Source organism: Mustela nigripes, chromosome 2, assembly GCF_022355385.1.
Source record: "Mustela nigripes isolate SB6536 chromosome 2, MUSNIG.SB6536, whole genome shotgun sequence".
Lineage (NCBI taxonomy): Eukaryota > Metazoa > Chordata > Mammalia > Carnivora > Mustelidae > Mustela > Mustela nigripes.
The window spans coordinates 215,277,582-215,331,736 of NC_081558.1; the positions used below are offsets into that span (position 1 = coordinate 215,277,582).

The 54,155-nt window shown below is 50.7% G+C and overlaps 1 protein-coding gene across 1 annotated transcript; it reads left to right on the forward strand.

Annotated features, from left to right (window-relative positions):
• Positions 1-14,033: 14,033 nt before the first annotated feature.
• On the forward strand, positions 14,034-50,580 carry FAM3B (FAM3 metabolism regulating signaling molecule B). The gene is made up of 8 exons (XM_059392378.1): positions 14,034-14,283; positions 14,761-14,904; positions 30,124-30,247; positions 41,208-41,266; positions 42,182-42,232; positions 43,200-43,287; positions 44,305-44,437; positions 50,456-50,580. Exons 1-8 carry the CDS (start codon positions 14,049-14,051, stop codon positions 50,543-50,545), a joined length of 924 nt encoding a protein of 307 aa, XP_059248361.1. The 5' UTR covers positions 14,034-14,048; the 3' UTR covers positions 50,546-50,580.
• The last annotated feature ends 3,575 nt before the right edge of the window (positions 50,581-54,155 follow it).

Genomic DNA, 54,155 nt, shown 5'->3' on the forward strand with positions numbered 1-54,155 from the left:
ACTCCACTCCAAAACTGCTAGAACTTATACAGGAATTCAGTAAAGTGTCAGGATATAAAATCAATGCACAGAAATCAGTTGCATTTCTCTACACCAACAGCAAGACAGAAGAAAGAGATATTAAGGAGTCAATCCCATTTACAATTGCATCCAAAACCATAAGATACCTAGGAATAAACCTAACCAAAGAGGCACAGAATCTATACTCAGAAAACTATAAAGTACTCATGAAAGAAATTGAGGAAGACACAAAGAAATGGAAAAATGTTCCATGCTCCTGGATTGGAAGAATAAATATTGTGAAAATGTCTATGCTACCTAAAGCAATCTACACATTTAATGCAATTCCTATCAAAGTACCATCCATCTTTTTCAAAGAAATGGAACAAATAATTCTAAAATTTATATGGAACCAGAAAAGACCTCGAATAGCCAAAGGGATATTGAAAAAGAAAGCCAACGTTGGTGGCATCACAATTCCGGACTTCAAGCTCTATTACAAAGCTGTCATCATCAAGACAGCATGGTACTGGCACAAAAACAGACACATAGATCAATGGAACAGAATAGAGAGCCCAGAAATAGACCCTCAAATCTATGGTCAACTAATCTTCGACAAAGCAGGAAAGAATGTCCAATGGAAAAAAGACAGCCTTTTCAATAAATGGTGCTGGGAAAATTGGACAGCCACATGCAGAAAAATGAAATTGGACCATTTCCTTACACCACACACAAAAATAGACTCAAAATGGATGAAGGACCTCAATGTACGAAAGGAATCCATCAAAATCCTTGAGGAGAACACGGGCAGCAACCTCTTTGACCTCTGCCGCAGCAACATCTTCCTAGGAACAACGCCAAAGGCAAGGGAAGCAAGGGAAAAAATGAACTACTGGGATTTCATCAAGATCAAAAGCTTTTGCACAGCAAAGGAAACAGTTAACAAAATCAAAAGACAACTGACAGAATGGGAGAAGATATTTGCAAACGACATATCAGATAAAGGACTAGTGTCCAGAATCTATAAAGAACTTAGCAAACTCAACACCCAAAGAACAAATAATCCAATCAAGAAATGGGCAGAAGACATGAACAGACATTTCTGCAAAGAAGACATCCAGATGGCAAACAGACACATGAAAAAGTGCTCCATATCACTTGGCATCAGGGAAATACAAATCAAAACCACAATGAGATATCACCTCACACCAGTCAGAATGGCTAAAATCAACAAGTCAGGAAATGACAGATGCTGGCGAGGATGCGGAGAAAGGGGAACCCTCCTACACTGTTGGTGGGAATGCAAGCTGGTGCAGCCACTCTGGAAAACAGCATGGAGGTTCCTCAAAATGTTGAAAATAGAACTGCCCTATGACCCAGCAATTGCACTATTGGGTATTTACCCTAAAGATACAAATGTAGTGATCCAAAGGGACACATGCACCCGAATGTTTATAGCAGCAATGTCCACAATAGCCAAACTATGGAAAGAACCTAGATGTCCATCAACAGATGAATGGATCAAGAAGATGTGGTATATATACACAATGGAATACTATGCAGCCATCAAAAGAAATGAAATCATGGCATTTGCAACAACATGGATGGAACTAGAGCGTATCATGCTTAGCGAAATAAGTCAAGCAGAGAAAGACAACTATCATATGATCTCCCTGATATGAGGAAGTGGTGATGCAACATGGAGGCTTAAGTGGGTAGAAGAAGAATAAATGAAACAATTTGGGATTGGGAGGGAGACAAACCATAAGTGACTCTTAATCTCACAAAACAAACTGAGGGTTGCCGGGGGGAGGGGGTTTGGGAGAAGGGGGTGGGATTATGGACTTTGGGGAGGGTATTTGATTTGGTGAGTGCTGTGAAGTGTGTAAACCTGGTGATTCACAGACCTGTACCCATGGGGATAAAATATATGTTTATAGAATTACAGAGCAGTGTGTACAGCAAGTGTTCCTTAGTTGGGGGAGGGGCTATCCCATATTTAGGTGCATGAGAGTGTCCCCTCCAACCCCAGCTCTTTGTTGTTGGCTGTTTGCCTTTGAGTGTGTCTTAGCAGGAGACGCATCCGAAACGGCAGTGCTTTCCTCAGTAAACGGAGAAAATCCTGAAGGGTAGACACTAGCCTAGAAAGCCCTTAAGATGAAATAGGTGTACACCAGCGAAGCTAGAGGCAGGTCAGTGAGTGCCACACCATCCAGGTGTGTTTTGGCAAACTTTGGTCAAAATGAAGGTAACACAAGCCCAGCGGTTCCATGTCTACGAATCTGTTTCATTTATGATTTCAAAGTAGGCTCTGCGCCCAGTGTGGGGCTTGAACTCACAACCCTGAGATCTAGAGTCACATGCTCCACCCACGGAGCCCGCCGGGCGCCCCAAGCCCGAGTATTTGTTGTTGTTGTTTTATTCATCTCACGCAAGTGAAACGTCCTGTGTGCAAGACTTTTGTCGCCGTTTCAGTCCTCGGAAGACATGAGAAAATCCGATGTCTATAGTCGGGAGCCGGTGGAGACCTCACGGGCCATAAGCGCTGTCAGATCCCTTGCAGCCCTTGGAAGAGTGTGGGAGTCTCTGTCTACACAAGGGTCAGCCGCGCTGAGATACCTTGAGAAGCCAGGTGTGGGGCCGCGTGAGCGCGTGCGCTGGTTGGCTGAAGCAGGTGCATTATTTGGTGGGGAGAGGGTTTGGTGAGGTAGGTATAAAGAAGTCCCAGAAGGACACCCAAAAAATCAACAATTCTCATTTTCTGTTAGGATGAGGAGGTGATTATCACAATTTATTGTGAACCCACTCTTTAAAAATTGACTACATATAAATGTATTATCTAGGCAAAAAAATCATTTCTCACAGCTACTACAAATTAAAAAGAAAAAGACAAACAACTTAAGAGAAAAACGGGAAATTTATATGACTACACTCCTGGTTCCTGAAAAAGAAATACACACAAACCACAAATAGACTTTAAACCTATGAAAATATGCCCAAGCCATCCCTTTAGTGAAAGAAGCCAACAGAATCATACAAAGACGAGTGAAGATCAAGGAGGTGGACGATAGGTTGTGTTGGGAATTGTTTGGACGCAGGGACCTTCTCCTGTGCAGCGGGCAGGCATGGGGACTGCTGTAACTTCTCCGGAAATACCCATTAAATCCAGAACTCACCAACCCTCTGATTCCGTAACTGACTTCCAGGAATTTATTCTAAACGCACCTAAGCATTTATGTCAAGGTGAACGCCGGCAGGTATTACAGCATTGTTAGTAGCACGACAGACACAAATGACCCAAACTGCCCTCTGAGCCCGTTTTTAAAATGTGTCCATCCAACAGCAAAAGCCTGGGTGTGTTTCTGTAGGAAGCTTTCTAAGATTTTACAGCGCAAGAGGCAAGTTATGAAACACCATGTACAATGCAGTGTTTGTGTCTGGAGGCCGAGGGAGAGACACGCAGGTTTGCATGTGCAGAGACCGGCTCCGAGGGCTGGCCCGAACTGCTAGTGACAGCGGCTGTCCCTGGGGAGGGAGCCCTGGGCCTCGGGTGAGCGAAGGAAGAGCTGTGAAGATGAGCCGGTGGTCCAGGAGGCCCAGGGGCACGTGGGGGAATTGAGGGGCGGCTGTTCGTGTCAGTTTCAGGCGCACAGTTCCATGCGTTACTGTACGTGCTCCCACGGCTACTTACCCTCTGTCCCGTGCAAAGGTATCACGATCTCAAACTGTACCGTTCATCCCTGTGACTTACCTCTATTACACGTAGAAGTTTGTGCCTCTTTGTCCCCTTCCCCGGGTCCCCCGTCCCTCCACCCCCGGGCCCCCCTGGCAACCACCAGTTTGTTCCTGCACTTATGAGTCCATTTCTGCCTTTGTTTGTTTGTTCCTTTTGTTTTTTAGATTCCGCAGAGACGTGAAATCATACGGGACTTGTTCTCTAACTTAACTTCCCTGGGCATAAATACACTCTAAGTCCCCCCACGCTGTCACAGACGGCGGGATATCAGTCTTTCCTGTAGCTGAGCGTAGTCTGCGTACAGCACGGCGTCGTATCCATGCCTCTCCCCGGCGGCACTCAGGTTGCTTCCATATCTCGTAGTGCGGATTTACTTAAAGAAATTTTACTGTGACGTGGCTGTATCGTACGCTCAGGCAAATGTCATTTGCCAGTTTGTAGTATGCAGCACTGTCTTGTTTTTATGTGTCTCCTTCTAGCCTTATATGCGTGAATGTCCACTTCGGTTCCTGCTTTTCCACTTAACGTGCATCTCATGTGTGATTTCCATGTATATTACAAACAACATATAAGCTTTTAAAAAAAGACTTATTTATTTATTTATTTTAGAGGGAGAGAGAGAGTGCGTGTGCATGAGCGAGTGCAGGGCCAGATGGAGAGAGAGAGAGAGAGACAATCCTAAAGCAGGCTTCCCGCTGAGCAGGGAGCCCAAGGTAGGCCTCGATCCCAGGATGCTGAGATCATGACCTGAGCTGAAATCAAGAGTAGGACGCTTAACCAACTGAGTCCCCCCGGGGAACCCCAGTAATATATAATCTTGATAATATATAATCTGATATTCTTGACTAGAGTTCCAAGTGTTTAAAGTGATTTATTTAAATAGTCATTTTCTTTTATTAACCTCATAGATTGCTTTACAGTTTTCACTGTTAATATACGTAGCATTTCCTCTTTAGAAAAAAAAAAAAAATTCTTAGTATAGACCAGAAGTGGAAATTATGTCTTTTTATAAGATTTTGTTTATTTGAGAGAGAGAGGGAGTGAGAGAGAGGGAGAGGGAGCAGGGGGGCGGGCAGAGGCAGAGGGAGAAGCAGGCTCCACGCGGAGCAGAGAGCCCAATGCTGGCTCGATCCCAGGACCCCGTGATCATGACCTGAGCTGAAGGCAGAGGCTTAATGGACTGAGCCACCCAGGCGCCCTGTCTTTTTAAATTTTTAAATAGTGGGAGCTGCTAGGGGTAATTGGAGTGACCATGTTTGTTGTAAACCTGCTAAGCATGGGGAGTGGGGTTGGCGTATAGACAATGAGAGCAAGATCAAAACAAACCCTAACTTAACCAGGCGGCGGAAACCTCGTGCCCTGAAAACTGTAAGACATCGCTGGAAGAAATGAAGGAAGTGGCCCATAAATGAAAAGACATCTGGTGTTTGCAGATTGGGAAGTTAAGTATCTGACGCTATCAATATCACCAAAAATAATCTATACGTTTATGCAAGCCCTATCAAAATCTCGATGGTGTTTTTTGTAGAAATAGAAAAATCCAACCTAGGGGCACCTGGGTGGCTCAGTTGGCTAAGCGTGTGCCTTCGGCTCAGATCATGATCTCAGGGTCTTGGAATCGAGCCCCGTGTTGGGACTTCCCACGGAGCCGAAAGTGTTTCTCCCTCACCCTCTGCCCTTCTGGAAGTCCATTCGTTGTCTCGCTCGCTCTCTCTCAAATAAATAAAATCTTAAAAAAAAAAAAAAGAAAAGAAAAGAAAAAAAAATTCAACCTAAATTTCCCATGAAGTCCAAAGGGACTCTGCATAGCCAAAACAACCTTGAAAAAGAAAAAGTTGGAAGGCTCACACTTCCTGATTTTGAAACTCATCCTAAAGCTACAGTAACCAGGTGGCACTGGCCTAACGACAGATTCTGTACATGTCCACGGAGTCTACTAGAGAGCCCAAAAAGAAGCCCTTGCACGTGCGGTCAGATGATCTTCCACATGAACGCCAAAACTGTCCAATGGGGAAAGGCCGGTCTCTTCAGCAAATGGTGTGGGCAACACTGGACATCCACATCAAAAGAATGTGGTTGGCTCTCCCTAACATCACACACAAAAGCTAACTCAACAACTAAGGTCAGTCCCCAAACTGTGAAACTCCTAACAAGAAACTTCCTAACACTAGATTTGGTAATTTTTTGGACAGGACACCAAAAGCAAAAGCAGCAACAACAACATTAAAACTACGTAAATGAGACCATATCAGACTGTGTTGCAAGACACAGCAGCTGAGAAAGCGACCTATGCCATCAGCGAGTACATTTGCAAACAATACATCTGATAAGGAACTCATACCCAGAATGTTTGAAGAACCCATACAACTCTGCAAAACAACAAAACCAGACTATAAACTGTGCAAAGAACTGGAACAGGCATTTCTCCAAAGTGGATAACAGATGGCCAACAAGCCCAGGAAACGCTCAACACAGCTAAGAATTAGAGAAATGCAAATCAAACCATGGTGAGATACCCACTAGGATGGCCACTATGTAAAAATTTTAAAAGTAAAACAAAATGTGTTGGTGAGGATGTGGAGAAATTGGCATCTTGTACACCGCTACTATGGGAAACTGCACGGTGTTTCCTTAAAAACTTAAAAATAGAATTGCTATAGGGCCCACCAATCTCTATTTCTGGGTATGTATCCCGAATCACTGAAAACAGGCCCCTGAAGAGATGTACCTATGTACGTATGTACATATGTGTATAGATGTGTACAGATATGTTCATAGCAGCATTATTCCATTAGTCAAGAGCTGGAAATAACCCAAGTGTTCATCAACAAATAAACGGGTAAACAAAATGTGGAATACACATATAATAGGATATTAGTCAGCCTGAAAAAAGAATGAAATCCTGAGGATTTTATATTCAGTGAAATAAGCTGGTCATAAAAAGACAAAATAGTGTATGTTATACTTGGGTGAAGTTTCTTTCTTTCTTTCTATGATTTTATTTATTTATTTGAGAGACAGTGAGCGCGAGAGAGAGAGAGAGAGCATGTGCAGAGGGAGAAGCAGACTCCTCACTGAGCAGAGAGCTCGAAGTGGGACTCGATCCTAGTAGCGCGGGATCATGACCTGAACCGAAGGCAGATGCTTAATCAGCTGAGCCACCCAGGCGTCCCTTAGGTGAAGTTTCTAAAGTAGTCGAATTCACAGAAACAAGGATGGTGGTGTGTCCAAGAGCTGGGGGGGGGGGGGGGGGGAGTCGATATTAACAGGGACGGAGTTTCAGTTTCGAAAGACAAGAAGGTCTTAAGGTCTGTTGCACAGCAATGTGAATATACTTAACGCTCCTGAACTGTTCCCTTAAATGTAAATTTTTTAAATGTAAATTTTTAAATTTGGGAAAGATAGTAGATTTTATGTCTTGCATTTTTTTTTTTTTTACCATAATCCGAAAGAAAATGAAAACAGGACATAAAACTCAGTCTCCAAAATCAGGTGAGCTACTCAAAGGTGAGACTTGGTCAGTGAAACCAAGGTCCACTTTAACGAGCTGGTGTGCTTGCTTAATGCCCAGGCAGGCATGCGTACACGTCTCAAGTCCTAGGAACTGTGCAGACCCTGTCTTCTGATCTCCTGGATTTGGGAGCCAGTGGGGTAAGAGTGACCTGGAAGAGTAAAGCCAAACTATTCACAGGATATGTCTCCCCAGGCCCCCTGGCTGGGGCCACCCAGGAGCGGTCAGGAGGCAAAGGCTGGTGGAGGAGGGTCATGGTGAAGCCCCTTCTGACAGCCACAGCATGATGGGTATCCCGGGACGAGGGGAGGGGACTTTGCGCTGCACTATTGAGGCCTCTGGGCTTTCCAGAGAGGAGAACCAGGAACGGGGGAGAAGTGTGGAGCCGGCGGAATCTGGGAGTGGGAGTGGGTCTTCTGTAGGACCCTGCCCACCTCGAACACTCTTTCTGCAAATGACCAATGGCGCTTGGAGCCTTAACTTGCCCTTGGCAGCCTGAGGCCACTACGACTACAGTGTATATTCCAAAGAGTGACAGAAGCCGGGTGGACGTCAGGATGTAAGTCCACAGAGAGCAGCTGGTGTGTCTTCTGGGAAGCTTTCTTCAAACACCTGCCAGACTCCCACCCTGGCACCCCTGGCCTCTGTATGAACAAAAGGACCTGCACACCTGTGACCCTGACCATGGAGTAGGGGGCACTGCCCTTACCCCACTCCCCCAAATCAAGCCCTGAAGTGAAGGAGACAAGAGGTGGAGGGCTGTGCTGGGCTGTGCAAACCACCGCGGCAGCAGGACTGTCCCTGAAGAAGCAAGGAGCCTTGCGACCTTGGCCCAGGGGAGTTGACCTCCAACTTGGACCCTGCTAGGACTCGCTTTGACGGTTAAGAGGCTCAGGCCATGCTCATTTATCGTAGTAGCCATTTCCCCCGTGAGACATTACACTGGCCACTGAGGCTGCGAAAGAACGGTGAAGGGACACAGTGTCGCTGGGGCCTGGGGGCTCCACAGTTAAGCATCTTCCTTCAGCTCAGGTCATGATCCCAGGCCCCTGGGGGGGAAGGAGTCCTGCTTCTCCTCTCCCTCTGCCGCTCCCCCTGCTTGTGCTCGCTCAGGTACACAGAATCTCTGAAAAGAAGAAGGGCAGGGGGTGGGGGGCGGACACAGCGGCCTCCGCGGGGAACAAACCCTACTGGGCACTCCTGGCCCCCGTGAGCCCGCCGAGGGCCGGGCGGAGGGAGCATCCCGCCCCGCTGCCGGCCGAGCTCGTGGGCGCCGCCCCGCGCACCCGCCCGGCCCGCACCCGCCGGAGCTGCAGGCACCCGCCCCGCGCACCCGCCCGGCCCGCACCCGCGCTTCCGTCAGGCCCCGTCCGCCCGCCCTTGGCTCTCCTTCCCGGTCGCCGCCGGCCGCTTCGAGGCTGCGTCTCTGTCGCCGCGGGGCCCCTGCGAGGCTCGCTCGGGTCGCCACAGAGCTGCGCCTGGAAGATGCGCCTGAGGACGCCGGGTGAGTGCGACCTCCCGGAGGAGGGCGGGGGACGCGGGCCGGGGAGAGCCGTGCCCTCGCCCTACTTGGGACCCCCCCCCCCGCCGCCCCCGCCCCTGCGCGGGCCCGAGGGCGGGGCAGGCCCTGGGGCCGGGTCTTGCCCTGACCCTGGGATCAGAAGGTGGCTCGGGCAGGGCCAAGTCGCCGGTTCCCATGCGGATAGTCCGACACCGGCTCCCGCTCCGTGAGTCTGATGCGCTGCCTGAAAAGTAGGGGGGGCGGGCAGAGAGGAGGGGGCTCCGTCCAGGGGGAGGGCACGTGCTGCGGAGTAGGGGCGCTTCTGGGCTCCCCCGCTCCCCGCGCTGCTCTGGCGAGGGTCGAGGGTCACTAGCCACAGGTGCCACTGACCAGCCCAGGAAGTCATGACAAGTGAGGGACCGTGAGGCAGCCTGCTTAGGTCGGTGCGGTCGGCTGAATGCGGAATGCCCCGTGGACTCTGGCTATAAAATTTCTGCTAGCATCTCTCTATAAGGCCATTTTTATATTTTCCAAATACCAAATTACTTGAGACTGCAGAAGGCTTGGGGAAAACTAGGAAAAAGGGAAGAGGAGACGAAAGTCATCCCACGAGGCATGTTGTCTCTCAAAGCCTGCCTTCCGGACAGCAGCCTCTGCCAGCCGGTCCCTGGTGCCTCGCCACAGGGCTCACTCTGGGGTTCCAGGTTAACCCGCCCGCCTTTGTTCCTCCTGACTGGGTTTGCTCTTTTCTTCTGGAGCAAGGCAGCATACCTTGTGCAAAAATGGGCAGGTCTGAAATGGCAAGTTCTCTGGGCTCCTGTAGTGGCCCGTCGCCCTCCCTGGAGGGCAGCTTGTCTGCAGGAGGTGGTGGACTAAACCATCCTCTTGCCTTGGGGCACACATTCCAGCTGTGTGGTCACACTCCAGAAAGTTCTAAACACCACCTTTGCGGCTCCATTCCCAAAGTTTGGCAAGACAGATTTCAAGACTTTTCTTTACTGTGTGAAATAGTCCTGTTCTCTACAAAACTGCTTGTTTATGAACAGCAGTGTTTTTGGTAACTTGTGTGGCTTGTATAAATGGGTGGCAATGTATGTTTCTTTTGCGGGGAGAAAACGTCTCCCTTGGGGCATTACTTTTACTTGATCTTAGCCCAATGTCCGAGAAGCGACGGGGCGTTATTATCATGCTAAGTATTTTGGAAGATTTTTTTTTTCATTATTTCTAGATTCTTAAAACATTTTGCTGGCTACTTGGTGGAAAATGCTGAGTATTCTTAGACTACTTCCCCTTACCGACCCCTTTTCCACACATGGCCCTTGTGAGTCACTCGTGGCCCATGTGTCCTTTTGCATAAAGCTTTGGCATAACTCAGATCTGTATTTATATGGATATATGTGCTTTAGAGAGAGTCGCCGCAGAATCTCAGAACCATGTTACTTTGGACTTTGTGAGCTCGGGATTTGGCAGCATTCTCGGAAGCGCCATTTTCCTGGATACTTGGGTCAAGCCCTGGGTCTGTAGAAAGATCACGGGGTCGGGGGGGGGGGGGACATTCCGATGGAAGGAAGGGATGAAGTAAGTTAAGTCGCCACGGCTCTTCCCCTGTCCTGGGACAGCTGCCTAGTAGCGGTTATCCGAAGTGCTCAAAAGCAGGTCATTGGTGTGTGAAACTTTCAAGGCAGATTCCCTTCCACACCTCCTGTGATGTTCAGATGTGTCTGTTCCCGGCCTTTCTACCAAAAAGCCTCAGTCAGTAGGACAGGGACAGAAGCTACAAAGCGGCTCACCCACCCTCAGCCCTCTCTCATCCCCCTCCCCAAGACAAAAGGAGCAGGTGTGGCCGTCTCCAGGGGGATTTGGTTTCCCTTTGGCAAGGCTGCTAGTGACAGCTTCCTCGTCCTACATCATGTTGAAGGAGATGGCACCAAAGTGTGTTCTTAGGGGTTCAGAGTTGCCTTCTTCAGGGTCCCCGGGGTAGAGGGGCAGGAGGGTGCCCTGAGATCCCCTGACCTGTTCCTGGAAGTATCTGGCTGCCAGGGGGACAGACCTGGGAGCCAGACCAGCTGGGGCCAGCCAGTCTCGGGGCTGGACACCTGCTTCAGTCCCCAGGGTGAGTGAGTGCACACCAGGTGGGACTTGAAGCAGTTCCCTGCGACAGGCTCGGACCCTCGGCAGCAAATGACCCAGGAACATTTGCATTAGCCTGGCCGAATGCAAATTGGTTTGGGGACTGCTGTCTTCTCCAATGTAAGTGAAGGGTCCGGGACCAAACTGAGACCCCAGGAGTCTGAGCGTGGGGAGGAGGGTAGGAGACACACACAGAGGCACACATGCAGGGTGGGTGAGGATCTCTGAAGAGGAATTGAGCTGACTCCCTGCCCGCGCTTGGACCTGACCTTTGCTCCAACCCTTCCATGTGGCACCTGCTGGTCAGAAGCCCGGAGGAGGACATGTCTGTCGGCCACTGCGGATGACTTCATTACTTTACAGGAAAAGGCCAGATCCTGGTTACAGTATCACAGAACTCAGCATACTTCCTCCCTGTCCTTACCGCCCCGCCCCCGCCCCCGGACGCCCCACGCAGGTCCAGGAGCCCTCTTAGCTGGGGTCTGGTTCCTACTGTTCCCAAATGAGTGCTCACCTGTGCCCCTCTGGGACTCGTGGTTCTTTGCTGCCCAGGGTCCGAGCCTGTCGCAGGGAACTGCTTCAGGTCCCTCCTGGTGTGCACTCACCCTGGGGACTGAAGCAGGTGTCCAGCCCCGAGACTGGCTGGCCCCAGCTGGTCTGGCTCCCGGGTCTGTCTCCCTGGCAGCCAGATACTTCCAGGAACATAAGGCCTGCACACGGGCTGCAGGTCCAGCTCCCCACTGGCACGGGTCTCCAGACTCTCCAAGCGGACTGGTCCCAGTCTGTGCAGCCGGATCTGCCCTCCGCCTGGAGGTGGTTCTGGCTCTAGGTCTAGGCTTCTCTCCAGTTCCAGAATCCAGCTGCTTCCAGCTGGAACTTCACTGGCTCACCCCTCACCCGAAGCATGGGGACTTTACAGCCGCGCAGGGAGCACTGGAGCGTGTCCAGGGTCGGGAGCTTACCGCCTTGCAGGCCAGGCCGGCTACGGTTCGCAGTTGCGCCTACGAGGACTCGGGACTGCCGGCCGCTCCTTGTGGCCCTCCAGGTCACTTCTGCTCATGTGTCCTTGTTCATCGCGACTGGACCACGCCTCCCTGCCCTGTCGCTGTCCTTTACGCATGTGGAAGGTAGCATCGTGTTCTGCTCCAGGAGCTAAACAGCACCTCGGCTCAAAGACCTCACACCAGACACGGTGACTAGAAGGTTCTGCGGAGAGTCTCTGGTTCACTGATTGTCTTCTTTAACTACGACACTTGGACAAAATAAGTCCAGCTGTGATCTGACACACACGGACACACTGGACTACTGCTGACACTACCGATGCTGACTCTGCTTCCAGCAGTCATTCCACACTGCTCACTCCGTGTGCGTCCAACAGAATTTTCTAGAACCTCCACGACCCACACGCTGTCTGGCTCCGCGGGCACAGCCCTGGAGAGGGAAGACCCTCCGTGTGCTCTGCCAACAAGGCGTGCGAAGGGCTGGTGTGAGGGTGTGTGGCAGCCTGCACTGAGGGAGGGGGAGCCGCAGAGGGAGAGACAGAGGGGGCCGGAGGTCACGGAGGAGCCCACCCCGAGGCAGAGGACAGAGTGATGCAAAGGTACACGCAGGACAGGGCCGAGGCCCGCCTGGATCCGTGGGACCCAGCGCAGAGCAAGCAGAGGTGCCAGAATTGGCTCTCAGTTTGCTCCCTGGGGCTGGTTTTCTCTGCTTGAGGTGTCCCTTCCGTGCTGCAAACGGCCCTGGTCTCCCCCGTCCCGCCCCTGCATAACCTTCTAACAACGTCAGACCACGTGGTCTGGAAAACGGAAGACTGTCGTGGGTGTGGACGCGCCCACTTGAAAAAGACCAGCTCGCCCCGGTGAATCTGAGGGATCCCACCCGAGTCCGCCGTCAGCGCCGCCCGCTGAGCTCAGGGGCCGCCCCAGGCGCGAGCACATCCCTGTAACCGTCCACAGATCCAGAGGCCAGCCAGCGAGGAGGGTTCCGGGTGGAATACAGGGAGGGCCCCAGCCTGGGAGGTCTGGGCCTCTGCCCCTGCCGTCACGGCGCATCCCCAGCCCCACACTTCCACGTGTGAACCAGCAGGAAGGGGCCCCACCTCGGGCCTCAGGAGTCCAGAGCTCTCGGGTCCCACTGTGTCATTGGCTTCATACCCCGATCAGGCTCCCTTTCAGCTTCCTCCTGGAGCTCCGGGGCAGGGCGGAAAGCACCAGCCCTGTGGGCACGCGGCCAGCCCCACCCTTAAAGCTGCCTAAGGGCCTGAGGACAGCCCTCCCCACTGTCCCCGCAGGAGCAGACTCAGCTGTGGCTGATAGAGCCGTTAGCAGCAGGTGTCCTAACAGATCGGAGACACCAAGGGCTTTAGGCGTCTGTGCCGGACCGGGACAAAGCTGCGCTACAGCCTCTATTACATCCCCTGCGATGCGTCCACACGTTGTCTGGGGCACGGGGCGGGAGGTTTCGCTCCGGGCCAGCGAGAGGGAAGACTTATGACGGTGGTGGCCTGGGGAGGGGGAGGCAGTAGAGACAAGAAGAGTCTCTGGAGGGAGATTGATGGTGCTGGTAAAGCCTGCGAGGCCGCCCGCGGGTTCCATCAGGGCGGGGAGGGGAAGTGCGAAAGAAAGGAAGAATCCCAGGTACTGGCCTCTGACCCCATCCATCTGCTGAGATGGGCCACACGGGGTCAGGAGCAGCTCTGGGGAGCTGGGGGCGGTGAAGGGGTTTCCTCTGGGACATCTCAGAGTGCGGAGAGCAGGCTGGCATACGGCCCCCCCATGGGGAACTCAGAGCTGAGTGTGGGCAAGCTCAGCTTGGGATCCGGAGGAGAGGCCCAGGCCGTGCCCGGGGAGGGAAAGCCGGCGGAGAGGGCCAGGACATGCCCACAGAGTGGGAGCCCCGTGGAGTGTCGTCGAGGGAGGACCGGGGTGCCTGTCATGGGGGGACGTGTTCCGGGCCGCATGGAGGATGTGGAGGCCTTGGCCAGCCCAGGAGGGGAGAGGCCTGGCAGCTGTGGGAGGGGTGGTTCTTTCCAGGTGCTTGGCCCAGTGTGACAGCCAAGGGCGTTGTGGGGTCAGGTGGGAGGGCCTTCCCCTCCCCGCCGCTCCCCTCCCCGCCGCTCCCCTCCCTCCTTTCCTTCCTTGTTCTGCCTTGTAGCCCTTTGGGTGATCATGAACGAGTCCTGCTCTCTGAGATATTTAGTGGGTAAAATCGGAAAGGCCTGGCAGCAGTTTGCCTGTGAAGGGACAGGGAGCTGTCCCCTCAGCCTCCCCGGACCTCGGATTGGGAACGCCTTTTCCTTAAAAACTGGGAGGAAGCTAGCAGAGCCAACCAGCCAGAAGGAGCACCTCCAGGGATTTGCCGCGGCTGCACAGCTTGGGTTTCCCTGCAAGCCGGTCTGTGATGGTAATGACGGGTCCGGTGGCTTTTCCCAGGGTCATGAGGACGCTGGGCAGGCTCACAGGGCGTCAGGTGCTGTTCTCAGCATTAACAAAACAGTCCCTGCCCTCTGGACTTTGCAGTCCACTTCCAAAAGCCTCCTCCCAAAGGAATGAGCCACTTTGGTGTTTAGGCCCATGTCAGGCGTGTTGGGTCACGAGGCCACTAATGAATCACCAGTGTCACCATCTGAGGAAGCTCTAAACAGCAAACAGAAAAACTTGGTGTGGAAAACACCCATGTCTTGTTTCTGTTACCTGTCGCCGAACCCCAAATGCTTAGTCCAAGCAACACCAACTAAGCCGAGGTGGCGTCACTACATCCCCACCTGCCACTTCCCCGGGGGCGAACTTCTCAGAGTGCGGGGCAGACCCTGGTGCAGGAAGTGGGCTTAGGATGGCACCTGTCCCCCCAGCATCACAGTGGCAACTTGTCTGTCCCCAGGCACTTTGAGGACCGTGGTCTTCTTCTTCGCCTCCATATGCGCATGGTACTCCGGGTACCTGCTTGCGGAGCTCATTCCAGAAGTCTCCCTGACCAGTGCTGTCTATAACCTCAGGAGCATCTCGGAGAAGCCCCTCCTGAAGGGTGAGTGCCGAGCCCCGCCGCGGTCGTGGCAGTGAGGAGCGGGCCTGGCCTCCTCGGCTCTGCCCCAGCTGGCCGTTTTGTGTTGACGTTGGTGATGAGGATGGTGAGAGTCGTGAGAAAGTGAGGAGGAAGGGCGGGGGTGGGGGGGGGGGGGGGGGGGGGGGGGGGGGGTACCTGCCCCTTCAGTTCCCATCCCTTTCCAAGGTCGACACCCCTGCTCATCCCTGTGTGAGACCCCCCCAAGGCAAATTATGATGATAGGAAAGCAAAGAAACCCCATTTCCAAGATGCGTTAAATAACAATCAGCGCCGGGAATACAAGTCCGTGAGGGAATGACGTGACATCACAAAGTCTTCACTAGACTCTCCACTGGCAAACAGGCGGGACGCTCAAGGCGCAATCGGTCCCTTTTGGGGAATCTCATGGTAAATAGGCATATTTTTAATACAGACATAAATTGTAGAAAATTAACTTGCACAAATATGCAGAACTGGGTGATGATTTTAGAAATTTGTAAAAGTTGGGGGCAGGGGAGGGTGGCGCCTGGCCGGCTCAGGCGGTGGAGCGTGTGACTGTTGGTCTGGGGTTGAGAGTTCGAGCCGCACGTTGGGTGTAGAGATCGCTTAAAGAGAAAATGTTAAAAAATAATAAACCCTTTTTGAAAAATGTATAAAAGTGATTCCTTTTCAGATTACCTCTTACGACCCCACCCCCGAAACCCGACAGTTTCTAGAAATCAACTGTGACCAACTGTTTTATTTTTTAATTTTTTAAAAAAGAATTTACTTATTTAGAGAGAGTACAGAGGGGGGAGAAGAGGGAGAGGGAGAGAGAGAGCATGTCAAGCAGACTCAGCACTGAGTGTGGAGCCTGACGTGGGGCTCCATCTCAGGATCCTAAGACCTTGACCTGAGCCCAAACAGAGAGTTGGACACTGAACCAGCTGTTCCACCTGAGGGCCCCTTGGTGTTTATACATTTTAAAATAGATTTTATTTGTTTATTTGACAGAGATCACAAGTAGGCAGAGAGGCAGGCAGAGAGAGAGAGGAGGAAACAGGCTCCCGCTGAGCAGAGAGCCTGATGTGGGGCTCGATCCCAGGACCCTGAGATCATGACCTGAGCCAAAGGCAGAGGCTTTAACCCACTGAGCCACCCAGGCGCCCCGGTGTTTATATTTGTAATAAAGTTTCCGCAGTGCCCATGCTTGCCATTGGGCAGACCCGGGAGGAGGCCCAGCACTGAGGCAGAGCCCTGCACGTGAGGTGTGGGGGACACCCTCAAGTCTTTCTCATTTTCTCTGTTCTCACATGAAACGTAAAGTCTGCCCAGGACATGGGTTTGCTCCTAGGAGCTGCCTCGATGCCAGCCCTTTCAGAAGGGCCCATTCACGAGTTTTCCACTCCTACCAATGCCGGCCAGGGAGGCCCTGTCACCTTCACCGAAGCTACAGCACTGTCCGGTTATTGGAAACCCAAAGGGGGCAGGAGCACAGTAGAGGGGTGGCTGCAGCTGGTGTGAGGGCTGCGTCCTGACTCTGGCTGGCTGGGGCTCCACTTTGGAAGGACGCAGCTTTCCTGGGCATCTGGTGGGCTCAGAGTTTGGGGGCTGAGCCTAGTGATTGATGGAGGGTCTGGGGCTCATGTGGCTAAGAGAGTAGAAGGCACTGCGCCAGGCTTGGGGCTCTGCGGGCTCTGTAGCAGGGCTCACTCTGTGCCGTTGTCAGGCCCCCAGGGAATGGCCTCAGAGAAAGCACAGGTGCCCTTTGGTTTGGTCAGATGCTGCCTCAGCCGGTGCCTGGCCCCTCTGGACACCTGTATTCTTCCATGCCTGCGGAGTACCCAGGGAGGTGGTGATCCCCGGCTTTGGACAGGGTTCACGGACGAGTGGAGCTCCTGCCATCAGCGCGGGAACCTCTGTTGCGCTCGGCTCAGCACAATGACTCTGACACCCTCCTGGGAATGTCTATCTAAACGCCCTCAGTGACCCCTCATGTCTGGTCCAACGAGAAGCAAAGGGAGGGGCATGTTGATGTGTGAGATCAGTGTCGGGCATGGAGAGAAAGGGGCGGAGAAGCCAGAGGCACATGTGAGCACCTCCCCCCGTGGCCAAGGCCATCCAGACTGAGCCCACTTGCTCTTGGCCCTGACGCACACACGCCTCCCCCAGATCTTGGGCTTCCACCGAGTCCATGGGTTGCTTTTGCACTTCGTAAACTAGTCTTTAAAAAAAAAAAAAAAAAAAAAAAAAAGGTTTTATTTATTTGCCAGAGGGTGAGCAAGAGATTGAGCACAAGCTTAGCGGGGAGGTGGGGGAGACAGAAGCAGGAGAAGCAGGCTTCCTGCTGAGCAGGGAACCCAATGCAGGACTTGATCCCAGGACCCCAGGATCGTGACCTGAGCTGAAGGCAGATGGTCACCAGCTGAGCCACCCAGGCGCCCCTAAACTATTCCCATAAAGGGACCCAACTCCCTGTGTGGCCTCAGAGGCCCTGCGATCCTGGCTTGGGTTTTCTGAAGTTAATTCTTACCCTGTGAGTCCATGCTCGCCAGGGTTCATACCATCTTCATGTCGCATGCTGGCCCCCGCCCCCGCTCTGCCGTCTTTAGGAGACTGTAAATCTGAGCCCATCCCAAGTGCCCCTGAATCTCTCTGGTTTTCTAGACCTGGTCCCTCTCTTCCTACTCCGGACCCTGGGCTGTTGTTAGGAGTTGGCGCACTGACCGCTCTGGGTCACTCCGTTCCTCATACTGAGCGAGAGGGCTTCCTACCAGTCTGGCGCCTTCATGAAAGAGGCCTGCTGTCCGGGAAAGGCAGAGAACCCCGTGGCTCCCTCTCTCCCGGCGGGCCTCAGTGTCCCTCCACCACCCCTGCCCCCGGCATGGAGCAGGGCTGCTCTGGTTTTATTGTCTCCTGCCCCTTTTCCCCGGTTTCCGCACCAGCCCCCGCAACCCCTCTGAGGTGTTAAAGGACATCTTTCTGTTTGAATACCTCGTCGCAGAACCAGCTGTCCTATTTTGCGGATGTGTAGCTGTTACCAAAATGTGCTGACCTTCGGCCGCGGGCCGGGGGCCGTTGGGGCAGGCTGCAGCTGTGCGTACCGGACCTTTGTCCCCGTGCCCCGCCCCCTTCTGCAGCTCTTGCGTTTGTGTCTTGCCCATTTTCTGCGGGCTGGTTCTGTTCTTGTTGATTTGCAGGGAGTTTTTAGATATGTTGGAGGCTGTCGATGCCTGTTCCCCACATGGCATGTATCACAGTCCGTGATGATCTATCCTAGCCTGCTTTCTGTCTCTTGCACTCAAGATGAGAGCTACTCTGTTCACTGCTGTCCCTGTGGCGGTGAGGACGGCATGCAGTGTTGACAGGTATTTTGTCAGTAAGTGTCTGTGCAGGGAGAGTTTGTGCATCTGTGGACGAGTAAGTCCGGTTGGAAGCCACATACACCCCCCCACACACAGCTTAGAACCCTAGCCCCCAAAGATCAGTTTCAGGAGAGAGCCAGTACAGGAGGATCCTGTTGAAAGTTTCTCCCATATACTCAGATGTGAGGTCATTGAATCATTTTCTTAGAAGCTCTGGTGAGACCGAACCAAGCCAACCAAACCAGCCCCGTTGAGCCACCTTCCTAGATCCTCAGCCAAGATGGAATGAGCTGGCAACCGCTAACGCCTGCTGTCGCAAGAAAAAGCCGGAAAAACTACATTTAATTCTAATTCTGCCCCCAAGTACTGGTCATGGCCTTCGCGATCCCTCCTCTGTCAGGGAAGGGACATTGCCGGTGTCTCTATGTCTGAGGTTCTTCCTGGTTCCAAAATGAACCCTCCCGTGCAGAGTGCTGCATCGTCTAGCTGGTAGGGCCTTAGCAACCTTACTTGGCCCCACAGCGAGGGCACAGAAGCAGCAATGTCACTGTCCATGGGGGGCCTTGGAGACAGAGGTCCAGGAGAGGTGAAAGAGTGCCACACCCCACAGTCTCTCCGGGGGCGCCCTTCCTCGTCGGCATCACCGAGCAGGACAAACCGGTGTGCTGACATCTCGTCCCCCTTCCCCGTCCTGGGGCGCCCAAGAAACCATGATCACGACGGTCAGAGAGACCAGCACTCTTCGGTGGCTTCTGGGCTGTTATTTCTGTGGACTGGACTTTAATCTCATCCAGAACAATGAGGCGCGTTGACCTGGCTACAATGTGGCCAACGCAGGCCCAGGCAGCACCCTCTTGTTTGCCTGGCTTACGCAGCAGGAACACATTTCTGGAATCGCCTTGCTCACTTAAAGGGTGAGTGTGGTCATGGTTCCCAAATCAGGAAGTATTGCAGAAAGACAGGTTCCTGGACCCTGCTCCAGGAAATTAAAAATCTATGGGCTCCAGGTGGAGTCTAAGAACCTCTGTTTGTTTTAGTGAATGTAAGGATAAGAACTAAGCTAAGAATTCTCTCGGCAGGAGAATGACCTCTGAAACTGCCCTTCATGGCAGAGGCCCGCCCTGCTGAGCCACACGGCCGGTCAGGGCCCTGGGCCTTACTTAAACCCACAGGCAGGCGTTTCAGGAGACAGGGAAGCAGGATACCGAGGAGCAGACCCACTGCTCCTCCTGGCTGGGCGTCCGTTCCCACGTATTCTTGTGGGCTTTACCATCCAATCTTTGGGGAAGGAAATTTCAGAAAAAGCGCCGAGGACCTACATGGAGCACAGTATGTGGTACTTAACAGATAGTTTTGGAATAAAGATCTGTGAATCAGGAGTGAATCTGGTGGGGAACATGGTCGGAGAGGGGGGGTTTGGAAAGAGCTCTGTCTTCTGAGAAGGTGTGTCTCCATCTCCACACCCTCACCCCGAACAAAGAATATGATCTTATTTCTTTGTTCCCATAATGACGTTTTGTGCTTCTAGGGAATGGGTAGAGTGTCAAGCAGGCCTTTCTGAAACGCCGCACAGACTACGCGACCGCGCCAGGCCCTGGGAGAAAATACCTCCGCCCTGTCCTCCCTCGTCCCAGACACATTGTCCTCCGAGAATCTGATGAAAGTCAAGGCCCTTCCTCGGGGAAAATGCACCTGTGCATACCCACCTGAACGGCACGCACATTCTGCTGGGGCCTCTGCATGGCAGGCCACAGTCGTGGACCTGCCCTCGGCACTCCCTGCGAGGCATGGGGTCCTGCTCCCAGTCCACCTCAGCACCTCGGGGTGCTGGCTGCCCTGCGGTCAGCCGTGTGACCCCACGGGATGAGGACGCAATGGGAGATCATCCACATGGGCCCCCAGGGACGGCAGTACTGGGAAACTCCGGCATCAGGCCTTCGGGGGTTGCGGGGTAAGAGGATGGGAGAGATGGGCCGGCCGAGTCTTGTCTGGTTCTGCGCTTGCTGTGCCGGGCTGGTCACCTTGTTTCCGTCCCTGAGCCCCAGCCAAGTGCAGCTGGGTGGCTCAGTGGGTTAGGGCTTCTGCCTTCGGCTCAGGTCGTGATCCCAGGGTCCTGGGATCGAGCTCTATCTACATCGGGCTCTCTGCTCAGCAGGGAGCCTGCTTCTCACTCTCTCTCTCTACCTGCCTGCCTCTCTGGCTACTTATGATCTCTCTCTGTGTCCGATAAATAAAATAAAATAAAATCTTAAAAAAAATCTGTTGGGTACGTGGGGGACGGTCCCCCTCTGCCAGTGAACACATCACACCTGTCAGCGTGCCCAGCACATTCAGGACAGACATGGTCCTTTCCATCACTGGGCTGAGAGGATCCCGTAGCCGTGCAGTCCTACAGCCTGTGATGAAGGCATAAGGACCCACCAAGATTGTCCTTCTCCAAGAGCAGAGGGCAGTCCGTGACTCTGGTGTCATCCGTGTGGGTCCACCCAGAAGTGGGCAGGTCCCCGTGCTTGTTAAGGGGACAGCATCTCCTACACCAAGCAGTGCAGGTGACAGGTAGGATAAATGAGGATCCAGCCCACTTTCCAAGTATTCACTCGGGGGGCGCCTGGGTGGCTCCGTGAGGTAAGCGGCTGACTCTTGATTTCAGCTCCGGTCCTGGGACCAAGCCCCATGTCAGGCTCCAAGTCCACTTCTCTTCCTCTTCTTCTGCTCCTCCCCAGGTTTGCACACAGGTGCTTTCTGCCTCTCTCTCTCTCTCTAATAAGTTAATTAAAAAAAAAAAGTATTTGCACTGGATTGGCTATATACACAGGATGTCTGTAAGTCAGGAAATAGGACATACCTACTTTTTTCTTTTTTTTTAAGATTTTATTTGACAGAGGGAGAGAGCACCCAAGCAGGGAGAGCCGCAGGGAGAAGGAGAGGGCGGAGCAGGCTCCCCGCGGAGCAGGGGCCGACGCGGGGCTCTACCCGGGACCCTGGGACCATGAGCTAAGCCAAAGGCAGACACCCAACCGGCTGAGCCACCCAGGCACCCCAGGACACACCTACTTTTAAACAGTATGTTACATTTTCAGATTTGCTCAATGTGTTTTTAGGTGAATTACCTCTACATTTAAAGTAATGGTTATTATTATTAATTTTTTTAAAGAGCTAAAATAAATACACTGTAGTGTCCCAAATCTAGAGACACCGAGAATATATGTACTTATAGCACTTTTTCACATAAATGGTTGGACCCTTGCTCTAAACTTAGGTAGCTGGAGATTGAGAAAATCTTAGCGGATATATTGCTTGAAAATTTATGTAAGTGACATACTGCTTGAATATGTTTGATCTGTGTTCACCAACTTTGCAGATGCCATCTGTATGCACAGAAAAGTCTGGAAAAAAATGTGCCAAAAAGTAGAACAGTTAAGATTCTTTAGAGTGAGAATGTGTAGGACTTTTTCCTTTATTCTGATTTTCTTTTACTTCTGATTTCCTTCTGCAGAAATTAAATTAGGAAAAGGAATATCCTGTGGCCCTTTCTTGTTTAAAAATATCGACTAATAGGAAGAAAAATCAGTAAAGGTGGACCAGAGCTATAGTCATGAGCGCTCAGAGAGCCTCCCTGTCCTTTGTGGCTTTTGCACGGGGCTCGGGGCAGGGACAGGGTTCAGGTTCTCTGACGTCTGGAACATTTCTCCTCCTCCAGAGGACAGATGTCTGCTTGGTCAGTCAACAAACAGTGGGGCAGCTGTGTGTAAGCACACCCCCTTGGGGCTGGGAGTAGAGTGGAGAGGAAGCAGGGCAGCAGGGAGGTCAGCCCGGGGCGGGGCAGGTGAGGAGGGACAGGGTGATGGGAGGGCTGTGAAGGGGCGCGTACTCCCTGGAGAACTCTGTGTCCCCTGCCCCTACCCGGGGCGCCCCGAGGCTAGGGGCACACCAGCTTCCCCACGCTCCCCCCTCCAGCTCCGCGGGGCAACACACTCAGCCACCCATACCTTGAGGTGAGCAGGGAGGCTCACGTGCAGGCAATGGCCACAGAGCGCCCAGCCACGGGAAGGGCCCCCTCAGGCAGGTCCCCACCCCTGCCGATGGCTGAGCCCTGCAGTGTGGGTGTCGCTCTCGCCGGCAAGAACGACTCGGAGACTCCCGTAGGGGCGAACCTTCTTCTTTAATCGCTTTTTTCTTTCTTCCCCTTTACCCTCGGCGCATGCGTTTTTATACAGGCAGTGTTACCCAATCACCGCAGTGCTCATGCACCTCCCGCGAGAGTGGACCTAAATGAACAGCCAATCATATTCAGTCCCTTACGGCTCTTACAGTAGGCCTCCTGTACTGGCTCCCGACATCTCCCCCTTTTTTATTTATTTATAATGGCTGAGATCGTGCCTGTCTTAGGTTGCCAATCCTCAGCACACATGCTTACCCGTCATCGGGTACTCTCCCTGGTCGAAGAGCCCCTGTCTTAGGTTGCTATGGTGTGGGATCAGTCTTACCCGTCTTTGACTACCGATCTAGCATGCTTAGCCCTATCTGGGGGGAGGTACCAGCTTCAAGAGCCATCATGGCTTGAACCATGAGGTGTTATTGTCGTTGATTGTGACGGACACGGCCACACACCCAACGTAACATTAGTACGTTAGCTGTGATTAAGAGAACAGCCATGGCACCAAGTCCGGCCCACTGTTTGAGGAACAAAACAGATTGCTGTAACATTTTTTTCCACTCACTAACAGGTGCAATAGTTACTTTGGTAGAATTTATGGATATAATTTGAGCTCGTAATTGCCTAGTTAAATTTTGAAATTGATGGGTCCAGGTACCATTAAGCATATTTCCTAACTGTCTAGAGAGGTTAGCTGCTAAGGATAAGTTGTTATGAGCTATAGGGGTGATACAAAGTCCGGCCATATTATGTATGCATCCTATCGACACAATTGACTCTAGGATATCAAGTTGTTCCTGTACAAGATCAACCCTTTGATTTACAATAAGGATCCCAGCATGCAAATGTCCGTTAATTTGTTCTTGTGTAGCCAATGCTTCAGCGACCATTCCTGTGACGTTGTTGAGCGCAGCTGCTGTCTGTACCGAGGTTGTCAACACTACCGCGGCAGCAGTAGCAGCGGCGGCGGATGCTGCGATAGCTGCAATAATGGCTGCTGTTATTCCAAAGTCTCATTTATGTCGTCGAAGCAGCACCGGCAGGTTGTCGGGGTTCACAAGAGAGACTAGATGACATCATCCACAGGATCCATGGGCTCCATGGCCACCAATCTCGTGAGCCTCTCTGGCACCCAGATGGGTGATGGCGCATCCTGTGGGAAAACACAAAGAGATCCTCGGTGCCATCGAAGCACCGGGTCTGGGCCTTTCCATAGGCCCGTAAGTATATCTTTCCGTTTTACCATTGCTTGCGTATGCTTTTGTTGCCCCCAGTGTCGCTCTGCTGCAGAGAGACCATCTTGATCTAGCGTTAAAAAATTTAAAATAAAATTTACAAGGTTTGTGAGGTCATTAGGTGTTGAGTAGCTCTCCCCTATTCCCCCTTTTTTTATTTTTTGTAGGGTAGTTTTCCATGTTAGGTGTGCTCGTTCTACAATTCCTTGACCTAGGGGATTATATGGTATGCCAGTGCTGTGTTGGATATTATAGCATGCTAGAAAATTTTTAAAGGTATTTGAGGTATAGGCCGGGGCATTATCTGTTTTCAGACTTTTAGGTATTCCCCAGCACGCAAAGCTGCGTAGGCAGTGGCTCATTACATTTTTTACATTTTCACCCCTTAAAGGGGTAGCCATGATGATTCCGGAGCAAGTATCGATGGTAAGGTGTAAGTATTGTTGTTGACCAAACGAGGGCACATGAGTTACATCCATTTGCCAAAGATGGTTGGGCATAAGGCCTTTAGGGTTTACATCCAAGGAAGGCGTCGGAAGATGAACACAACAATTGCCACAGCTTTTTACAATGTCACGGGCCTCTGCTTTTGATATATTGAATCTTGTTTTTAGCGTTAATGAATTCACATGCCATTTCCTGTGATAATCTTTTGCTTCTTCTATTGCTCCACAGAATTCAAACCTTGCATTATTATCAGCTATTCTATTTCCAGATGCTACTGGTCCAGGTAGCTCAGAATGAGCCCTTACATGCCCAATATAAAAGGGGGCTGGCCTTGCCAGCACCGTTTCTTGGAGGTTTTTTAGTAGGGAGGCGATAGGTGATTGGCTTGCTGAAAAAATTGCTGTCTCTATCTGCCTAACGGCTAGTACTGCATACTTACTATCTGAATATATATTGATGTTTTGATTGTGAAACCTTTGTAGAACCAGCATAATGATTAATAGTTCTGTTTGCTGTGCCGATTCACCTGGTACTACCGCTGTTATGACTTTTCCCTCAACCATATAAGCGCCTGTTCCTTTCTTACTGGCATCAGTGAATATAGTGATGGCATTGGCCAAGGGCTCTGATTTGCAAATTTTTGGCCAGATAAGATGTGTATCTTTACAGAACTCAATCAATGGATGTGATGGATAATGATTGTCAAATGGTATGGGATAGGATGTCGCCAGGATGGACCACTCATCTATAGTGTTCACAAGGGTGGATAGCTGGCTCTTGTCATAGGGGACTATGCATGAGTCGGGTAGCTTCCCGAGAACTCGTATGCCAGTCTTGATAACTTTGCCTGCCGTTATTGCCACAGCAACGGGATAAGGGGTGATGATTCGGGCAAGACTATTATGTAAATACACCCACTAAAGAGGCCCACCTTGCCATAGTACTCCTGTGGGCGAACCTGGGGATGGTACAACAACTGCATAAATTGGTTTGTCTAGATCGCACCTATCTGCTGTAGTTGAAGCCAATCTTTCCTCAACCAATTGTAGTGCCTTTATAGCCTCGGGCATGATGGCCCGTGGAGAGTCCAATTTGGAGTCTCCTGGCAAAATATCAAATAATGGTTTTATTTTTTTATTTTTTTTTAAAGATTTTATTTATTTATTTGTAAGAGAGAGAGAGTGAGAGCGAGCACAGGCAGGCAGAGTGGAAGGCAGAGTCAGAGGGAGAAGCAGGCTCCTTGCGGAGCAAGGAGCCCGATGTGGGACTCGATCCCAGGATGCTGGGATCATGACCTGAGCCAAAGGCAGCTGCTTAACCAACTGAGCCACCCAGGCGTCCCTCAAATAATGGTTTTAATTCTGCATTTGTCAGTTTCAGATAGGGACGAATCCAATTGATATCCCCCAGGAGTTTTTGGAAATCATTTAAGGTCTTTAAATGATCTCTGCGAATTTGAACCTTTTGAGGCTTTACTGTGGAGTCAGTGAGTTGTAGGCCCAGATAGTCCTTTAAATTTGCTGTTTGTATTTTCTCAGAAGCAACAATTAGCCCCCACATCGCTAACTGTTGCTGCAGAAAGGTGAATGCTGAGGTGAGAACCGATGTATTGCTATGACAGATTAGGATATCATCCATATAATGGTAGCAGCAAACATCTGAGAACTTATTCCGTACTGGCAAAAGAGCCTTGCCCACATAGAGCTGACACATAGTGGGACTATTAGCCATACCCTGAGGGAGCACTGTCCATTCATACCGTTGGTCAGGCTCGGAATGATTAACAGCTGGCAAGGTAAAAGCAAACCTCTTCATGTCGTCCGGATGGATCGGGATAGAGAAAAAGCAATCTTTAATATCTATAACAATAGAAGGCCAATCTCTGGGCAGGGCAGTAACAACGGGGAGGCCCAGCTGAACAGGCCCCATTATTTGCATCTGATCATTTATCTGTCTCAGATCATGTAATAATCTCCATTTTCCTGACTTTTTCTTTACCACAAATATAGGGGTGTTCCATGGGGATCTTGATTCACGTAAATGCCCTGCCTCAACTTGCTCTCTAACTAATTGTCTAGCAGCCCTCAGTTTTTCTGTAGTTAACGGCCACTGAGGCACCCACTGTGGAGTACTTTCCTTCCAATCTATTTTTATTGCCTCAGTGGCCGCTGGGGAAAACCCTGACCTCCCATGGGTGTTGGGTTAGGGGTCCCTTGTCCCTTGGGCCCGAGACCTCGGCCTGGAACATATCCCATGGCTTTCATCATGTTTCTTGCATTTTCACTATAATGATTCTCAGTAGTTAATACTATATTCATTTGCTCTAACACATCTCATCCCCAAAGGGTTACAGGGAGAGAACAAACATATGGCTGAAAGACTCCTTTATGACCCTCATCATCTTCCCAATCTAAAGATGCTGCGCTGACATCTGGGCTGTGAGCAATTCCTAGTCCTCTTAATGTTTGATTGGCCTTGACAAGGGGCCATTGTTTTGGCCGATCAGCTAAATTTATAATACTTTTGTCTGCCCCTGTATCTAACAGCCCCCAGAAGGGTTTTCCTCTTATTTTTAATACTGTCATGGGCCTGTTGCTCATATCCATAGTCAGACACATCAAATCATTTCCTGTTGATCCAAGCCCTCCATCTCGCAACCTTCCTGTAGACTTATATCTGTCATGGTGGCTGGGCAGGATTAGGAGTTGAGCAATCCTATCCCCAGGGTTGATAATGGTGATGCCTCTTGGAGAGGAACCTAAAATTTTTACTTCCCCTGAAAAATCTGGGTCAATAACCCCTGGGTGGATAACGAGACCTCTAAGAGTGGTGGAACTTCTACCCAGAAGTAATCCCACAGTACCCTCTGGCGGGCCCCCATGGAAATCCGAGGGCACCGCCTGCACACCCATTTCAGGGGTTAAGACCATTCGGGTGGTGGCACGCAGGTCAAGTCCTGCTGAGCCTGTGGTGGCTCTTCTGGGTCCGTAGGGGGAAACATCTGTCTCGCCTTCTGCGGCAGCGCCATGACCGCCCCGTACATTTGGTTCGGGCCCCGGGGGGAAAGGCCCTGGTTCCCGTTTTTTTGAACTCCCCCAATTATTTGGTGGCAGCCGATTTCCGTCCATATCAGTGACTGAGTGGCAATCGCTAGCCCAGTGATTCCCCTTTCTACATCTGGGGCATAGCTGTGGTTTCAGTCCTCCATAACCTTTATTTGGATGCGCCTCTTCCACCTTCACAAATTGGACTGGTTGACTCTGTCTTCCTCCTCGTGCCTGGCTGTTGCGCTGTGGGCAGTCCTTTTTCATATGACCTTCTTGCCCACATAAGAAACACCCTTTGGTCCTAGCCCCATTTGCACCTTGCAACGCTTGTGCAAAAGCAGCAGCCATGACCTGGCCCTGAACTAGAGGTCCTGTGATATCCCTGCAGACCTTGATATACGCTGACAAGTCTTTCGCTTTCCAGGGTCTAATGGCTTCTCGGCACCATTTATTGGCATTTTCAAAAGCCAATTGTTTAACTAGGGGCATAGCCTGGTCTACGTCCCCAAACATCCTACCAGCTGTTTGTATCAACCTGTCCACAAAATCTGCATAGCGCTCATTCGGCCCTTGTAGCACTTTGGATAACTGTCCTTGCAAATCTCCAGCACCCCTTAACGTCTTCCATGCCCTCAAAGCTGCGGTTGCTATTTTGTGATATACCCCTGGCGGATAATTACTTTGTGCCTGTGACCCAAAATATTGTCCCTCACCTGTTAACATGTCTAGGTTCCACTGTGGGTTACCTGCTGCTGCATTTCTTCGCGCCGTGTCCTGGCAATTGTCCTGATTCTGAATCTTCCATTCTAAATATTGCCCACCAGATAAAACTGCTCTAGCCAAGTTACTCCAGTCTTCAGGAGTGAGGTAAAGGCTACCTAGCGTTTCAACCAAAGAAACCGTAAAAGCAGCCTGAGGCCCATAGGACATAACTGCTTCCTTCAGCTGCTTTACGAGTTCAAAATCTAGGGGCTGATGATATCTTTGCTGATGTTGATCTTCCATGACGGGGAAAAACCCTTTTTCTGGCCCTAATACTTCTCTCCAATTCTGTGCGGTGCAGCTTGCACAATAGCAGGCCTTGGCGCAGCAAGGTTTATACGGAGGAGGCCCCTCGTAAGGTGGCGCTGTTGGGGCTGGGCGCGTGGGCACAGGATCTAAGTTATCTACCACTTCCGTCTCTGTTTGGAACTGCGCCATAGCTCCTTCTTCCGCTTTTAATCTCAGCTGCGCCATAACTTCCCCCTGCATTTTGAGCTGCGCCATGGCCTTCTTTAGTTCCTCCTCCTTTTTTGCAAGCTCTCTTTTCATTTCTTCCACTCTCTGATCATCGGAGGGACCCCCTCCCGTCACTTCTCTTATCACCCGGACGGGCGTTTTCCTCGTCTGAGGTTTCTTCTGAGCTTTCACTTTCAGAACTGGAATCTCTCCAGGATCCTTTGCAAGACTCCTCTTTTACCTGTTCTAAGATCTCTCCTCCCTGTAGAACCGCCTTGCGTATGGGTTCGCGGGAGGATTGTAAGCAGACCTTCACTAAGGACCAAACAGCGAGAGTTCCCGGCGCAGTGCGCGGGTCGCGCCTGAGGTCCTCCCCTAGATATTCCCATTGGGGAATATTAAGCAATCCCTCCTCTAAGAACCACGGAGCGGTTTGACCCATTTCTTTTAGAAATAAGCGAGCCTTCTTATTTTTCAAAGGGGTCCCATTTGCTTTAAGAATGTCAGTTAGCGGCCCCAGCATTTTATATGCAGCCATCTCGTTTCCCATCCCGGAAAGCTTTACTCTCGTCCTTATCCTAGGAACTTTGCAGCCATCTCGTTTCCCATCCCGGAAAGCTTCCTACGCTCGTCCTCGACTTGAGGAACTTTCCCTGTCACTAGACAGAAATAGGTGCACTCTTTACCTGATCGTCGCCGACTCCGTGCGTCTCTCACGATGAGAATCCCGGGTTTCGGCACCACCTGTCGCTCTCGGCCTGCAAGAACAACTCGGAGACTCCCGTAGGGGCGATACTTCTTTAATCGCTTTTTTCTTTCTTCCCCTTTACCCTCGGCGCATGCGTTTTTATACAGGCAGTGTTACCCAATCACCACAGTGCTCATGCACCTCCCGCGAGAGTGGACCTAAATGAGCAGGCAATCATATTCAGTCCCTTAGGGCTCTTACAGTAGGCCTCCTGTACTGGCTCCCGACAGTGGGGGTGCTGGGGAGGGAGCCCTCTCCCTGGCCTGTCAGCACTGACCTCATAGCACCCCCGGCAGCGGAGCCCAGTGCCTCAGGCTCAAGGGAAAGGAAGGGGGTTCAGGATAGCCAGAGTGGGGGTCCGGGCCTGTGTGTACGTGTGTGTGCATGCGCGTGCGTGTTTCAGGGAGTGTAAATACACAAGCCGGAGGACTGTTCCATGTCTGGCTGTTTCCTAGTTCGCCAGCCCTCTCAGACCCAACGAGCTCTCTTTCATTGGGGTACAAAACTCACATTGTGGGGCGCCTGGGTGGCTCAGTGGGTTAAACCGCTGCCTTCAGCTCAGATCATGATCTCAGGGTCCTGGGATCGAGCCCCGCATCGGGCTCTCTGCTCAGCAGGGAGCCTGCTTCCCCCTCTCTCTCTGCCGGCCTCTCTGCCTGCTTGTGATCTCTGTCTGTCAAATAAATAAATAAAATCTTTAAAAACAAAACAACACACATTGCGTGGGGGGACCGTCCGGGAGGCGCCCGCCCCTTCGGAAGCTGTGACCCCGCCCCACGTCCTCTCCCTTTCACGGGTTTGTCATCGGAAGACAAACGCCGACGAAGTCTCCCGTCTGTTTAGGGGAATTTCTGACGCGCCGATGAGACGCTGGTGACCCCTTCTCCCCTGCACCGGGGTCTGGCCAGCGCCAAGCCCCGGGGAAGGGCCGCCGTTGCCGGCCGGGCAGTGGGCTCGTCTGATAAACTGTTGCGGGCGCTGACTCCTACCGTCTTGTTTGCTGCAGCCCCAGCCCCTAAAAGGCAGAAATGCGATCACTGGACCCCGTGCCCCTTGGACAGCTACGCGTATCGCCTGCTCAGCGGGGGCGGCAAGAACAAGTTTGCCAAAATCTGCTTCGAAGATGAGCTGTAAGTGCGCGTGTTGAAGAAGAAACCAGAGCGGTCCCCCTCGATTCCTCCCCTTCCGCGGGGCTGGCCAGGCACCACATCTGCGCTCAGGAGGGAAGGGCACGGCCCTGGTCCTGGGCACCGGCTCGGAGCCCGCTGTGGGACGGAGCGCGCCCCGCCTTCCCTGCGGGGCGACGGGCAGCCCGCCACGGCTGGAACTTGCCTTTGACTGCAGGCGCAACAAATATGTTGTGCTTCTCTTTGAACGGGTGGCAGGTCCTTCCCAGTCACAGAAACAACAAAATTCATCAGACGCGGTTTTGCTCGCATTTTACTTTACGAGCCTCACTGCTGAGATGAAAGCGGGCGCTGTTTCTCTTTGCCGCCCGCCGCTCCTTGCTCCGGGTCTGAGCGACTGCCTGACCCACGATAGCCTAAGTAAATCCCGCCACCTGGAACGGGCATGGCCTAGTGTTTGCACCGGCTTGGGCAGTCACCAGTCGCCACAGACCGGATGCTGAAACAACAGACATGTATTCTCCTGGCCTGGAGGCGAGCCGCCCAAGGGCAGGGTTGGGTGGGGTTGGTTCCCTCTGAGGGCTGTGAGCTTGTGAAAGGCCCTGTTCTCCCTGTGTGCTGCCATGGTCTTCCCTCCGTGCGTGTCTGTGCCCCAATTCCCCCTCGCCGCCCGCCCTTCTCTGCCACTCTTACTTCGTTGGTCTCTGCGCTGGCCTTGTCCTCCTAAAGGGCATGTGGCACACTGGCACAGGAGCCGCCTTGGGCTCGGCTTCCCCTCCTTGCGTGGCCTCAGCACATCCCCAGTCCCTAGTGGGAGGAGACGGGAAGCCTGGCTCCCCTCTGCGGGTCCATCGCTTGCCAAAGGCTTCCTTCACTCAGCCACGGAGTTTCTCCACAGACGTTTCTCCACACGCACCCCCGGGTGGGGCACCCCGTGAGCCAGCTACAATGAGAAACGTGGCCCTCGTGCTCCGGGGGCTTGCCTCACGGTGCAGGGTTCCCCAGCTCATGGCAGGCCGGCGAATGGGATTGCCAGTGAGGTCTGTGGATGGAACAAGGCGGGATGTGGCTTGAAAATGAGCCGGGTCCCCTGAGAAAGAAGTGGGGGGCCTGGGAGTGGGCGGCGGCCGTGGGACGGGGACCGGACGCTCATCTCAAATCGTGTCACCAGGAGGGGAGTTGTTCCGAGTCAGACCCCAGAACCTCCACAGTGCCCGAAGCCTTCTCTTGATCCTTCAGAGCAAGAGCACCACGCTTCCCTAGTGTAGACCAGACACAGAGACACCAGCTGGGTGGGACTTCCGGGAGCTGGGCCATCTGTCATCCCTGCCCCCCACCCCGGTCACAGTGCAGAAAAGGAGACGGCTTCACAGGCAGATTCAGTAACTCGCCCCTCGTCACCCAGCTAGTTAGCGGCCAGGCCCAGATTCCGCCCTGGCGTCCATGTAGGTACTGCGTAGACTGACATGAGTCAGGCTGTCTAATGGAACAGCTAACGTACGAACACGGGGGCGGGGGGGCGAGTGCCGCTTGCCTGCTTTCAAACAGTGTCCCAGGTGGTCTTCAGAATGCAGTGTGGCCTAAAGTGGGGTGGCCTCAAAAAAAAGCAGGTAAAAAAGAACAGAGGAGGGAACATAGACAGAGACCCAAGGGGAGCCTCTCGCCTGGCTCCGCGTGGCGTTCCGTTGTCATGAACTCCCCGAACAAGGAAGTGCTGGGTCGTGGCGACTCATCATCTTCTAAAGAAAAGATGTGTTTATGTAGAAAGACAAGCAGGCTCCTGCTGCTGGTTTCCTTTGTAGGACCAGCCCTCCCCGGGGGCAGCCACCTCCACGGCCTTCCTTCACATCCCCACACAGCAGCTCATGCCCACGCCTCTTGGTCCCCCGCGCCAGGCGTGATCCGGGGACCGGCTGCCGCGCGGCTGAGCAGTCCTTGGCCATCGGCTCTCCTGTCGTCCCCCACGCCGTGGTCCTGACTCGGTTATTGTCCGGCCTGCGCCATTGTAGTTTGATCACAACCCAGCGACTGCATAAAAGTAAGGCCGCCAGACAGAAATCCGAAGGGCTTTACTGGATCTGAATGTGCCATTGAGGGAGGAACGGGGGAGGACAATGGCCAGGAAGTCCAGACAGGAGTCACAGCTCCGTGTGGGAAGCCGGAGTAAGTGCGATCTTTCACTGTCATTGTTCCCAGAGACCTGCATCCGTTACCTGCTCTTACCTGAAGTCACACGGACATGGGGAAAGCTTCCCTTTGAAGGGCAGAGTCAGCATTTCAGTCGAGACCGTGAGCGTGTGGTCTGCAGACACACCCAAAGGGTGTCCTCCAGGTTAGGTGGCTTTTTTTTTTAGCCTGGCTAAGCGAAGGTCCTCCGTAGCTGAAGCATGTTGTGTGTGTGACTGTTGTGGACCCTTGTCTTTTTGTTCGTTGTTGCTTGCTTGGCTTTCCATGTACTTACATCAGTGTCAACCCTAAGCATTCCTCTAGTGAAAATAAATCTGATCTCACACCAGATACTCATCAGGTTCATCTTCTGGAGCCTTCTGACCCACTCGGGTCCACCAGCTTGCTCTTAGGGCACCAGGCAGCTGTTTCCCAGCATTCCTATCCACTGCTGTCCTGGGATGACCTAGTAGCCCTCTCTGGAGTTGGAGCTCCGCTTTCTAGGATACAGCACCTTCCAATTTCCTAGACTCCTCCTCTGTTTTGCTGAAGATAGGGTGATCAGACATCACCTGGGTGGGGCCCCAATCGGGTAAGGAGGGTGATTGGCCATCAGAGGGAGGGGGATCTGGAGAAACTGAGTTGCCAGGAATCTTCTGAAACTGGACACTGCAGAAGTAAACACAGAAGTCCAAAAGTCAGGCCTCATTAAAGAAGGAGCTCAGGCGACTCCAGGGCGAGTCTGGTGAAGGAGAGAATCTGTGTAGGCACAGAGGGACCCCAGGCAGGCCTGTTCCTGAAAGATCCAAGCTCTCCTGCTGGCCAGCATGGGTTCCAGATGCTCCTGTGGCCTTGCCAAGCCCTCCTGAGACTGCATGGCAACCTGAAGCACGTCCAGCTGGGCTTGGTCCCCATCCTTTGCTCAGGGTCAGACTTGTACTGTGGTCTGACAGCTCTCCGTGCTTAACCCAGCCCCTTCCCCACCTCCTCTAGTAGGCATTTCCCTATACAAATTCTTGTGTGTTCTATCCGGTTCTGACATTTGTCCCTCGGAGGACTCAGATTAACACAGCAAGAATGACTGTTTCCCCATAGTCTGTCCAGCACAGCACACTGACAGACACTTGGATCTCTGGAATTCTGAGAGATGAAAACAGAAGTCTCAGGTCAGATTTTTAACTTCATTGTTATTGTTAAGAGTGAATTGAGGACCTTTTATGCTAAGAGCCTTTGTATTTATTTTCTGTAAACTCTGTTTATACCTCTTGTCCATTTTCACCTCTTTCCTTGGCCTTTCTTTGTCTATGTACAAGATTCTTTATATATTAAAGTAATTAGGCTTTTTTGTGTGTTGTAAAAACTCTTCTCCATATTTTATCTTTTCACTTACTTAAATGGTATTTTTAAATATGCTTGTGCTCTAGTTAATATAAGATCTATAACAAAGAAAAAAAAACAAACTTCATAGTGAAAGCAAAAATTTTAAATTTAAAAAAAGCAACAAAACTAGAAAGCAATCCAAGTATGATGGTACCACAGAGAACAAATGTATCTCACATAATAGGAAGTGGTCTGAAGGTCACCAGTGAAGGAGAACAACTCTTAGATCATAGTACATCAACTCCCAATGATGCTCCAGACAAGAAACACATGCATACGGAACTGAGGTCATGGGGCAACCCAATGCCCTGAAAATGGGAGAGACAGGTGAATTCACAGCATCACACCTCAGCTAGAGCCAGTGTCAGACAGGGATCCTGCAGGGGCAATTGACTAGTTGCTGGAGACTGAATTTGGACTGTTTTGAGAGATTAAAACTCCTAGAGAAGCCCCTACACTCTCCTGGTTTTTCTGCCAGGAAGCCCACCTGGCTCAGAGTAAAGATCAAAGAAAAATCCCCTCATGCTTTTGTCAGGGGGAAGGGAGAGTAGCTATTCTGAAATATACCCACAGTGTTCTCTCTTCTCCTTAACAATGGTCTACCTTCAAGGGAAATTGTTTTGCCAGAGTCTAACCAATGTGAGTTTTACCAGGTACTAACTGCCCTGTTGGAGGAAAATACCCAGCATCATTCTTTCTCACCTTTCTGGATCACCTAAGGAGTGAAAGAAAAAAAAAAATATGGCCACCTGTGAAGGCCACCGCCTAGTGACACAGACTCACCAAAAGACTGAGACCCAATCTTAGGACTGTAGAACATTTCCCCTTCCCCACAACTTACCACCACATAAATAAGCTCCTTTAAAATAACAGGGGGTTACAGCACAAAAGAACCACAAGGCTAAACCCCAAAAAGGAGTCTCAAAAAATAAATAAATAAAAGATAAAAAGAGGGGCACCTGGGTGGCTCAGTGGGTTAAGCCTTTGCCTTCAGCTCAGGTCATGATCCCAAGGCCCTGGGATCGAGCCCCACATCAGGCTCTCTGCTCAGCAAGGAGCGTGGTTCCTCCTCTCTCTCTCTCTGCCTGCCTCTCTGCCTACTTGTGATCTCTCTCTCTGTATCCAAAAAAAAAAAAAAAAAAAAAAAAAAAAAAAAAAGATAAAAAGAGTCTCTTGGGATACCCAAGACATAGGGGAAAAGTTTTAGTCTTTGACACCTACAGCCACAGCATATAACAAACACAGCTCACTCCTAGCCAGATGAACATAAAGATTTCAGAATAAAGTTCTATTTATCTCTGTTCCTTTTAACTGACATACAAATGTCTGGCTTTTAACAAAAATAGCAAGGCATACTAAAGGCAAACAACACAGATTGATGAGATAGGGCAAGTATTAGAAGTTAACTCAAATATGGCAGAGATTTTGCAATTAGTAGATCAGGAACTTGAAACAATGGTGATTATTATGCTCCAATAGAAAAGGTGGGTGGAATAAAGGAACATATGAGTAATGCAAGCAGAGAGATAAAAAAACCCCAGGAAGAATCAAAAGGAAATAGTGGAAATTGAAAAGACTGTAACAGAAATGGAAAACACCTTTGATGGGTTCATCAGTAGAAGAGATACAACCAAGGAAAGGATCAATGAGCTTGAGGTTATGTCAAAGGGATTTCCCAGAGTGGAGGAGGAAAAGAAGACAAAAATGACTGAAGGAAAAAACAAAAACAGAACAGAATATCCAAGAACAGTGAGACAAGTACAGAAGGCATAATGTGTAATAGGGAACCATAAGAAGGGAGAGAGGAAGGAACAGAAATATTTGAAGTAGTGTTGTGCTGGAAATTTTCTAAAATTATTGACAGACACGGAACCACAGATCCAGGGAACTCGATGATACTAAGTAAGATGAATACGAAAACATCTACACCCAAGTATGTTATATTCAAACTACAGAAGACCAAAGGCAAAGAGAAAATCTTGTAAGAAGCCAGAAGCAAACAAACCAAAACAAAACAAAACAAAAACAAAAAACCCCACTTACCTATAAAGGAAGAAAGAGAAGAGTTATATTGGGCTTTTTTTCAGAAACCATGCAAACTAGAAGAGAATGGGATGAAAGCAAATGGTTGAGGCTGTTAGGTTCCCATCAGTGTATGAAAGTTGGTCCACCATCATACTCACCAATACTTGTATGGTCATTTTTCTAATCTTGGGCGTCCTAATAGGGATGTAATGGTATCTGAGGTTTAGTTTGCAATTTTCTAATAACTAATGATTGTGCATATCTCTTCCTGTGTGTTTATTTGCCATGTGTGTATCTTATTTGGTGAAGTATCTATTTAAGTTTGTGGTCAAGTTTTCATTTTTTTTTTCTTATTACTATTGAGATTTCTTTATATATGCTGTATACAAGTCCTTCATCAAATACATGATTTGCACATATTTTCTCCCAGTTTGTGGCTTACCTTTTTCTTCTCTTAACTGTGTTTAACAAAGAGCAGAAATATTTTAACTTTAATGAGGTCCAATTTACCAGTTTTTTTTTTTTTTTAATTTTAGGATCATACTTTTTGTCTCATATCTTAGATCTTTTTGCCTAACTCAAGGTCACAGAAATTTTCTTCTATTTTTTCTTTCAGAAATTTGATGGTTTTAGATTTTTCATTTCATACACTGTGAGGTAGCCATTTGGGGTTAATTTTTATGTATGGTATAAAATATGGATTGAAATCATTTTTTTAATGTTGGTATCCAATTGTTCTAGCACAATTTATTCAGAATACTGTCTTACTCTACTGATTTTCCTTTGCACCATTGGCAAAATCATGTGACTATATATGTGTGTATCTAATTCTGGATTCTCCAGTCTCTTCCATTTATCTGTCTGTCTTTTCACTATATACAATGTTTTGATAAATGTAAATTTACAGTAATTCTTAAAGTTTAATAACATAATTTCTTCAGTTTTGTTTTCCTTTTTCAAAATCATTTTCTCTATCCTAGATTCTTCCCATATTTATATGAATTGTAGAGTCAGCTTATAAATTTCTATGCAAAATCCTGTTGGTTTTTTATTGGAATTGCATTGGAACTCTAGATCAATTTGGGTAAAACTGACATTGTAGCAATATTTAATCTTTTACTCAGCAAACATTGTTGTTCTCCATTTACTTAAATTTTCTTTAACTTGATTCAGAGATGTTTTTATGGTATTCAGTGTACATATCTTGCAGCTCTTTTACTATTTTTATCTCTAAGTATTTCATTTTTGATGCTGTAGTATATTTTTAAAAATTTTTAATTTACAACTGTTCATTGCTTGTATATAGAAATAGAATTGATTTTTGTATAATGATCTTATATCCCACAACTTTGCTAAGCTCACTTATTAGTTCTAACAGTTTTTTTTTTAACATTGGATTTTCTACATAGATGGTAATGTCAGCTAACTATCCCCAACCCAGCCCCAATAAAAGGCAGTTTTACCACTTTCTAATCTGCATGCCTTTGTTTTCTTTTTCTTGCCTGAATGCACTGGAGAGAACCTCTGTTACAATGCTGAATGGAAATGATGAGAGTAGACATAATTGCCTTTTTCCTTGTCTTGGAGAGAAAGTATTCCACTATTCATCATTAAGTATGATGTTAATTAGGGATTTTTTTTGTAGGAGTCTTTCTATTTCAAGGTTTCTGAGAGTTTTTAATCAGTGATAGATATTGGATTTTGTCAGATGTTTTTTCTGTATCTCTTGAGGGGATTATATGGTTTGTCTTTCTTAGTCTGCTAATATAGTGAATTACTTTTTTGAACATTAAACCAACCTTGCCTTTTCTGATAAATCCCACTTGCTTGTAATATCCTATCCTTTTAATATGTTGTTAGATTCAGTTTGTTAAAATTTTACTAAGAATTTTTATATCTGTGTTCTTGAGGGATATTTGTCTGTGGTTTTCTTGTTATTTTTTCTCTGGTTTTGATATCAAGGTGGAATGTGGTGGTGAGTATTCACTGCAATACTCTGAGACAGTTGGTAAAGAATTAGTATTATTTATTTAAGGATTTGGTGCAATTTCCCAGTGAAGACTTCTGGCCTAGAATTTTCTTTGTGAGAATATTTTTAACTACAAATCTCATGTTCTTCAATAAGTACAGAGGTACTCAAGTTATCTGTTTCTTCTTGAGTGAGCCACATTATTTGGGGGTGCACAAAGGAAAACAGTAGTTTTCTACTACTTTCCTTAAACTACTGATTTCCTTTATGTTCCCCCCAGTACTCCGAGTGCATTGTACTCTGGTCATCAAACGTGTGGTCGTTTTCCCCCACTTCAAGCAGTTATCTGCAGTACCAGCTGGTGGTTGGATCTACAGTTCAACTTGATTCTGATATACCTACTTGAAGATGGCCTCAGACTCCGCAGGTTAAGGGCTTTAGTTTCACAAGACTTTCCACCACCACACCCCTGCCAATTTCACATACCAATCACAAGTCCCAGATTGTCATTATACTTCTGACCAATTGCCTGTAAACCAGAGTTCCCATGCACCCCTCTTTGGGTTTGGTTATTTGCCAGAATAGCTCACAAAATTCAGAGCAACACATTTTCCAACTCGTTATAAAAGAATACCGTAAGGGGGGAGGGGCACCTGGGTGGCTTAGTGGGTTAAAGCCCCTGCCTTTGGCTCAGATCATGATCTCAGGGTCCTGGGATCAAGCCCCGCATCGGCTTCTCTGCTCAGCAGGGCACCTTCTTCCCCACCCCCTTTCTGTGTCTGCCTCTCTGCCGACCTGTGATCTCTGTTTTTCAAATAAATAAATAAATCTTTAAAAAATTTAAAAAAGAAATAAAGCTGAGATACGTCCACCCATGCATCAAATGTGTAATATAATCACACAAACGTCTGTTTGTGCATATGTGCATGTATTTCAACTGGGTATTGTTCTGGGGGGGGGGAATTGCACAGATACCCTCAACTTCTGTGATCTCCTAGAGGAACTTATAAGACTCAGGAACAGCTAATACTTACAGATAAGGTTTATTACAGCAAAAGACAGAACAAAAGTTTCTGTATGGTCTGCTGGTGGTGAATTCTCAATTTACTTTTCTCTGAAACACCTTTATCTCATCATCCTTGCTGTAAGATTTTCCCAGGTAGTGTTTCAGCCCAGACAGAGACCGTTCCATTGTCTTCTGGCTTCCATTGTTTGTCTTGAGAGTCAGTGAACAATTGAATTGCTGATATGATGAAAGTAATGGCCTTTTTCCCCCCTCTCCGACTGTCTTTCAGCATCTGTACCCTGTTTCTGTTGTTACTGCTTTATTTTCTTTGGGGCTCATTGGGCTTCTTAAATACATACAAATCAGAGTTCTTCATCACATTGAACAAATTCTCTGCCATTTTCTCTTCTGCCCCACTTACCTTCTCCTGAGCACCTGAGACCCCTACAAACATATGTCAGATCTTATTACTATGTTCTCAGTAGCTTTCAGTCTGTTTTGTATTCTCCATCTTTGTATCTTTCGTTGTAGACAGACCTGTTTTCCTCTGAGCTGTGGCTCAGTTTACAGATCTTCTTCTGTGCCTGATCTGCTGTGAATACCCTCCACTGACTACCAACTGTGCTTGTCACATTAATTTAGATTTAGAGCTTCATTTAGAGCTTCTAGCCAGTTTGAAATGTTTTGCTTTTACTTACTGTCTTCATTAGTATTTTAAGTATAGTTACTTTGAAATATTTTGGATAAATGAGGTATTAGCTGGTCTCTTCTTTTTTGAGGGTTTTTGCTTGGTATAAACCAGGGACTTAGAATCATTAGCAGAATAGAATGGTCTGAATAAATGTTAAAGACTGAGATTTAGGGGGACCCACCTGGTTGACTTAAAATCTGGCTGCTGTTATTCAGCTCTGATCTATTTCTGGTTCATTCTTATTTTTGAGATTCAACCATTTTTTACCCCAACCCAATAGATTGGAAGATTTAACATGGCCTTCCCTTTGGTGGGCCTGGTCTTCCAACTTTTATCCCCCAAGCCTCACCTCACATGGTTCTCAAAAGTGCTACTCATCTCCTTTGATACTTTTTCTGGAATTAGTTAGCAAATGCTCCTGAGGCAAAATAACTTCATTTGCTGGGCTCACCCCCTTGAAACTCAGTATTCCCCCACATCCTGGCTTCAGTGCTCTTTATTTCCTTGTGAAGTCTCCAATACAGTCTAGTAGGTACTCTTTAAATCCCATTTTTAAATTTTTCTCTATGAGAAGTTAGGTTCAGATCACCCCCACTTTCCATTATCATAAATGGAACTTTCTTTTTCTTTTTCAAAATATTATAGAATATTCTCTAAAGTTGTCAAAAAGCTACTCTTCCAAAAAGGACTCATACTAGAAAGCCCCCAGGGGAGTTTAGATAAATGTGTTAAGAGCAGATAGAAAATGACAGTGCTGTAACCACTATTCTGAAGCATGGGAAAAGGAGGAAAACTTTCAAATTCTTTTTGTGACACTAGCAAAACCCTGACTCTAAAACCTGATGGGGGTGTCAGGCACCTGAGGGGCTTAGTCAGTTGAGTGTCTGCCTTCAGCTCAGGTCATGATTTCAGAGTCCTGGGACCAAGCCCCACATCAGGCTCCCTGCTTAGCAGGGAGTCTGCTTCTCCTTCTGACTTTCTCCCCTCTCATGCTCCCTCTCTTTCTTAACTAAATAAATGAAATCTTAAAAAAAAAAAACTTGACAGAAGGGGCAAACACACACAAAATTCTAGAATCTTTAATAATAAATACCACCTCCAGGAAAGTCAGTCTTCTTACTGGTTTTAGGTCACAATTCATTTGAAGTTGGCCCTATTCTCCAACTTAAAAGTGAAAATTAAGTGAAATAATAGGAAGTATTTATTTGAGGAGGTAAACTGTCTTCCATTTTGTGGCTTGATGAAAGGATCACCAAGAGTCCAACCAGGCCTCTGTCAGTATGGGGAAAGAGAGTGTATACATGGGGAGCAGACTTGGGTGAGATCCATGCCCAACTGATCGACCTCTTATGACTTCCTGTAAGATGGAAAATGAATGCTTAGGAGGTGGTGGAAGAGTGTGAGAAAATATTTGTAAAGAGCCTGTGCTCAACAAATCCTAGATTTTCCTGTCTCTGGCCATTTGTCTAGATTGTAGGAGTAAGAGCAGCTTCCGTGTTCCCCAAGGGACTGATTCTGTAGAAGCTTGGGGGTGGGTATGTGTGGAGCAAGGATGAGGGTGACTTTCAAGGGATCTGAGCCAAGGCCCGTGCATCTCTTCGAGGAAATGGCAAGTGCCAGTGATAGGGACCAGCGTTCTGCCAAGAGAAGGGCTTATGGAACAGGGAGCCCTACTCATTGCTTAGTAAGACAGGGATTCTTTGACTGACTCTTATTTACATTTCAGGCTCATGGGAGAAAAGACTAGAAATATTGGAAGAGGAATAAATATTGCCATTGTCAATTGTGAGTTATTAAATGTTTTCTTTTAAACTTCCCTAAAGTTTCCACGGTTGGATTTTCAAAGATACCTTGGGTTTTCAATGATTTTTGCAAATGATCTAGTCTGGGATTCTATTTTAATGCATTTTAAAATTCTTTGATTATTTTTATAATACCTCACTTTACAGGTTATTTGTGGTTCCTGGAAAAAAAAAGAAAAAAGTCAGGGGCTCCTGGCTGGCTCAGAAGAATGTGTGACTCTTGAACTCAGGGTCATGTGTTTGATCCCCACGTTGGGTGTAGAGATTACTAAACACAAAGTTTGTTTTTTAAAATAGTCTAATAGGCCTTTAAGAAAACAGTAAAGGACCAGCAGAAGGCAGGGGTCAAGTTAAGCAGGCTGTGAGGGCACAGATCATTCTGGAGTCGCTCTTGGATTCCACCCTGCAGCGGGTGAGGCTAGAAGCCGGTTTCCACCTCTGTGAGAAAAGGCCAATTAGGGCCTCAGGGGAGCAAGTCTTGGCCTATTCTTAGGCCTGGGAAAGACATCCTGTCACAGCTGCCACCAGAGGCCCTTTACCAGGAGACCTGTCAGAGGTTTTGGGAAAGGGCTTTGTGTGCTGTGACTGAGAGCACGTGGGGTGCATGGTCCCCTGACCACGGGGCTGTGGGAACCGAAACAAAAACACCTGCTCTGAGAATCCCATTGGAAAACCTAAAGTCCGAAGCAGAGGGGGCTGAGGTGGGTGCTCTGGGGTTCCTGTGGGAGAGGCAGGGCAGCAGGACAGAGCAGAAGGTCCACCTAGCTGGCAGTCGGCAGGAGGACCGTTCTAGAACTGCTGACCAGGCCAAGGAGTGCTGTTTTGAGCACCATGGTGCCACAGATGGGCCCTGAGTCCACTGAATGTTCTTTTTAAAAACCATTTCTTTTATTTTCAGATGTGACTGGGAAAGCGATAGCATCACGGTATTTTGATATGTTTGAAGGTGGTAAGAAAACTCTTTTCCTATGAAAACGAATTAGAAGCATGAAGATAAAAAGACACAAATCAAAGTGTCAAACATTCTTAGTTGTCTACTAAAACAAGGTGCCAGAAGCTCGTAGGAGTATTCTAGAACAGTCTGACAGAAGCCCTCTTGTCTCTTAATTGAGTTCATATGATCAAGTTTGAAGGCATTAGCTAGAACATGTCTTCTCGGGTCACACTTGTCCTGGGCCTTTTATTTTTGTTGCTTCATCAGATAATAAGAGAAAACATTTTTTAAATCAAACGTATATAAAACAATGGAATCAGCCTCCAGGCCTGGACATCATTATTCCCGTCCTGTTTGTGGTGCGCCCCTGCACTCCGCGCACACGTCCTGGAACAAGCGGCGCACGTTCTCCTTCCGTGGCCTCCAGTCTGGGCACTGGGCTTGAGTGCAGAGGTCAGTCAGGTTATGGCAGCCCCTTTTATTTTTATCAAACAGTAAGAATTATTAAAAACAAGGCTTTATAAAGAGAACAGAGTAATAAGAAATGTCTGGACACACTTACAGGAACTGTGCATTTTTACTCTGTAATTAAGGTGAGCACCGCCCAGTGGGAAATAATGGGGCTTGAGATCAGCTTCCTGTTGTTGCTGTGAGGCCCAGATACGTCCCTCAGCAAAGACTTGCCACACTCAGTCTGGTCTGCAAGTCTGATTTCTGGCCCCCTTCTGCAAGTTGGTGTCCTGGGACCCCTCTGCAGTGGTTGTCGCTGGCCTCCGGTTAGAGTCATAGGATCCTCACGATGTGCTCGTGTCCCTCGCCTCTGTGGGTCCCAGCCTGGAGCCCAGCGGCCATCCACTCACTAGTGGAGACGAGCTCCAGGAATTAGAAGATTCAGAGGACACAGCAGCTAAGCCCAGAGGAGGCACAGCGTCTGGGGGAGCAAGCAACAGGGACCTAAAGCAGATTTGCATTGACCTGACAGATAACTCTGGACCGATGGTGACCTTCATTCAGAGTGCACCTCCCAAGTCCCTGCTCTTCATGGTGACCCAGGACGACGGTGCAAGCAGGTGAGCGTGGACGGACTCTCCCCTGTGGCAGGGACAGGGGAAGCCGGCTGGAGCAAGGGGCTTTCTTAAGGAAAAGGAAGGGGAGCCCATCACAAAGTGGACTGTGTTCAGTCCTAGACGCTAAGGAATATTCTCGGGAGCAAGAAAGAACCGCCACGGACCCGGATTTGGACAGAAAAGCTACACTCAGGGTGGGACTTACAGAAATAGGAAAGGAAATCGGGAAAGAATTCTCTATATGAATAGCAACTGATTGAAAAGGAAACACACGCACACACACCCCTTCCTGTGGGAGGAAGTTGGTCTGGCCCCCGTGTAGCTCGGAAGCTTGCTCTTCTGAGTAAACACTGGTGTGTTCACTGCCAAACTTCCATGAGCCTTCCACGAACCCCAGAGTACTTCTGTACCCTGTAAGTCTGGCTCCTGAACAAGGCATTCCCCAAATTTATTTGGCCTCGGATCCTATTTTTAATGGGGCATCTCATCAGACAGAAGCTATCTGATACACGCTTGGAAAAATTCCGATTTAACTCGGGAACATCTCAGCCCATTTTTTTCTTTCCCTTTCTGCCTCCTCCCTTCGCTTACTCTAAGTCGCCTGCTCTGACAATGGTGGCGTTGTTTTAGGGTTTTCTTTCTTTGGTGATACCGACCTTTCTGAAAACGAAAGGGACTGTTTTGACCTGTTCTTTCACCTTTCGCCAACTTCTGCCTCCTTTTGTGGTGAGTGAACAGGAGGGGCAGCCAAGACCAAAACCGACACTGGCTGAACGGAAAGTGTGATTGGATCCCAAGACACAGGGCTTCTGAGAATTAAGAATTAAAGCTCTGTGCCCAAACCTGAGGCTCAAAGAGCCCCTGATGTGGCCGTATGTTTAACTAGAAATTTGACGCCCTCCCGCTGGACGCCCCAGGAGGAGGTGGGTTGCTCTCGAAGCCTCTTTGCTAGGACAACGGCGGTGTGACACACCGAGGTCCCCACGGGGACATTCACACGCCTTTCCTCTCTCCCCCCAGGCTGAAGGAGGACGCCAAGAAGGTCATAGAAGCCCTTGGAAGTAAACAAATCAGGAGCATCCGGTTCAGGTCCAGCTGGGTGTTTCTCACAGCAAAAGGCTTCGAGCTTCCTGCAGAAATTCAGAGAGAAAATGTGAGTGCTTTTAAATGTCGCTTCCCACAAGTGGTTAGTGTAGGACACCCTGTAATTTCTAAGGTTGTGGGTCGGTGATGGCTCCTGGTCCCCAGGACATTCCTGCACGAAGTGCGTGCCACACGGGGCCACGCGGAGCCGGCTGCCTGGGTTTGAACCCTGGGTTCGCTCGTGGGAATGTGCCTGGGACTCTGCATTCCTGAGTCCCGGGCGAATGGCGGTAGGGGCCTGATCCGTCGTTGTAAGTAAAATAGTCCATCATATGAGGGTTGTAGACCTTGCCCGTTACATCAGGAAAAGGCACTCGACTGAAGCTCACGCTTCCCAAATCTCTTTAAAAATAGACAGTTCCTCATGGGCTGTGGGTCCCGCCTTCTGTCATGGGTCAGCCAGCATGGGCTGGGGCAAGCCTCTTGGGCCCTTGCCTGTGTTTGGAGACCGGTGACGGCGCCGGGTGATGGGCTCACCCGGCCTGTGTGTGCAGGTTCCGAAGACACGGGATAAACCCAGCTCGCGGCGCTGCCATGGCTCAAGCCGGCTTGCTTTTAAGCCCCCATCGTGTCCCCTTTATGGAAGAGTAGAAAGAGCAAGAGAATCAAGTTGTAACGAATTAATTTGGTCGCCTGTGAAAATTGCAACTGAGCACTGGTGAACGTCAGAGTCCCCAGCCGGCGCCTCTGGGGACGGTCACATGGCCCCTTTGGGAGACACAGCTCTTTGGGAGACAAGACAGCTCCCAGGAGAGGAAGGAGCAGTCGCATGACCATGGAGCGAAGTCACCGACTCTTCCCAGGGAAAGGCTTCCTCTCCTGGAGCCAGAAACTCGGAGGAGACAGAGGCTGGGCGCCCTCAGCCCGGGCGAGTGGCTGCTTCTGACTTCAGGCTGGGACCCCTGGTCTTGGTCCTGGTCCCCTCCTAGCACCGTGTGCTGTGGCTGTGGGTCTGGGAAGGGAGACAGACGGAGGCAGACCGCGGCTGGGCCTCTCCTTGTTGGCAGGATCCCCTCGCAGGGGAAGGGGGCCGGGGGAGGTGGGAGGTCAGTGTGGCCGCGCGAGCAGGTGACTCATCGCCGGCTCCCAGGGGCGCCCCGCAGCCCCTCTGAAGCCCCCCGGACGCAGCACTCTGGAGGCTCCGAAATCAGGCTTGTTTAACACGCGTCGACAAAAGCACGTTTCCCCTTGTGACTCTCGCGTGCTTTCGTGGACCGAGCCAGTCGTGCAGGACGTGTCGGGAGCGTCTACTCGGTGCTCTAGCGTGGACTTCTTGGTACTAGTGACTGGGTCTGGACACCACCCAGTGTACCGGCAGGACCTCAGACACATGTCCCAGTGAGAGACATGCCCCGGGCTCTGTGTGGTAGCACCGTCTGGACCACATGGCATAGTGCGCTAAGTCAGGCACAGCCAGGGGCCGGGGCTTGGCGTCCTGTGTCAGATTTGCCAGGGGCCACGAGTGATCCCATGCAAACCGCTTGACCTCCATGGGCCTGTCTGCTGCTCTGGGCAATGGGTTGAAATCTAGGTAGCTCCTCAGGGCCCGGCGGCTCTGACGGGGAGATGCACCCCGCAGACCCGTGGCCTTTGTCAGGCTGACCCCGCCGATTAAGACAGCATGCCTCTCCTCGGCCCTTGTATGATCAGCAGCAGTCTGGCCCTTTAAGGATCTCCCGGCTTCTTCCGCTCAGCTGTGTGGTCTTGGGAAAGTTACTCAGCCTCTCTGTGCCTCAGAATCCTCTCTCAGGAGAAAGGAATAAAGACCACGCCTACACCTACCACACCTGAAGAGTACATGAGAATAGTGTAGAGTCCTGGAATCCAGAGCGACTTTGCAGGCCACCCGAGCTGCAATCGCAGGGTGGGGCCTGGCGGGTGATTCTGATGCACGGGAAGGGTTGGACCCATTGTCCTGATAGAGGTCCCAATCCCCTGTGCCCCTCCCGGCTTCCCCCTAACATCCCCTTCTGCCCCCCCCCCCCCAGTTGCGTTACCCCGTGTGCTCTCCTTCCTCCGCGCTCCCACCTCCCTGGGGGCCTCTCCCCGCCAGCCGTGGGTCGGGAGGCAGCCAGAGCGCAGGCCAGGCCCCGAGGAAAGTGCTGCCCTCCCTGCCATGCCTCTGGGGCCCCAGGGGGTCCTCGCTATCGGAAAAGCCTAGAGTGAGGAGCAGCTCTAACGTCTCAACAGCCAGCTTCCCTGTCGATGTTCCGCTAAGATGTTTAAAATAAAATTGATTTGAATCGCAAAGTAGCAATGGCCCTCGCTTCCTTATCTTCTCTCTGAGGAGAGTGAGCTTCTGAAAGGGGAGAAATCAAGGGCAGAGTGGGCGTCCGAACGCTGCCCTGGGCTTAGAAGACCGGCGTCTCGGAGCAGGGGCGCTACGGGAATTTCAGGAAAAGGCCTGTCTCGCCTGTACGTGTGTGTTGGTCTCGGTCGTTCCAAGAGTAGGAGGATGAGACCTGAGTGCTGTGGGCCGTGCTGGTGGGAGCTGTTAGAGCCGTGGCTTAGGGACACGAAAGGGGCTTTGCTCAGATGCTGACTGAGGCCTGAGCCGGGGCAGGGCCTCAGGGGCGTCTCACCCAGAGAGCGAGTCGAGCACTACTGGGGAATCAGTATGCCTTCCTGTTTGGGGTGTGCAGACTTCCTGCTGGACTTCCCAGGGGTGGTGTTTGGCTGTGTGGGGCGGGCCTTCCCAGCCCTGGCTGGTCCCCAGCCACTATCCCCACCCTGCCCCTCTTGGCTCCCAGAGCCAGCTTCCCAGGCACAGCCCGCAGGTCACCCGCACGTTCAGAAGCCTTCACCAGCCCCACTTACCCATCGAACTGAATTTTAAAATGTAAGAGACTTGCTTTGTTTCACACTACCCAGGGAGGGGTCAATACAAAGTTGTTCCACGTTCCTGTCCCAGCTTAAAGGGAAACTGTCCCCATGTCCAGAGCCCCAGGCATCCTGCAAGTGAAAGAGGAGGAAGGCCTTGAGTTTCTTGCAGCACACCCCCAGAAGAAAAGCGAGGGCATCCACATCATGAGCCCGAGGAACACCTGAGAGAAGCTTCTGCTGGCAGCTCGCGTCGCTGTGCCATTGAAAACCCGGCTGACATCAGCATCCTAACCTCCGTGAATCCCCAGCCAGGGCACTGGGCTGCAGTGGGCTGTTGCCGGTCACCTCCCTCCTGGAGCCCTCCAGGAAACCTTCCAGGAGCCCAGACTTGGGTGGTAACTGATCGCAGGGCTGACCACCAGCCCGTCACAGAGGCGTCTTGCACTAACCTGCCCTCCATCGCTCTGTGGAGCACAGACTCTCCCCTGCACACCGTGGACATCGCCATTCCTTGCAGCAACAGTGGAGCTCCCTCAGGGGGTCCGAAGTGGAGGACGCTGGCCTGGGAAGTTCTGCGCATGCGTGGCACCGTTTCCTGGGTGCGCCCGCGGGCGGTCGTGTCTTACTTCACAGAGATGCTGACAAGATTGCAGAGAAGAACAGGCCAGCGCTGGAAAGGCCGTGACCAAGGAGGGATTTCAGGGCGCACTGCTCCAGCTCCTGACTGACGGCTGAACTTGAAGGTGCAGGCTCATCAAGGACAAGCAAGTGTGCGCTGGGCCTGGTCAGCACTTCCCTCCCGAAGACTCAGTCGGGTGCGGAAGGCTGGTTGGCTGCTCCCGCTGCTCAGGCCATGGAAGGGGTAGGAGCAACCACTGAGTGGCCCCAAGCTGCTCCTCCACAGAGGCAACGCGATAGAAGTAAGATTGATGGAAAATAAACAGTGTCTAAAAAATAATAAAGTAAAAATAAAGCGTTAGAGGCTGATCCAGTGTTCTAAAGGAGGAGGAATCTGAGACCTACAGACTTAGACATAAAGGAGATAGAAGCCTGAAGCAGCACAGCCTGAATCCAGACCTAGACATTCTCGCCCTGAGCTTGGTGACCGGAGGACTGTGATGTCACGTGCCTGAGCCTCCTTGTCTTCGCCCTGAACTGTGGGTGGTCAGCCTGGCCCACTCGGTGTACTCAGCCCGGGATCATCTTTAACATCACCTCCCGCGGTCTCCGTCTTAGTCCCTGGCAGTCTGGAACCAGACCAGTCTGGAACCCTTCTCTTAGCAGCCCAGCCAGTCCACTCCTACTCTGATTTCCATGCTGCAATGCCCCACACGCCGGCGAAGCCGCTACCCCTCCACTTGGCTCTCCTCCACACATGACAGAGCTTTCCCATGCGGGGCCTTTGAGGAATGGGTCATGTTCTCAACCAGTGAATAGCCAGACGACTGGATATCCATATGCTGAAGAATGAATTGGGATCCCAACCTCACACCATATACAAAAATTCAGTTAAAGTGGATCAAATAACTAAAGGTAAAAACTAGAACTACTGAACTCTCAGAAGAAAACATAGGCATAAGTCTTTGTGACCCTGGGTTAGACACAGTTTCTCTGATAGAATAGCAAAAGCACAGAGGACAGAAGAAAGCACAAATACTATCCAGAAACTGAAAAGGTAACCCACAGAATGGGAGAACATATATGCAAATGAAGGACATGTATCCAACATATATAAAGAACTCTTACAACTCAATAATAAAATGACAACCCAATTTTAAAATAGTCAAAGGATCTGACTGGGCCATTCTTCAAAGACAGATAGATGGCCGATAAGCCCATGAAAAGATGCTCCTCGCTAGCCATTAGGAAAATGCAAATAAAACCCAGTGACTCACTAGGATGACTGTAATACCAAAGACCTACTAAGAAGTATGGACAAGGATGTGGAGAAATTAGAACCCTCATACACTGCTGGAGGACATGTGATATACAACTGCTTTTGGGTAACATTCTGGTAATTCCTCAAAAAGTTAGACATACAGTTACCAGATAACCCAGTAATCCTACGTATCAATATTTAGCCGATAGAATGAAAACATATGTTCATCCAAACACTGGTAAGTGAATGTTCATAGCAGTATTACCCACAATAGCCAAAAAAAGGGAAAACAACCCACATGTCTAATTAACAGATTAAAAATGTATAATAAAATATGGTGTACCCATTCACGGGACTATCATGCAACCGTATAAAGAGACGACATGCCGATCTATGCTACAACATAGGTGAACCCTCAAAATATGCTAAGTGAAGAAAAACCAACACACAAAAAACAAATATTGGTATGATTCTGTCTGTATGAAATTTACAGAAAGACAAAATCTGGAGAGACAAAGTAGATGAGTGGCTGCCTAGAGCTGTGGACAGTGGAGTGACCACTGACAGGTGTGCCCCTGCTTGTTCAGGGGACTAGAATGTTTGAAAGTTGGTTGTAGTGATGGTGGCGTATCTCTGTGAATACTAAAAACCATTGAATCCTATGCTTAAATGGATTAATTTTATAGTATGTGAATTACCTCTTCGTAAAGCTGTTACATAGAAAGGAATATAAAACTAGAATTCCACAGTTCCATAACAATGCAAATTATCCCTCTTTTGTATCAGGCTAAGGTGCTCTGTTACTGTGCAAACATCGAAGATATGAAGGGTTAAAGCCCAGTCAGTATGAACACACATTTGCTGAGTAAGGGCCGCGACAGTTTCCCTCAAAAAAATACTCCCCTAAACCCAGAGAATTGAAAATTAAACCTTTGAGCTATGCTGTCCAGTATGGCGGCTTCTAGCCAAATTTGCCTTTATATTTACCTTTATTTAAATTAAATAGAATTTAAAATCAGGTTCATCAGTCTCACTAGCCACATTTTAAGTACTCATGAATGCGACGTGGCAGATGGCTACTCTGCTGGACAGCATGGATGCTAGAACATGGCCTCATTGCAGAAAGTTCTATAACTTCATTAACACCTGGTTCAAATATTATTAAGAAGCACATTGAGGGGAAAAAATCAAGTATCCAGAGTAGGTTAGAGCAAATCCCGTTCTAGGAAATGATTCTCTTTATATGACTTTGCTAGTAACTGACACGTTAAATATTTGTTGAAAAGATTAGTGGCTAAATAAAATTCTTCTCTTTTCTTCACACAGATCAACCACTCTGATAGCACAAGGAACAGATACTCTGGCTGGCCGGCAGAGGTGCAGATAGAAGGCTGCATACCGAAACCACCGAGCTAACGTTGCACACACCCCTAATAAACGTGTAATGTGTAGACCCGTGTGGTGTGGTGTGGCCTGGCCCAGGAATCTTGGCCGACAGTCAAGATTTGATGAGCATTTGAGGGCTCCTGCAAGCGAGCCATGTTTGCTGTATCCAGTCCTGGCACACAGTATGTTTATGCCAGAATTTCTCTAATGAAGGCATTCCTGAGCAGGAAGACTGAAATGGATGGGGATGGTGAGGGGAGGCGGGGATGTGCCCTGGGAAGGAGAGGCTGGGGGAAGCAAGCCCCGTTTGTCGGGGGACAGAGCCACGTGGGATTGGACCTATGCATGTGCCCTAAGACACAGCGACGAAACACACCCTCCTTCCGGGCTGTCCTCTCCTAGGACACTGAACGCGGTCAGAGGGCTTGGCAAAGCTGCCTTAGTCCACTCCCACTGAGCCCTGGGGGTCTGTGAGCTTACTCATCCACCCTGCAGATCTGGGCACGTCTGCCTTCCAGCAGGAGCACCACCACAGTAGCGAAGAAGACCCAGACGAACACAGGGGTGCACTCCACGGGGCCGGCAGGAGGAGCCCCGGCAGGCCCAGTAAGCTCTGCTCTCAAGAGGACAGCTAGATACCCTGCAATTCCCAGGAACACATCGTTAGATCCAAGTGTCCAAGATACCCAGGCTTGGTGAAGGACGTCCAACGACGCCTCTGATCTGGGGTTCAGGCAGCCACCCTGTGGCCAAGCATCCATTCTAACACCACTCCGGGCCTGGCTCTGAGGTCGAGTTGGGGGTCTTGCCTCCCGGAGCCTCCAGCACTTCAGGTGGAAGGGGAGGACTTGGGACGGGTGAATGTGTGCGAGCATCCTTATCAGGAGGACGCCTTTCAACAACCAGCAGCACCTGGCACTTTGAATGTCAGCACCCTTCAAAGTGGCAAACCACCCCTGGCTTGGTGACTTACTGTGGCACTGATTTCTTCTTCATTTGGCATGTGAGTCGCAGATCAGCCAGGCTTGGCCGCAGGGTGCTGGGAGCCAGGCCAGAGGAGGGTCCCTGTAGGCACAGAAGTCAGAAGGAGCAGGAATCCCAGATGCCCCCGAGCCCCTGGCAGGACACACATGGGTGAACCCTATGCCCTGCAGCCCATTGCCGGGTGGTATCAGGGGTATCAGCCATGCGGGCACAAGGGGGCTGTCCTCCCACAGGCAGGGGTGAGTGTGAGCGGGCACACACTGACCCTGCAAGCCAGGCTGACGAGCTCTGGGTCTCTGGCCCCAGGAGGATCTGGTGCCTGCTGGCCCGAGGCCCTGAGCAGTAGTCCCTCGGGGAGCCAGGGCCTCTCTGCAGCGGAGTCTGCAGACCACCAGCGAGGCACGTGACTCAGGCCCCATTATGGACTAAATTCTGCCCCTGCAAGATTCCTAAGTTGAGATCTTAACCCCTGGGACCTCTGAAGGTGCCCCTATTTGGAAATGGGGTCATCACAGAGAGAGCAAGTTAGGGGGAGTCGGGTGGACCTCGAGCCAGGGTGACCGCATCCTTATGCGAAGGGGGACGTGGACACGGAGCAGAGGCAGAGGTCCGGGTGACGTTTCCACAAGCCAGGAAGCCAGAGATGCCGGCAAACCCCTAGAAGCCTGGGGAGAGGCCTGGAGCGGACAGATGCCTCCTCCCCATCCCCAGCCCGCGGAGGGCGTGCAGGCCGGCCAGCGCCTCGGACTTCTGGCCTCCGACTGAGGGAGAGCAAATGTCTGCTGCTTAGGTAACCGGGACTGTGGGGTGTGGTATGGCCTCCCCAGGGACACGGCTTCTGCTCCCTTCCGGTGCTAAGCTCCGGCACCCATAGACCCTCTGGGCAAAACAAAGGAGGAGGGAGCCTCCGTGGTCCGGCCGGGGTGATCATTCTCTCTGACCTCAGTGCACCTCGGGACCTCCTGGCCGAGCAGGTCCCAGACTTCTGTTCCGGCATGGGAGGCTCTGGGGCCGCCCCCGCCCTGAGACAGTGCTGGGACCCCTCGGGCTCCCGGGGTCTCCCCCACCCCGCCCCGGGAGCCCCTGTTTGCTGTCGACGAGGGCACCGAGTATGGGCGCGTCGGAGCCTCTGGGGACCAGCCCCCGAGAGAGCCCCGGACCTGCCCTCACGCATCTCTGACGCTGACCCAACACAGAGCTTCCTGAGAACGCCCTCCTCAGCCCTGACCTGGGCCATTGTAGTCCCTCCATCAGGCTTACGTCTTCTCCCCAGACTTTCATTTTCCTCCATTACCTAGTGTGGCCGCCAGCGGGATGGTTTCCACAACGTCGGCACAGAGATCTCTGGCCTGGGTCACTGCTGGGGCCCTGTGGGCCCTGCCACCCGTTCTCTTCGGGCAGCTCTGGCTGTACGTTCCTGAAAGCTTCTGCCTCCCAGCGCGCACTGGGGAGTTCGCCGCAGAGAGCAAGGCCCGCAGAGGGATGGCTGTGTGACATAGTCCTCCCCTGCGCTGGGGACCGCTGCCTCCCTGAGGAGCGCCCTGTCCCCCACCGCCCCAGCTGTGTCCCCCCCTTACCGGGAAGCCCCTTCGGGCCCCTCTGTGGGAGGGGCTGGGGTTCTGGGTTCTGTGAGGACGGGGTAGCTGGGAGTGTGAGACGGCGGGGGCTGGGGGCTGCGGGGACAGTTGGAGCTCGGAGGACCCTGGTCCCCAGAATGTGCATCCCCAAGAGTGAACTTGACCTGAACCGCGGACTCTGGGTCATGAGGGGTCAGTGCAGGCTTGTCAACTCCTGGGACAAAGATACCACTCTGGGGGGCTGTCCATCCCGGGGGAGGCGACGCACGTGCTGGGGCAGCGGGAAATGGGGAACGTCTGTGACTTCCCCTCAGTTTTGCTTTGAACCACACCGCTGTCAAATATAGTCTAGTAAAAACAACGAAAAGCTGCTGATGACAGATGACACGGGTGGACAACCAGCCCTGAGCGTCCTAGGGACCCAGCCTGCCTTCCCAGGGCAGAGCAGGGGTGAGCTCTCCCTGGAGGAGGGCAGACCCCGCCCCTCCCTAGGGTGAACGGGGGTGGGGGTCCCCACACAACCCCACTCCCACCTCCCGCAGCATTTCCATTACCAAGACGCCTCTGACTCTGCACACCCCAAAGCAGAACGGAGAGCTCGTTCCTGACCTGCTCCTGACCACGAACAGGGTGTCCGCCGCTGGAATGCCCCAGCCCCGGGGAGGACTCCTCCCGCCCTGCTCACTCTGCCCTCCCTGGGGCCGGACATCCCTGTGCTTGAGGGCTTGACGCAACGTGCCTGTGCCCAGCCCGCCCCGTGCGGACCCCCTGCTAGTCCTCAGGCCCATCCTGACCCAAGGGCCCAGTGTAAGCCTCCCTGGAGAGGTGGGGCCCAGAGATGGAGGAGGCTGCGGTCTCTGACCTTGCAGAGCCCCCACCGCCGCCCCGCTACTGCGCCCCACCACAGCACATACCCCCGCACCCCTGCCGGGCCTCGGTCTCCACAGATCCCTCCATCTCCTTAATCTTGAGCAGTCCTCATGGCGTCATTTGTACACTTGAGAATGCCAGATTGGAAGGAGAGGGCCGCTGGAGGGGGGGGGGGCACCCTGGGTCCAGGGGGCTGGACCCTTTGAACA

What these genes read in the sequence shown, in the direction of transcription:
- FAM3B (XM_059392378.1), top strand. Translation starts at nt 14,049, where the DNA reads ATGAACGAGTCCTGCTCTCTGAGATATTTAGTGGGTAAAATCGGAAAG. An exon ending in TTTTGATATGTTTGAAGGTG is followed by an intron (nt 42,233 to 43,199) that starts GTAAGAAAACTC and finishes TTGACCTGACAG; the next exon opens with ATAACTCTGGACCGATGGTG. An exon ending in CAGGACGACGGTGCAAGCAG is followed by an intron (nt 43,288 to 44,304) that starts GTGAGCGTGGAC and finishes CTCTCCCCCCAG; the next exon opens with GCTGAAGGAGGACGCCAAGA.